The 72,089-nt window shown below is 39.2% G+C and overlaps 1 protein-coding gene across 3 annotated transcripts; it reads right to left on the bottom strand.

Moving 5' to 3' along the window:
- Window positions 1-49,317: 49,317 nt before the first annotated feature.
- On the bottom strand, window positions 49,318-71,823 carry LOC135465624 (dihydroorotate dehydrogenase (quinone), mitochondrial-like). 3 transcript variants are annotated; one of them, XM_064742903.1, is made up of 10 exons: window positions 71,688-71,823; window positions 69,816-70,025; window positions 68,227-68,426; window positions 67,695-67,777; window positions 66,731-66,835; window positions 57,340-57,527; window positions 56,809-56,928; window positions 55,930-56,083; window positions 51,691-51,850; window positions 49,318-51,049 (listed from the first exon to the last, which is right to left on the bottom strand). In XM_064742903.1, exons 1-10 carry the CDS (start codon window positions 71,688-71,690, stop codon window positions 50,974-50,976), a joined length of 1,299 nt encoding a protein of 432 aa, XP_064598973.1. In that variant the 5' UTR covers window positions 71,691-71,823; the 3' UTR covers window positions 49,318-50,973. The 3 variants fall into 3 exon arrangements, with proteins under 3 accessions (XP_064598973.1, XP_064598974.1, XP_064598975.1); XM_064742904.1 differs by lacking the exon at window positions 66,731-66,835 and adding an exon at window positions 66,510-66,599; XM_064742905.1 differs by lacking the exon at window positions 66,731-66,835.
- Window positions 71,824-72,089: the final 266 nt, after the last annotated feature.

The raw sequence follows: 72,089 nt of genomic DNA, 5'->3' as shown, positions 1-72,089 counted from the left end.
AATCTGCAACATCATTACAGGCTTTCACTGAAGGATGAAAATAATGGTTTCCCTAGCTCTTGGTCAAGGAGGTCACAAGCTCGAATCTTGTTCCGGCTGGTTCAGTCGCACATTTAGGTCAAAAGAGTTGTTCTACAGGTACTTGTGATAGAGCAGGAATGAACAGCCCGGTTTCTTCCTCCAATAAAATCTTGCCGTTGTTACGCAAGAGAAAACATCTTCAGTACATTGTTCAACACCATATATTGTCTGTCTACATAATAGTGTGCCACACAGAGCAATATGGAATTCATAATATGTGTATCTTAGACTCGGAAAACAGATAACTCTCCCTGTTAACAATCTTTTAGTACATATTGCCATCAGACCTTCCCACGTACGAACAGAGAGAAAGCCAGCTGGACCTGAACTCACAACGACCACATTGGGGGAGAGGTTCCTGGGGGCAATGCGCCGCTTTGGCATGGTAAACACCTCGGCCACGAGGAACCCTATGTTAATAAGAACGTCCATGAATCCTTAATTCTGGCTTTGCAGCTTTACAGAACGAAGAGTGGTTTCGTCTGAAAAATGTCTGCAAGGATATGCAATCAGACGGATCGGGCGACAATGCCCTTCATGAATTATATCGGAAACATTGAGGATGATAAGCTCTCGTGATTGTCACGGTTGAATCAGCTGATGTGGGGACTGAGAAAAAGGTAAAAACACTTTAGCAACATAGACTATTGCGGTGTCAAATGAAGCATCCGGCCGGCTAGTGCAAATCGCTGATAAATTTACAACCATCGCGAAGCCATGGTTGTTATGTGAACGTTAAAATTGCTTTGCGAAACAGAGCCCAAATACATATCTTCTAGCTCTTGTTATCTGAGGTTGTTTAAGAACAAATTGGTAGCATGGCGTGTCGCGCACAGCACTTTGTTCTGAAAACTGATACTCAGAGTTATTGCATAACGTGGTAATTACATCGCCTTACAATTATATCCAGACTCGCTACTTTCTAGAATCTTAAACATGTGACACAAAAAAGAAACAAGAAAATACACGGTTATCTTGTGAACGTATAGGAAGTCAGACAGACAAATAGCACGGTTATTTCTTTGGAAGTTTGGAGTCAAATGAGGAATCAGAAACCTGAGGAAATGCCCGCGGTGATATCTAGGACAAAGTGTCTTGTGCATAACCTCGGGTGAACTAGATTATGAATTCTTGGGTTTTCTGTGAAAAACGCGAGATTTTTGAAGGGACACTAAAAGTAACACTTTCCTCCAAGGTGAATTTGTCTGTCATAGAACCGGCAATAACAGAGTCACTTAAATTATCCGCACGCTCAGCAGAGTGTTTTTAAACTTCTCAATTAGTCTCTTTCCTTCTTTCCTCAGTAGCGGTACATTTAATTTTCCGCTCTGTTGTTCATATAGTACGCACAGCTGTTGTAAATCATACTAGTATCATGTTTTCTGACTGAAATTTGACCCGCTAGTCAGGTGACCAAATTTCACCAATAATCCAACAAATCATTAAACACTATCTTTATATGATTCTTCACCTACATTTGCGAGCTCCAGTGCAAATTTCATTCGCCATACAATCACTGAAACAACCGATCTCACGAATCTATTTAATATATTGGCCTCACTAATGAAAATCTGCACTGTAGTTCATAAAACAGCATCATCTCCCGTACATCGCAGACCACTTAGTATTGTTGATCACGTATTTTCAACAACGACCCACTCACACAATCAACACTGAATCTTCCACATTATTGTCAAACAGTGGATATACATTAAATACAACTCGAATACTTGAGTGAGTGAGTTCTTGGGATTTAACGTCGTACTTAACAATTTTTCAGTCATATGACGACGATGGAATATTTGAAAATAAAGTTGAAGAACCAGAGACAACCCACCCACATACATTAACGCTGTCATAACCAGGGCGAAATTAAAGGCGCATTTAGGTTTGCATAGCATTGTGTGACCAGATCAACTTAATCCAATCAAATCGACGCTGAAAGCAGACAAAAATTATGCACAAAAATACAACGTGTAAAAAAATCTCTTCGGATCACGATTTTCCTCGCCATTTTCCACGCTTCCTCGGCCAGGGATGTGTAATTGCAAAGCATTTAGCTATTTGCTTATGGAATGGTGTCCATTCATATCGACGACGAAAGAAAAAGCACGTATTAAATCACTTCAAACTGCCAAGTTCAAAGAGACTTGTCAGGATTATTTACAAGCTGTGATAAAAGGAACTTAACCGTGTGACAGAAGCATGCAGGGGATGACAGGCCCGTGTTGATGTATCAGATGGATTTCTCAAATACGGAAAACTGAACGGATCATATGAATCATCAATCGATTGGTTTGTCACAGGTGTTTATGACACCAAAGGTGACACAGAATGCTTTTTCACTGGTAGAAAGCACCGAGAAATGGGTCCAGTTACCCTTTCTCATCTCTCAGAACACTGCTAGATGATGTTGTCTTTTCTTTAAAATAAATCCGATTATTGGTATTTGGTCATTTATTTGCTTGGAATTTTAATGGAAGCAGAACTCCTGAATTCACGTCTGAATTTCGGTGTTGGCATGTGTTTGTTGTAGTGTTTCCTTGGGGCCTTCAGTTATATTTCAACACCGTTGTGTTCCGACGTATGCCCACAGGTTTGTTACTTTTCGTTTGTTATTTGACAAATGCTTTTTCTTCATTTCTGAAGTGCGCTCTCATTTTTGAAAATTTTTTTCTTCATTGTCCTTCTCTCAGCCATTTTCTTTCTTTTATCGAGTCAATTAGACCAACTGCTGGCATCCATCCAAATACTTAAATAAGGCGTATTAAACACGGAGGAAGTTACGTAAAATCATAGTGATCATTAAGTGCAGAAAAGTGTCTGTTTTCTGTAGTTGTGTAGAATGTCCATTGATGTTTTACTTCTCTAAAAAAGTTCCCTGAAGTCTCATAACAAGGTCATGTTAAAAACACAATCCATTCCAAGAGAAACGGTTGATATCTTAAAATCATTTAAACCTCTATGAAAGGAATGATGTGGCAGCCGACGTTTTAAATGGGAGTGTGTCAACCAGTACAGTCATCTTAGACGAACACTTGTCATAAAACGGATAGAGAATGTCTTAAACCTGAGATAAAAGTAAGACGTTTAAAATATATTTTTCTACATGAATTTGAGCACTATTTTTCCCATTAAGTGATGAATTTCAGTTTTATCAAAATGAAGTTTGTGACACATGTCTTGTGCAAAAAAAAGCAGCTGTCTTCAACTTCGTGCTGAGTAACTGATGGCTGTTAAATAGCTGGCCCCATAAACTAGTTCCAATCCGTCATTCTTCACTGCAAAACTAATGTCAAAAGTGGGCGAAGTAGTATGCTTTAATCTTAAAAAGATGAACAGAAACGCTGAGGGCAAGCAGATTAACAGAACTTATTATTGCTATAATGTGACAAATCGAATAAAAGAGAACCTCAGAGTTGAAAACACTTTTAAAAGATATGTACCAAATCCATGCGTCGAAAAAAATACCGATTTGTTTTCTTCATTATCCTTCTCTCAGCCATTTCTTTTCCTTTATCGAGTCAATTAGACCAACTGATAACATCCATCCAGATACTTAAAAAAGACGTATTAAACACGAAGGAAGTTACGTAGAATGACAGTGACAATTAAGTGTCCCGCATAGAGGTGTCAATGGGAATGTGTCAAACACAACCGTCATCTTAGTCGAACACTTGTCATAAAACGGATAGAAATTTTCCAAGCAAGTGATGAATTTCCGTTTTATCGAAAGTTTGTGACACATGTCTTGATCTATAAGCAGCTGTCTTCAGTTTCATCTAAAATTTAATTGCTGTGTAAGTCATGGCTGTTAAATAACCCCATTAACCAGTTCTAATCCCTCATTCATCACGCCAAAATCAATGTCAAAAGTGGGCGAAGTAGAATGCTTTAACCTTAAAATGATGAACAAAAACTCTGAGGGCAAGCAGATTAAATTAGACTTAAATGTAGCGATAGGTCAAACCATCCTAAACAGAACTTACTATTGCTATGATGTGACAAACTGAATAAAACAGCCCTTCCGAATTGAAAATGAAAACACTTTAAGAAGATATCTGCCAAATCTTTGCGTCGGAACAAACATTCGGATAATATCTGGCAACCAAAATGGGCCGTCCAGGTCAATAAGCGCGAGGCCATTTCCAAAAACGACGTTTAACGCAAACCACCAAAGATCTAGGAATGTATATAAAGTGTGAAATTAGGATGTAAGTATGACAAAAAGAAAAGTTCAAACTATAAACCCTCCATACGTCTTTCTTGCAGGGTAACCATCATTTGACACGACTGGTAGAATCTTTCAAAATAAAGTTTGTGCAGAGTACAAGATTTTGGAAATTTGTTCAACCGCACAAGTTGAACCTCCCCTTAAATCCGCCCTCAGTCTATCATTTTCTGACCAGTGAGACCACAAAGATGAAAACAGCCCTCGCTAGCTCGGCTGCTACTTTAAGTGTGGAGGTTTACATGTACTTCCTAGAAACTTATAGAAATTTTAATAAAACAAAAATATAAATAAACACTGTAGGAAGAAAACAAACATGATCCGAGGATTGTTTCTGGCGCTGCCTTCCTTCAATTCTGGCCCTAGGACGAATATGGTCCCTTATTGACATCCACGTCTCCCTGGTTCATCTGCGGCTTTAACTAAGAAGAGGGAAATGGGAGACTCGAGGACGAGCTACACAGAAGAGCCAAACAAGAGTATAAGGCATCGTTTACTGCTCTGACGGTGCAGTGCGTGTGTACTTCATGTATGTTTCATCAGCACACGTACACCGATAACTGTGACGTAGTAAAGGCAAGAACAAATGAGACCACAGCTTTCAACAGTCTTTGCACAGACGGGAATGAGTTTTACGAGTTCGCCATTATTGATTATACGATAAGTAGTAAATAAAACAATTTGATCGCAATGCCCTGTTGGACTTAGAGACCACGACTGGCCCAAGCCACATCAGCACGACGGTGTCAATCTGATAACCACGCCTGCATCCAAAGTCTTGGGGCATTATTGACGTCGGTGACCTTCAGATTGTTACAAAGAGATCAAGCATATATTGGCCTGTCCCTTTAGGCTGAGGGCCAATTCTGGATAGTACAAAAAATGTCGATTTCAAAGTCTTACATATGACCCATGATTCGTGACACAAATAGGTCTTAATGTCTTCTCGTTATTTCTTGTGATCGCCTTATCAGTTGTCGACTCGTACATTTGCTAGACATCCTTTGTTTAGAATCGACATGCCCGTGTTATCACCCTTGAAAACACGGGACTGATAATGGAATCTTTGGTAAGTATCAACGGTTGGTATCTGGAAAGAAACCATACACAACGATAAACACTTATTTTGGTTTTATCTCACAGGGTTGAATATCGATCAAACGTCAGTACCACGAAAAGTTATACCTAAGAAGATGAGAAAGTTCAGTAACTCTGCACTTCACATGGGATATATCTATAGGTCGACATAGACACTCGTATATTGTCGTCAATCAAAATAGACATTCCAGGGGAATAACGCTCTTCTCAAAGAAAACAATGTTGAAACCTGAGGAACGTTTCATGTATAATTTTTCTCCTAAGCAGCACTGAACTACTACAGAGTCATCCAATTAAGGTCAGAAGTAGTCAGTGCCCAAAGTAAACGACCGTCCACAAAACTTAAAGTCGCGGAGGAATTAGGGATCATATCGCTGTCTACATGTCATATGCCTGTAATGGTGTTTGTTTGATATATAGGAGGAAATCCCGTGTTTTGTAAGGTGACTAGAATAAGTTTGCCAGCTGGTTAATGGTATTTCGATCCATTATTATCAATATATAGATGTGTGTCCGCGTAAATCAGGGACTGACCAGACGCGTTAGCTGCCAGCAAGTACTGACCGGAAGTCCCTAATGACCACTTCGCTCGCAGGAAATGTCCAGCTGGTGTTAAAAATGGATGATTCTAACCCCGTAGACGTCTCGGTCGAAGGCTTGATGTCAACGAATGTGCTAATACACGTATTCCCCGACACCTTTATTGTGAGGAGTCGTAGAGCGTATATACAGGGTTCAGTTCAACCATATACACCCATATATTACAAACGGGCTACGTATCCCTATTTTGCTTCCCGTTACCCTGGATATATACACACTTCAACTCTTCTACTCAATTGCTTTATATCACTATACATGGTGTCTTCAGATGTGTGACGAGAAAACTGGCTAATAATATAGCAAAACGATCATTAAAATGTATGCATTTTATTGGCGTTCTCTTGTTTATAGTAGGTTCCATCATACCTTTCCATATCAGAATATATTTACACTTCGATAAATGATTTAGATTTAAAGCCACGAGGTTTTGATTTAAAATTTGACTTGTCGTTTTCTAATACAATTAAAACCAGCAGACAAAAGGTTTGTACATTTCATATGTAAAAGACAGGACAACACTATACAAAATGAGTATATTCATCGGTGATGTATCTATGTTATGTTTAAAAAGCATATATATGTGTAATTTATAATACTTGAAACAAAATTGAAGAACCAGAGGGAAACAACCAGCATACATGTAAGCTGTGATAAATTGGGGGAACGAAATACGTACTTATGTTTGCTTCGTATTGTTTAACCCGATCAACTTTAATCCAAGCAAATCGACGCAGAAAACAGGCAGAAATCATGCACAGAAATACATTACCTCAGTTTGTATCCACAAACTTGGCAAAAGTTGCTTAACCTCCACGTGTAAAAAAATCTCTTCGGGTCACGATTTTCCTCTCTATCTGACGCAAGGGAGAAAAAATATCCGCTGGGCGATGCAAACTCACGTAAATCAGGGATGTGTAATCGCAAAGCATCAAGTTATTTGCTTATGGAATGGTGTGCATTCATATCGACGACGAAAGAAAAAGCAGGTATTAAATCACTTCAAACTGCCAATTTCAAAGAGATTTGGCAGAATTATTCCCAAGTTGTGATAAAAGGCAATTAACCGTGTGACAGAAGCATGGAGATCATGACAGGTTTGTCTTGACGTATCAGGTGGACTTTCAAATGCGGAAAACTCAATAGACCACGAGAATCATCAATTGATTGGTTTGTCAGAGGTATTTATGGCACAAAAGGTGACACAGAACGCTTTTTTTAAATCATAGGGATAGATAGACAGAAGCGCCGAGAAACGAGCCGTGGGTCTGGATACCCTTAGACTAATAGACAATGACTTGTTTCCTTTAGCATAACTCCATTACTGGAATTTTTTGATCATCTGTTTGCTTGAAATTTTAATGCAAGCAGAACTTCTAAACTCACGCCTAAATTTCTGTGTTGGAATGTGTTTGTTACAGTGTTTCTATGGGGCTTTCAGTTATACAGCGTTTAGTTCCGACGTATGCCAACAAGTTTGTTTCTTTCCGCTTGTTATTTGACAAATGCTTTTTCTTCACTTCTGAAATGTGCTTCATGTTCTGCAAATTCCGATTTGTTTTCTTCATTATCCTCCTCTCAACCATTTTCTTTCTTTTATCGAGTCAATTAGACCAACGGCCGACATCCATCCAGATACTTTTAAAAAGGCGTGTTAAACACGAAAGAAGTTACGTAAAATCAAAGTGACCATTAAGTGCCCAGCAGAGAGGTGCCTGTTTTCTGTAGTTATGTAGACTATCCTTTGACGTTTTACTTCTCTAAAACTTCCCCTGAAGGCTCCTATCAAGGTCTTGTTAAAAACACAATCCATTCCAAAAGAGAGAGTCGACATCTTAAAATCATTTAAACCTCTATGAAAGGAATGATGTGGCAGCCGACGTTTTAAACGGGAATGTGTCAACCAGTACAGTCATCTTAGACGAACACTTGTCATAAAAAGTACAGAGAATGTCTTAAACCTGAGATAAAGGTAAGACGTTTGAAAGATATTTTAAAGCACTCTTTTTACCCAGCAATTGATAAATTTCAGTGTTATCGCAATGAAGTTTGTGACACATGTCTTGATCTATAAGCAGCTGTCTTCAGTTTCATCTAAAATTTAATTGCTGTGTAAGTCGTGGCTGTTAAATAATTGGCCCATGAAACAATTCCAATCCGTCATTCATCACTGCAAAACCAATGTCAAAAGTGGGCGAAGTAGAATGCTTTAATCTTAAAATGATGAACAGAAACTCTGAGGGCAAGCAGATTAAATGAGACTTAGACATCGTGATAAGTCAAACCATCCTAAACAGAACTTACTATTGCTATAATGTGACAAACTGAATAAAACAGCCCTTCCGAATTGAAAATGAAAACACTTTAAGAAGATATCTGCCAAATCTTTGCGTCGGAACAAACATTCGGATAATATCTGGCAACCAAAATGGGCCGTCCAGGTCAATAAGCTCGACGCCATTTCCAAAAACGACGTTTAACACAAACCACCAAAGAAATTAAAATGTAATTATGCCAAAAAAAGGTCAAACTATAAGACTGCCTAACGTCTTTCTTGCAGTCTATCCCTCCTTTGATGCGATTATGTAGACTTTTTCAGAATAAAGTTTGTGCAGAGTACAAGATTTTGGAAATGCGCTCATGCTTGTTCAGCCGCACAAAGTGTTCTCCTCGTCTTAAATCCGCCCTTAGTTGATCCTTTTCTGACGAATGAAACCACAGAGATTGTTGGGGATTGGAAGGAAGATATACAGGATTCAGATGTGCCATATTAACCCTGTTTCACAAACAGGTTACGTGCACCCATTTTGCTTTCCGTTACCGTGTGTATGTACACTTTAACTCTTCTACACAATTGCTCTTTGTCAGTACACCTGATGTCTTACGATGCATAGTACTGACGTTTGATCAATATACAACCCTGTGAAATAAAACCAAAATAAGTGTTTATCGTTGTGTATGGTTTCTATCCAAATACCAACCGTTCATACTAACCAAAGATTCCGTTATCAGTCCCGTGTTTTCATCGGCGACAACACGGGCATGTCGATTCTAAACAAAGGATGTCTAGCAAATGTACGAGTCGACAGCTGAGAAGGCCACCACAAGAAATAACGAGAAGACATTAAGACCTATTTGTTTCCCGAATCATGGGTCATATGTAAGACTTTATAATCGACATTGTTTGTACTATCCAGAATTAGCGCTCATTATTAAAGGGACAGGCCAATATATGCTTGATCATCTGAATATAAGCGTGAAGTCCGACATTCCTATACCATTCGTAGTCCGTAAAGGGCGTTCCAAGTCGATAATCGCAAGATCCATTTCCACTACAACGTTTAACACTAACTCACGAAGACAAAGGTATGTAAGAAATTATACAAATAAGAAATAAAGCCGGTAACATACAAGAGAGAAGCGGTCATCAGTTTTCAATGATGCCGGGCAGACAATGAATATTCCAGGCATGAATTCCGTATCAAAGTTCAAATTCGTAGTCCGTGAATGAGTTCCATGTCAAATAACAGCTAAACAAGTATCTCAGTCGCGCTTTAATTGCAACTGTTCATAAAGGCATCATGCTGATGTAATTAGCATGGCTACCTTTACGGCCCCTAGCCCCAGGTTAAGCAATATTAGATACAGTTTGAAAATGACGAGCGTTACAGGCCCTAACCGATCAGATTATGATTCAAAAGTAACGGACGATTATGTCTTTCCCGTTAATATGTAAAGATCTCATGCTACAAGAGGCGCCATCTATGATGTTACACATGACATACAAGATAGACGGTTACACTGAGCAACCAGCGCCATCTATGTTGTTAAATACCGTGTACGTGATAGATATGTACATAGGGATAACAGCGCTGTCTATGTGGTTGATCACAATGCAGATCGCCAGAGATTCTGAACGCTCTGTCCATACCTGCCAACGAGAGTGTAATACTCATTGTAAACTTTGAGAAACGTAGAATGAAGGCGTTTGATGGAGTATCCTTGACAAACTAGTTTTTGAACTAGCAATTGTGACGCAGATTAAAGTCATCACAATTAACGCAAGATCTGACAAATGCTACAAGGCGAGATATGTATACGCCATATGCAGGACCCTTTGATATATTGCTATCTAAATAAGGATAATTTACAATATCAAAACCACTGCAATAAATCGAGCCTTGTATGGAGATTTATGCATTTTAGGAATCCAGTAAAGTTGTGGTATTTCTGTGTGACGGGTAGGTATATTTATGCGCCTTTCTTTAAGAAAGGTTTTGTGTTTGTTAAATAGTTCCTCCAGAGTACATGTAGTAGGTCACCGACTTCAATAATGCCCCAAGGCTTTGGATCCAGGCTTGGTTATCAGATTGACATCGTCATGTTGACGTGGCTTTGATCGGTTGTGGTCCTCAACTCCAACACGGCATTGTGATCAAATTGTTTTATTTACAAGCTGTCGTATAATCAATAATGGCGAACTCACAACAGAATCGATGCGCTCTACAGTCGTTTCGATCTTCTGTGTAGCTCGTTATCGAGTCTCCCATTTTACCCTTCTTAGTTAAAATCGCAGACAAACCCGGTAGAGCTGGATATCATCATTGGACCATATTTGTTCTAGGGCCAGAGTTGCAGGAAGGCAACACCAGAAACAACCCTCGGATTATATGTGCCTTCCTCCTACAGTGTTTATATTTATATTTTTGTTTTATAAAAACTTCTGTAAGTTTCCAGGAAGTACGTGTAAACCTCCTCGCCGAACTAACGAGGGTTGAATTCACCTGTGGTTTCACTGGTCAGAAAATGACGAGGACAACACTTTGTGCGGTTTCAAAATCTTGTACTCTGCATAAACTTTATTCTGAAAAAGTCTACATAATCGCAGCAAATGAGGGATACACTGCAAGAAAGACGAATGGCGGTCTTATAGTTTGACCTTTTCTTTTTGGCATAATTACATCCTAACTTCTTTGGTGGTTTGTGTTAAACGTCGTTTTTGGAAATGGCCTCGCGATTATTGGCCTGTTAGGTCAATTTTGGTTGACGGATATTATCCGAATGTTTGTTCCGACGCAAAGATTTGGCACATATCTTCTTAAAGTGTTTTCATTTTCAATTCGGAAGGGTTGTTTTATTCAGTTTGTCACAGTATAGCAATAGTAAGTTCTGTTTAGGATGGTTTGACCTATCGCTACATTTAAGTCTAATTTAATCTGCTTGCCCTCAGAGTTTTTGTTCATCATTTTAAGGTTAAAGCATTCTACTTCGCCCACTTTTGACATTGGTTTTGCAGTGATGAATGACGGATAGGAACTGGTTCATGGGGCCAGTTATTTAACAGCCATGACTTACACAGTAAATTAAATTTTAGATGAAACTGAAGACAGCTGCTTTTTCCCATACACGTGTCACAAACTTCATTGCGGTAACACTGAAATTTATCCATTGCTGGGCAAAACGAGTGCTCATATTTATTTAGAAAAATATCTTTCAAAGGTCTTACTTTTATCTCAGGTTTAAGACATCCTCTATCCGTTTTATGACAAGTGTTCGTCTAAGATGACTGTACTGGTTGACACATTTCCATCTAAAACGTCGACTGCCACATCATTCCTTTTATAGAGGTTTAAATGATTTTAAGATATCAACCGTTTCTCTTGGAATGGATTGTGTTTTTAACAAGACCTTGTTATCAGCCCTCAGGGGAAGTTTTAGAGATGTAAAACATCAATGGATAGTCTACATAACTACAGAAAACAGGCACTTTTCTGCACTTAATGATCACTATGATTTTACGTAACTTCCTCCGTGTTTAACACGTCCTTTTCAAGGATATGGATGGATGCCGGCCGTTGGTCTAATTGACTCGATAAAAGAAAATGGTTGAGAGGAGAATAATGAAGAAAACAAATCGGAATTTGCAGAACATGAAGCACATTTCAGAAGTGAAGAAAAAGCATTTGTCAAATAACAAGCGGAAAGAAACAAACCTGTAGGCATACGTCGGAACTAGACGCTGTATAACTGAAAGCCCCATAGAAACACTGTAACAAACACATTCCAGCACAGAAGTTTTAGGCGTGAGTTTAGATGTTCTGCTTGCATTAAAATTTCAAGCAAACAGATGATCAAAAAATTCCAGTAATGGAGTTATGCTAAAGGAAACAAGTCATTGTCTATTAGTCTAAGGGTATCCAGACCCACGGCTCGTTTCTCGGCGCTTCTGTCTATCTGTCTCTATGATTTAAAGAAAGCGTTCTGTGTCACCTTTCGTGCCATAAATACCTCTGACAAACCAATCAGTTGATGATTCTCGTGGTCTGTTAAGTTTTCCGTATTTGAAAGTCCATCTGATACGTCAAGACAAACCTGTCATGATCTCCATGCTTCTGTCACACGGTTAATTGCCTTTTATCACAACTTGGGAATAATTCTGCCAAATCTCTTTGAAATTGGCAGTTTGAAGTGATTTAATACCTGCTTTTTATTTCGTCGTCGATATGAATGCACACCATTCCATAAGCAAATAACTTGATGCTTTGCGATTACACATCCTTGATTGACGTGAGTTTGCATTGCCCAGCGGATATTTTTTCTCCCTTGCGTCAGATAGAGAGGAAAATCGTGACCCGAAGAGATTTTTTTACACGTGGAGGTTAAGCAACTTTTGCCAAGTTTGTGGATACAAACTGAGGTAATGTATTTCTATGCATGATTTCTGTCTGTTTTCGGCGTCGACTTGCTTGGATTAAAGTTGATCGGGTTAAACAATACGAAGCAAACATAAGTACGTATTTCGTTCCCCCAATTTATCACAGCTTACATGTATGCTGGTTGTTTCTCTCTGGTTCTTCAATTTTGTTTCAAGTATTATAAATTACACATATATATGCTTTTTAAACAAAATATAGATACATCACCGATGAATATACTCATTTTGTATAGTGTTGTCCTGTCTTTTACATATGAAATGTACAAACCTTTTGTCTGCTGGTTTTAATTGTATTAGAAAACGACAAGTCAAATTTTAAATCAAAACCTCGTGGCTTTAAATCTAAATCATTTATCGAAGTGTAAATATATTCTGATATGGAAAGGTATGATGGAACCTACTATAAACAAGAGAACGCCAATAAAATGCATACATTTTAATGATCGTTTTGCTATATTATTAGCCAGTTTTCTCGTCACACATCTGAAGACACCATGTATAGTGATATAAAGCAATTGAGTAGAAGAGTTGAAGTGTGTATATATCCAGGGTAACGGGAAGCAAAATAGGAGTACGAAACCTGTTTGTGATATATGGGTGTATATGGTTGAACTGAACCCTGTATATACGCTCTACGACTCCTCACAATAAAGGTGTCGGGGAATACGTGTATTAGCACATTCGGAGACATCAAGCCTTCGACCGAGACGTCTACGGGGTTAGAATCATCCATTTTTAACACCAGCTGGACATTTCCTGCGAGCGAAGTGGTCATTAGGGACTTCCGGTCAGTGCTTGCTGGCAGCTAACGCGTCTGGTCAGTCCCTGGTTTACGCGGACACACATCTATATATTGATAATAATGGATCGAAATACCATTAACCAGCTGGCAAACTTATTCTAGTCACCTTACAAAACACGGGATTTCCTCCTATATATCAAACAAACACCATTACAGGCATATGACATGTAGACAGCGATATGATCCCTAATTCCTCCGAATTACTACTTCTGACCTTAATTGGATGACTCTGTAGTAGTTCAGTGCTGCTTAGGAGAAAAATTATACATGAAACGTTCCTCAGGTTTCAACATTGTTTTCTTTGAGAAGAGCGTTATTCCCCTGGAATGTCTATATTGATGGATGACCAATATACGAATGTCTATATTGATTGATGACCAATATACGAGTGCCTATGTCGACGTATAGATACATCCCATGTGAAGTGGGGAGTTACTGAACTTTCTCATACACAATTGCTCTTTGTTACTATACCTGATGTCTTACGATGCATAGCGAAAGATGACATATAATATAACAAAACGATCATTCAAATTTATACAATTTATTGACGACCTGTTGTTTATAGTCTGCTCAATCCAACCTCTCCATATCAGAATATATTTACACTTTGAAAAAGGATTCCGATTTAAAGCAATGACGTTTTGATTTAAATTTAACTTATCGTTTTCTCAGACTCTTAACATCAGCAGACAAAATGTTTGTATGTTTCCTTTGTAAAAAAAAGGACAAGACTATACCAAATGTATAACATTTAATGATAAAGCATTCTAAATGAAATTTAAAAAGCACATTTTTTATTTTTATAATGTTACAAAACTGAGGTATCGCAAAGTCGTACACATTCAGAATCGCACACATTCAGAAACTCTTCATGGCCACCATGTTATCAGTTTTAACCAACCAAGCACGATTTAATTCCGTAATCGCCGAACGCACCTGTTTCCGCCGACGTCACGCGGACAGTGTTCTATCGTTTAGCCAAAAGAGGTTGGGGCATGGGTGAGGCCACATCGCATTTCTTGTTTTTCCAGAGTAGCGTATGCCATTGCCTGATAAGAATTCCAGATTAAATATTTAATACTGAGTTACCAAAACACGTCCGGACAAAATGGCTTTGGCCATTTAGGCCTGTTTTTCTGTCTCTTAAGAAATGACTTATTTTTAAGACTAATTTCTTGTCTTTTCTTTTAAGTCTGGCCGTATGATGCAATCAATAATCCTTCACTTAAGATGATCTCGTTGAGAAAAGCACCCGTTAGAAAAAAAAACAACCAGTACAGAACGAGGCTTTGAGCCTATCGAGATTTCATTTAAATCTTTCAAATAAATATTCCTTTCAGATAAGCATAATTTTTTTGTCAGTCATTAAGGTAAATGTCATTGAATTGTTTCAACACGTTCAGTTGAGATGATAATATGGAGGATCTTGAGGTCTACTTAGATTTGACGCCTTTCCCAGGCAGGTCACTGCTGTGGGTTTTGTTAGAATGGTGTAACAAAGAGAACGCCTTAGCACGTGATCAAGTATGGAGGTATGTCATTACGCAACGTGGTCTGTGATGATCACTGTATCTGCCATTCGGAACAGTTCATAAATATGAAACTTTATGTATATTAGAGATATCTATCATTGCACACGGTTTCGTATTACGTTACCTACATGAGACAATTCTACTGTATAATTGATCGTGGTTCATTTAGGTCTGTATCTTGGTGATTTATATGTGGGAGAACATGGGTTGAGTCCTGTGTCTCCCCTGTAAAATATCTGGAACTGGGAATAAAATGCATTCACTAATACAGTCTGCAGTTTTACATCCAGTTCCAATGAAAATAACAGACCGTCTAAAAATTGTCTTGCAATTATATTTTTGCATTGGTTCTAACGAAGTAAAATGGGAATTTTATTCACTGGCTCGTATTGTAAGCATGTTCTTACCACAACATTGCCATAAGCTATAATTATTCATCCATTCATTCTTAAGAATTTCTCATTTACATGACGGCCCTCATGTGCATGGGTTGGAGAATCCGGATTGCCCGAAGTAAATTCGTAATTTTGAAGGTACTTGAAAAACATCTTCACCTAATCCCACAGTTAAATCGATCCCAGCCAAATTTCTGCTTCCGAAGTCTTCGGATAAGAGCCGAATGACCGCTGCTAAAGAACGCTTTAATCAGCTTGATCCTCGGGCGTTACGCCTATGATATGTCAAGATGGCATCCAAAAGCAGTCGTCATCTTTTTTGTGAAATAGATACGGATACTATTTAACGGTTGATTATGAGAAATAAGCGTAATAACATTATAGTTAAAGATGTCTTTGTAATTTAAATCGTATTTACGTTCCATCAATCTGTCGAATTTCCCGGCGTATATTATCGATCTTCCGGATAAGAGGCAAATGATAGGCTAATAAGCTTTTGAGTCAGACATTTTCTGTTCTTTTATCCATTGATCGTTCTTTAACGCTAATCCAGCCTAAGCAACAATCTGAACCTGGGAGCTTTTTGGCTTTTATTCAGTTAATTAGACTAATCGACAACAATTAAATTGATTTCATTAACTGGCTGACAAGAGAATCATTAGTTTTTGTTGTTTTTTATTTGTACCCAGAGACTTCAAAATATCAAAATGGCTACTCTACGAGTGGATCTTTCAACCAACGGCCTAGAACGAAGATATTAATCAGACTGTTCTTCAACGAACAGTTTTAAAAAAAACTGAAACTCATCTAAGCTTAGACAAAAACCTTCCTTGGCGTTTGATTTCAAATTGTTCACAGACCTAATCGGCTGGAGATAAAAGAATTATGTTTATGAAGCGTTTATCTCAAAGTAGATGTAAACGGCAACCTTATCTCTTTCGCGTAATGGATTTATGTTTCATCGATGTGAACTTCTGGACACCGATGTGAACTTCTGGACACCGATGTGAACTTCTGGACACCGATGTGAACTTCTGGACACCGATGTGAACTTCTGGACATCTGCCTTCGACAATAAGTAGTTGTCTAATTTGATGTGCATTGGTGTTTTTTCCCATTTCATTGTTTTTATTCTAATTGTCTCTGTAAATGCTTAAATACCAGCAAATTGCACGCCAAAGGCAGATCTTCGGAAACTGAACTCTTGTTACAAACTAAAGCACCCCAAAGAAATATATTGTGGGGAACTAAGAAACGTTAGAATAATCTTGTAGGATTATATGCATGATGCAAAGATGTAGCTCGTGTGGTACACAAGCATTTCCCACCAGTAATTGGAATACAGAAAATCATCGGTTAAGATCCTTTTATTATCGATGCCTCAGGTCAATATGACACGGAATCCCGTTTATTTTGGGGTATTATGAAGGGAATTCTCTATTTTATGTCGACATATTGATCTAGGTTTAGCTCTGTGAAAACGTCTGACTGGGTAAGTGACAAGCTGTCCAGACGGCTTGACCAGGGGATCAGCACTGACCACAGAGAATAACCATCATTATCACCAGAAAATGACCGTCTGATAGGTGATATTGGAGACTCTAAGCTGTAGGTCTTGGGTCACTCCCTGACATCTTGATTTTTCACTAAGATACGTAGAATTAAGGACAACGGACGCTCTAACAACTGAGTTTGATGATCATCGTAAAATACAGACGACCGTATAGCCAATGTTTCATTAGCAGTCAATGGTTCATTGATAGTCACTGAGTGTATGGCTTGGAATATGTTGGGTCAGTACACAGAAACGAAAAGTTTTTATTGCTCACTATAAGCTAATCAACCAGTTTTCATAAATCCACTCTGTCTGGTGTAATTTATATTAAGTGCACAGTTATTTGGGGAGGGGGAGTGGGCTCATATAAAACTTTTCAAACTTCTGCATTGAAAAGTGGTATCAGCTGGGAGGATTCTTTCCATTTTTTTTCATTACATTGCTTATGCAAAAGAAACATTTTAGAAATGTGCGTTTGCTTCCTAATTCACATAAAGCATGTTGTATCCGATTGGCCCCGAGCAATAAGATTGTAGGCTAGAATCTAGAATGTCTACGACTTTAAATCAGGAGGTGTAAGGAAAGGTGGTGGTTTACGTTGCATTGTTTTAACGTGATTGTATGTTAAATGTGATAATAACTCAGCATTTTGAGTAACTAGACCAGCGACATCTAGTGAACTGCAGTTAACATCACTGCATATTGTTTTTACCTATATCGGCGTACGCCATGTTTCTACGGGGCTAAATTTGCTACTGTTTAAGCATTTATATGAACAGTTACAGTTAAAACCCTAACTGAGGTAAATTGACAAGAAGCCGCATTTCAACGGTTACGTGTGACCATTTACCAGCTGTCACGCTGTCGTCTCTGCTCTGGTTTTTCTCTGTGTGCTGTACGTCATCTGTAAGCGTTGAAATTATGCTTCTCACCAATTTGTCTCAGTTTTATTTAACTTTATTTAAAATCAGCATGCCCATTGTAATATCAGGTTTATTTCTTTCATCAGTAGCAGTTGTGGAAAAGGTTTGGCCAAAGTCACATCAGTATGACCGAGTCTGTGTTACACGAAGCCAAGATCGAAAGACTTGAGGCATCAGACACGAGTTTTACTTGTAGTAGGCGTGTCAACATATTTACATCACGGATCCCCTGGGCTTTCAGCTGAAGGCGTCACCTTCACCCTCGGCCCCTTCTCCAGCCCTTGTAACAGCATATTGATACCCTGTGTACTTTGGCCCACTCTTGTCCTGGGCGGCAATTACATTGAGTTTAAAGTCTTAGATACGAATCGCGACTCATATCTTTCAAAAGTTTTATCAGTATTTCTTGAAGTTGACTTATCGGTCTTTTGATCGTACATTGGATATATTCCCTTTTTTCAGAGTCGGCATGCGCACTGAGTTGAATTTGTATACACAGAACTGATAATGTTATCGAGTATCTGAACAGAAACCTTACACAACGATAAAAACTTGGTTTGGCTTCTTCTCAGAGGGGCGTATATTAATCTAATGCCAGAGCCACCAAAAGTCACACCAAAAGAAAGATCAATATCTCCGCACATGTCACATGGGCTAGCTGGTGCTCTACAAGAAGGAAAACTGTTGAAAACTAAGGGTTATTTCTATGTATATTTTTTCTCTATTACACCACTGGAGTAACTTAAGGTGATCCGAATTAGTGTTTAAAGCAAATCACCATCCTTCAACCTCTTGACTTCAAGCCACAAGCAAATAAGGATATAGCTGTTTACATGTCACAATAATATTATGTGTATGGTAAGAGAGGCGACGTAATCGTGGCTTGTGAAAGAAATGGAAAGAGTTTGCCAGCTGTTCGTCCATATTTCCATCTAGGATAAGCATCATATAAACTTAAGTCTGTGCAAAATAGAGGGACTCTCCAGACGTGTTTATTGAGAGCAACCACTGATCGGAAGTCTCTAAAGACCACTTTGTTCGCAGGAAATGTCCAGCTGGTGTTAAAAATGGATGATTCTAACCCCGCTAGGCGTCTCGCTTCAAGGAACAATGTCATCTAAGGTACTAATAGACGTATGTGAGGACGCCGATATTGTTGGCAGGATCTTGGTGTGTGTGTGTGTGTGTGTGTGTGTGTGTGTGTGTGTGTGTGTGTGTATATATATATATATATATATACCCTGGTTTTTGACAATCAGTTTACCTCCCCCTTTCCCTGTGTTTTATCCTGATATAACCCTAAACTTTGGGTGATGGAAGCTGGTAGTACAACAAAAATCCATTGCAATTTAAGTCTTGAAAATAAAAGAAAAAATCATAATAAAGATATACACTATATGGGCTTTCATTGTGCAACCTCTATGTATAAATCGGGGCCTCAGTTGGTTATTGCGCTAGCGCAGCGTAATGACCTAGGAGTCTCTCACCAATGCGGTCGCTGTGAGTTCAAGTCCAGCTCATGCTGGCTTCCTCTCCGGCCGTATGTGGGAAGGTCCTCAGCAACCTGCGGATGGTCGTAGGTTTCCCCCGGGCTTTGCCCGGTTTCCACCCACCAAAATGCTGGCCGCCGTCGTATAAGTGAAATATTCTTGAGTACGGCGTAAAACACCAATCAAATAAATAAATAAATCTATGTATAAATCTGATAATTAATATATTTTATTTGTGATTCACTTATGTCTATGTGACAGTGATCGTGTTTGCGTATCGGGAGAAGGAGCTGGACAGAGTCTCAAACAAAAAATAGCCAACCTTGGACAAAATGCCGATTTAGTTTGTATTCTTACTTTCGCTTCCAAAGAGAATGTTAAACGTCATATACATCGTTTACAATTCTCGTGTGATTACAATGTTTGAATCAGTGTTTAATGTTTGTATAGGTGTTTAACAAAATTTCTCAGTCACTATGTCATTATAAAATTTGTACTAGTGTTTAACAGAATGTATTACTTACCATGTCATTACGGTATTGGTATTAGGGTTTACCGGAATTTCTCACTTACCATACCATTATAAAATTTGCATAAGTGTTTAACAGAATTTCTCACAAGTCATTATAATGTGTGTATGTTTAGGAGAATTTCTCACTTACCCTTCCATTATAATGTTTGTATAAGTGTTTGAAAGAATTTCTCACTTACCCAACCATTATAATATTTGTACAAGTGTTTAACAGAATTTCTCACTTACACGGCGGAGGAAACCAGGGTGGCCGGGGTAAAACAACACAGTTATATAGAACATCACAACCTTACGGTCAATGCATTACGAGCTGAATTCCGTGCCTTCATTGGCCAACGAACCGATTGAAATGGCCATGTCAGCGCTTTAAATGTGCAGTGTATGTCAAGGAGCCACTGTTTGCATTATTTCTAGACAAAAAGTTTTGACCAAGTACTGATTTGTGCAAAAAGGGAATTAACAGAAGATCCTTCTGCTTGTTCAGGTTATTCTCATGGTAATTGCGTTCCATCAGTGTGGCGCATGCGCGCATAGAACTTCTACACCATCTAATAACAACCGAATGTACACGAAGAAAGCCAATCATTGGGCTTAGACAGCAAATGGTGACGCACTAATACAGTTCTAAGTCAGAAATTTTATTATCCAGTTTTTTTATCCTTTATTGAGCTCAGCTCTTCTTCCATGATTATCTAAGATCGACAAAAATCTCAAAGTGCAGTATTTTTATCCACGAGTGGAAAACAAGTCGTCTTCAACAAACGTTGGACTGTGCTAACGAACATTCGAGCGTTGTCGGCCGATGCTCAAATAGTCTTCCACTCTGCCTCGAGGCCGTTGCTTGTCAGACTGTTTTCTCCAATTCATTACAGCCTGTGACATTGCTTATTAAAGCCCATTTCTCGCTTGCGTGGACGGTTCTAACGTCAAAACGCCTGTTCGATTCTTTACAGCATGCAGGGAGAGCCGCTACCCCGGGGCTAGGGGCTGTACTTTCATCGTGTTGAATTAGATGGTCACTTTGAGTATATGAACAGCTGCAATCAAAGCGCAACTGACATACATATTTTATTATCGACAACTTACATTCTAGCATGGTACTCGATATGAATACTGATTTCACTCAGTTGCCTAGAACATATCTTGCTTGTTTCCTACATCTCTGAGAGCTACTGGCTGCTTTTTAGTCTTGGTTCTTTGGTAGTCTGTGTCGTTTTGGGCATTGGCCTTGCGATTGTTGACCAGGAAAGTCCTTATTGATTGACGGCTGGTATACAGATGTCTGTTTTGACGCATAGATTTCAGACCTTCACATTCGTCCATTTGCGGCCATAACAGAAACCGAAAACCGTAGATGTTGTCACTGATCGCAAAAGGTGTGCACTTTAGCTACTTCCCCCTAACTGAAATGACTGAAATGACAGAGAAAAACATATTTATACATATTAAAGAACAAACCTGTGGGAGCAGACCCTGATCCTATTATCCGTTTCCGCGGGAAGGTCTGACAGCAACCTGCGGATGGTCGTTAGTTTTCCCCGGGCTCTGTCCGCTTTCCTCCAACCATAACGCTGGCCGCCGTCGTGTAAGTGAAATATTCTTGAGTACTGAGTAAAACACCAATCAAATACATAAAAAAATATTATGCGTTTCAAGCAATGTGACTGTAAATTTATTGCAAATACCTGAAAGACATTAAGCATGTCAGAATAATCTGATATTAAATAAGCAAATACAAATGCTGTAGTGATTTTATGTATGGTACATGGTTATAACTCCAACACAAAATAGATAATTCTCACCGGTAATAAAAAATACAGAATATAAGCGGTTACCATCCGCTATTGAAAGCCTGGGGTCAATACGAGACAGAATCACGTTTATTCTGGAGCATTGAGAAGGGATTTTTCTGTTTTATGTCGACATATTGATCCAGGTTTATCTCTTTGTAAACGTCTGATCGGGTTACTGACGAGCTGTCCAGACGACTTCACCAGGGGATAACCCCTGGTCACGAGGAGTGACCATCATAATCACTAGAAAATGACCAGTTGATGGGCGATAGGGGATAACTGTAAGCCGAAGGATATGTCACTCGTTGAAACCTTTGTGTTACAGATGGACAGGCAGTGAAGAGAGCTGACTATCACTTGTGGAGAGCTGACTCTTCCCTATATCCCATCCCTCAGCATGCACCATAACAGTGTACATTTTCGGGCTGTACTTGAAATCACCATTTGTACGTTGGTAGCCGAGCTAAAATCACATTCCGGTTGTTTACTTTTCAAACAAGCTCTAAGCAAGGCAACTGCTGTGCAATAAAGCACGTGACCGTTGGATATACACGCGAGATGGTTGGTTATTGCTTCGTGAACGCGTGACATTACGTTGTGAGCGTGACGCTGCATTCCTTGGACGCATGATCGTTGCACATCATGATTTACTGAATATTATGTGACCGTTTCCCGACCAGTGGAATAAGAGAATCAATTAAATGGGATATAATAACGTGTTTTGCAGAATATCATGTGACGTTGTTTTGGCCATTGGAAACCAAGAATAATGTGTGTTGGATAATTTAAGAATTGTGAGACACGTGCAGGCGAAACGAGAAATGAGGTAGGATAAATTTAGAAAATGACTCGTGTCTAAATAAAAAAAAAGAATTCAACGCCACTTTTCAGATGGATTAGGTTTCGCTTTACTGACCTGACGTGACATTTCAATTTTAAAAAACCGATTGTAGCATCTTGAAAATTGAAGTTGCCTGAAAGTTTGCCAATGGCATAGTTTTCTCAATATTATACAGTGAAGAAAACCGTTACGAATGACAAGGAGACATATCCCTTTATCATTGGTTTAAGGCAAGTACTATATTGCAGCGAAAAGATGCCTTAATCACCTGTGGTAGCTCTTTGAAGTTCTTAACATGTAATAGGGTGAGCTTCAATCCAAGACTAACATTTCCATTCTTATTTTGAATGACTCATATCCAACAGCTTGTTATCGACAAGAGTGATGTTTCACGTCACTGACATACAGAGACCTTTGATCTAACGCTGCTGTCAATCACAGTGTTAACGTAGCCAATCAGACATGCCAAGGCATGGCCTGGCCATTTTGTTCGCGTCAATCTATTTTCTTAATTATACAAAGATTAGGACTCAGCTATAAATGTTCTGACCACCCATTAATCTCACTAAAACGTTGAACAGCATCGTGTAAAATCACAATAAAAAAACAACAACACAAATGTTGGTTGGAAATTTGTCTCCTTCTCCATAGGAATAACCTAACCCATACAAACATGAATGTAGCTGTGTTTCAGATTGGCGCCAAGTACACGCATCATTCGTTTTAATATGAAGAGTGAGTTGATGAATTGGTGAACTGATTGTTTTCGTTAGTTGAAGCTAGAGTTTTTCTCTTAACCATCGGGGCTCATGTTTGTTGTTTGCGATATCTGAAGACAAACCCTTTGCCAGAAACTGGTACCTGACAGAAGTCGTGACATGAAACCACTTCATTAAACTTCACTTAATAGTTCATGTTTCAACAATGTATTTGGTACCACGAAATCATATCCCCCACAAAATTAGCATTCACTGTGAAAATGTACATCATGAAACATAGAATTATTCCTTTACAGAGTACGATAGCCATAGTTAAGGATGAAGTATTCCAGACAGACAGATTCTGGTAAAAACTACCACAATTTCCCAGATACCTGACGAATGTCCTAACTCAAAGCTGCAGTCTTGATGACATGGGTATTTGTATAATTACATGTAAGTATAAGCGCATTTTAATCCTTTTACAAAGTTTTATTCCTAGTATTTACCCTACCTCATTCAGAAGCGGTAATGCCTCACAGGAAATATGCACTAAGAAGTATACCTTATCATATACAATCTCAAGCCAGACAGAAATCTCATTAATCTAATTTTATCAGACCTTGTATCAAGGAAAACATGTAATTAATATCTCGATTGAAAATGAACCATGGACTATTTATAGCTCGGTAATGAAGTCAAGGCTGCTTCGGTTGAAGAGTACATGCGACTAAGGAATAACGTTTATAGACTTACTGTTTATCACATAGCACGTGTTCTGAGGAACACGTGTTCCCAGAACTGTTAAATGACGATTGTAAAAACTGAATATATAAGCTAATGGTACATATATGTTCTTTTATGGTTCTTTTTTGAATACATTGGTATCCAAAAAATACGAAAGACTCATCTCTTTTTCTTTATTGTAATGAGACGGCATTTACACTACACAGTACCCACTGGAAAAGAAAGTGATCTTTTGCGTTTATTTGTCATCTATACAAACTCTACGACTAGTCGAAAAGCTTTGGTCTCGGTCTGGTAGACTCTAGGTCTCTTGATCTCCTGAAACATTCATTGCCTCTTTCGGTCATCATTGAACCGAAGTGTTGACTTGTTCTATTTGCATGAATCGATCCGTCCTGATTTTTTACATTTTATATTTTCTTATTTCTTTGCTGGTTTGTATTGAACGTTGTTTTAGAAATTGGTCTTGCGATCAGTGACTCAAGACGACCAATATGGTTGATGTCTTGAACACGAATGCCTATTTCGCCGCCTTGATCTAAAGCAGAGAAACTGCGATAGAGGAGCAGATGGTTGAAAGCTGACGTTATATATTTTCTTAGCTCTAGTATCCATTTAGATTGTCTTAATAATCAGCCTTGAGTGGAACTCAGGTGCTGTCACCAACAACTTCATATTAACTTCTTTAATATATAACGCAAGCCTAAACGACAGTACGTGCATCTTCTTTAGACGGGTATTGACAGACACAGAATGAAATAAACAGTAATGAGAAAGTTTTGTTTGATAGGCTTTTAATGTATGTCATATGGTAGACGTTTTTGTTTATGCCTATTGCACAGCGTAGGCGCTCATGCTATAAAATGTTCAGACATAGCACTTCCTTGGCTTCCGAGACAGAGACTCATGCAATGGTTGCTCCTGTGTCAACATATTGCAGCTAAGTGGGGCATCGTGTCTAACGCACGATATTCTCGTAGTGGAGCAACATTACCCTGTGACAGTTGGGTCCGCGCTGATGCAAACAGGCACCTGTCGACATATATGGTCGAAATACCGTTGAAGGAGATGTTAAACCTGAAGCAAAAGTAAACCGGCCGCTGACCTTCCATAAACGTGTGGCAATGTTGAGGCAATGTAGCACTTCAAATCTGTATTAATGTTATTTCCAGCGCCTTTACTATGGTGGCGTATGTAGAAGTTAGAATTGCTTCCTCAGACTAGCAAACATTCGAGTTTTCTTTTCAACACTGGACCAAGTGTGCGTGGAGTGTATTCGAAAATTGCCTTCATCACCTTAAGCAAATTATATGTATGACATACCCAATAAACCAATTTATTTATTTATTTGATTGGTGTTTTACGCCGTACTAAAGAATATTTCACTTATACGCCAGCGGCCAGCATTATTGTAGGAGAAAACCGGGCAGAGCCCTGCCTTGACCTCAGAGCGACCACATTGGCGAGAAGTCTCCAGAGTCACTGTGCTGGACGAGCACACTAATCACTAGGCCACGGAAGCCGCCTAATAAACCAATAAAAGAATCGAAGAACTATTAGCTGCGGTAACCAGTTTTCTGGGATGACGGCTGTTGTTGTAGTTGTTATCTTGGTCTTGTTATTGGGCATGGTGTTCTACATGGTTCAAATGCGCATGCATGGCAGGTTGTGACCTCACATCTGCCATTCTGTCTTGTTATATAATAACAGCCACCATCTTAAATAACAGCCACGAGATTAAATAAGCTGAATCAATTTGGGCGAAAGCCTAACGCACCACTGAACAAAAAATCTCGCGGCAAGAAAAGTACAAAAATACGAAACCCCGGCTGTGAATATTGGGGCCAGGCGAATGCAACAGTTCGCTTGAAAAGAGTTATTTATTCATTTATTTATTTGACTGTTGTTTTACGCAGTACACAAAAAATATTTCATTTATACTGCCGCGGTCAGTATGATGGTCGGAGGAAACTGTGCACAACCCAGGTGAAGCCCACAACCATCCATAGATTGCTGTCAGAACGCCCGACGGGAGAGAAAGTCATCTGGCTTGAAAAGGCCCGTACCACTTAAACATGAAGCAACTCTAGGCCTTGTGGCAATCGAGTGAGTGAGTGCTTGGGGTTTACTGTGCTAGCCGTCTGACTGTTTATACGTCCAGAAAACAAACCTGTATTCTCCTTAATTTTTATAGAATGTTTACATTATATGAAGTACCGATACTAGACATAATTGCAAAGGCGATGTAACTACATGTTTACCGCTTTATCCAATGTATCAGTCAATATCAGTTTTCAGGGCAAATTCGTGTGGGCCACACGCTGTCCTACTGGTCAATTCTGGAAATAAACAGCATGAACTAGAACATATCCGCTTTCGTAACGATCATCGATCATAACGTTATTGAATCCAGTTGCTCTTCGTCTCGAGGATTGAGACACCTGAAAATGACACTTAAATTTTACCAAAGTCATCTTAATTCTTAACATTAACAATTTGACATGTTTGAAGATTTGCATTTTACATTTTGGCAAAATTATTCGAGAACGAATTGTTACTGGCTCCTATCCAACAATGTCACTCAAGGCAATGGATTCTTGGTGTCGAAACTAGGCTTATGGGGTTTAACATTATGGATTAGAGGAAGCACTCTGACTGAATTTTCTTTACAATAATATGGATGTCTACCGTAGCAGTATGTATAGCTTGGGTTCTTGCGTGTCACTGACTAAAGGCCCTTTCTGTCGCGAGATGGCTGATTTACCGATACGCCGGCGACCAGCATTATGGCAGGAGCGTATAATAATAATAATATACTGAATATAATATAATTATACAACTGACTGGCGAAAAGAAATAGACTACAGGCACTCGTAATTTGCGCCGAGCGTGCTACATATATCACCATGGTAAAAGCGCATGACACAACACTGGCACACCTTTGGAGCTCCTGACACATCACTGCCACACCTTTGAAGCGCTTGTCACATAACTGCTACACCTTGAAGCGCTTGACACAACATTACCACACCTTTGAAAGGCTTGACAAAATATTACCACACCTTTGAAGTGCTTGCCACACCGCCACCACACCACTGAAGCTGGACACAACGTTGTGATGCCTTTGGAGCACTTGACACGACGTTACCACACCTTTCAATCGCTTGACACAACATTACCACACCTTTGAAGTGCTTGCCACACCGCTCCCACACCATTGGAGCGCTGGACACAACACTGCCATGCCTTCGGAGCGCTTGACACAGCATTGCTACACCTTTGAAGCGCTTGACAGGACAATGCCACACCTCAATGGAACCGGCCGCTGGAGACCAAGGCCTGTTCCGTTGGTTGGTTTATTTGTTTGGGGTTTAACGTTTCCGTCAAACTTATTTTGGCCAAACCACGACGTCCTTTCCTTGCATCTGCGTGATCAGGATGCCGACAGACAATTAATAATTCTGCAATATCGTGTAGACGATACTAAACATCATGCCCAACCTAGTCACCGTACTCTGACAATGGATTAACCAGTACATGAGCTATTCAGCGCAAAGTTAGGAAAGACTCAACATTTTAAAACATGGGCGCTTACATCATACAGTTGATGTAAATAAGTTTCAAAAGACTTTCAGCTTTATGTGTGATATAAGCTGACGGTTTAGCTGATTCAATATCTTTCTATAAGTTCAATAACGCCTCAACGAGATAATGTATCACCCTCTTCGCCTCCATGCGTTAGGCCACATATTGCGGAAGCTAATAATAAACAGCTGGTGATAACACCTGAGACTCATGTCTCCTGGCTGATAACTGAAACAGTCTAAACAGATATTTGAACTAAGAAAATATATAACGTCCGATTTCAATCGTCTGCTGGTTCATGCAGCACAGTTTCTGCCTCACAAAGACAGTCTACACGCGTCGGCCGTTATATCGGAACCGTGAGCTTCATCTCTTACTCATCCTTTATCTTCTAGTGTTTGGACAGAGATCATGACTTTTCAGCGTCTGGTACGATTTGTCTAGATGGCAAATACGTGGATTAAATTTTTTTCTTTTCATATGGCAGTTCTAATTTGTCAGTGTGAAAGTCTCTAATACTATATACATACGCGTTTATAAAAGCGGAAATTATAAAAGAGGGTAACTTTATGCTTGATAGCTTCGTCTCGACGAAGCTATAATATCGGGAAAATGAGGTAAATCTTGTACATCCTTCCTGACACAATGAAATTTTGCTGGCCACTTGACATACTGGTTTTGTAGAAATTCGTAGGCCTTTGGCGAGGGTCCGTTTCCCGGTTGGTTGGTTGTTAAGGTAGTGGGCTAACTAATTAAGTAGGTTAATTAATAACGTTCCAAGGTGTGCTGGTTTACTCCAACCATACATTTGACCTGTCATATACAGTGAGAGAAACGTTTGGGTCAACTCACTCAAAAATCTGAGTCATACAATGGAGCTAAATCGAGTCATATGACCAGGTATGTAATGAAAGGCTCCTCTGAATTCTTCGACAAACCAGCTGGCTAACAATATAACCAGATGAGTTTCATGACTCATTAGCTCAATTGTATAATTCAGATTGTTTAGTTAGTTGACGTAATGAGACTTTATAAGCTTCAAGAAAAACTTCTTGCAAAATGGAAGGCTTACGAAACATCATAATTCATCAAAGATCAAATGAAGATCAAATTCTCACCTTGCGCGGACACTTGAGAACTCAGCCGGCCAATAAAAATAGCTTATCGTTGCACGTGACTCTTGGCAGCATGGCCGCCATCGAAGACCGCGTGAATGAAGCCCTTTTGGATGATAAATTCGTCGAGTTGTGACAGGACTACCCATTTTTGTATGCCGCGAACACGGCAGAATTTAAAAACAGCGATCTAGTCCAGTTGTTTTTTGTTTTGTTTTGTTTTCGAAAAGATGCATTCCAACGGCGTCGCCGACGACGTAGGTCAATAACAGCAGAAGTAAAAGCAACTCTTCTTCCTGCATTTCGTCGTCCGCCATTTTGAGCACTCGCCTGGGATAGTTGAGTGTGACGTGGTATATTAGCGCGAAAATATGCTCAGACAAATGCGCCCGTGTGCGGTGAAGCAAGTGGAGAGTAAAGTTGCTGCGCTGATCACCTCTCGTGGTCGATAGCTCAGCAAGTTTCCTTCGTGTGCGCCAGGCTTTATCCACCGCTTGAGGATTTCGGACGTGATGGAATGTTATGACAACATAAGGTAAATTTCTTGCTTTATTTACGAACAGGAAATTTAAAGTTGCATTGATATTGGTTTAATATGTAAAGTTTATCTTGATTGATCTGAGTGTTGGAGATTCGAGTAGATTAAAGGTATATATATCTACATATACATGTATGTCAACAAAAGAATATACTGGCCATGTAGGCCTATTCTGGTTTTAATGAAGTTGGGATGTGACATTCATGCTAAATAACGATATGAATGATATTATTAAGTCCTACTACATTTTAGTCTCTTTTTGTTGCCTGTTAATTATTAGCCACGCAAAGGTGCTTAAGTTTCTGTAAAGACAGTTACACACAAAAAAAGAAATTGTGAGATGACCCCCAAAATTCAAAAATGTGGATAAATTCACTTAGACTTACAGTTACCTGAAAATGTGTACACCTTTCTCAAGCATGTTAACATTTGTCAAGTAATAGTGCACTAAAGGAGAAATCTGCTTCACGTCCCCACTGCTAACCAAGACGACATATGAACTTACATTTTCATAACCTGCAAATCTGGACGTTTTTTCTGAAGAGCATTGCAACAAGAAAACGTCATATTCAAGATTCCCAACGTCAACCATCACATTTAGTGACAAACATATGCAAAATCCTCCATCAGTATTTACAAAACTTTGTACTCCACTGCCCATACGCTGGTATCCATTCTTTTAATATAACGTCCTAAAACAATTTTGTGAACACGTGTTCATTAGAGCACGTGTTCCAGCCATTGTGTACGTGATGTTGCCTAGTCGCTTTTGTTCCATAAAGGACACAGCCTTGGTGTCATAACCCAGTTATAAATAATTAATGGATGATTTCAATCGAGGTATTAATTTCGCGTAATTCCTGATATGAGCCTGTTAAATTAGAGTGATGAGATTAATAACTAGTCTGAGGATGTATTCACGAAGGTGTATTTCTTACCGGATACTTCTTATAAGGGACTACTGCTTGTTTGTTCTAATCATGTAGAAAAGAGTCTTCCATCCTCCTCTTCGACACCCACATCTACGCTTTGCAGTTATGGGGAATAATAGATAAACACACCTACATATATTAGGTAGTTTAGGTCTGATCGCAGTGCAGCGCTAAAGCCTGTAAAATCTGTGGAAAAAACATTCAGATCAGATTAGTAATGTTAAGTGTGCCCCATATTTGAAAGACTACACCGTACTGAGCAAAATTAGAACTATTCTAGCTGGTTATGCAATTGCTTAAATAACAGTAATTTATTTAACCACGGATTAGGAGAATTAGGTAAAAAATATAAATTCTTGCTTTCAGATTTCTTGCTAATAAGATTACTCCTCTCACAACCAAAGCCACCCATGGACTTATGTCAATCAATTTGTTTATTTATTTGTTCATTTATTCCATTTTTTACTTATAGGCCTACATGATAGCGTTCAGTTTCATGGGTGGGAATAAACCGAAGAGCCCGGGATAAACCAAGCTTTGGCAATCTGACCACGAACTTTTCCTCACAAGCGATGAGAACCGGTGTGTCGTGCGTCTTTGCGATACAAAGGCAAGATCCGTTAACCACTAGACCGCGGCCCGCTGCCTGGCATTTTGAGCAATTGTAGACTGGTGACGTGGTTTAACGTCCTACTTAGCGATTTCTGTAAGACGACCAGCAGTTATCAGGTGTATGTGCTTATACTATGTCTTCTTTTGGCACGGCGAGTCCATGCCGCCAAAGTGCTACCGCCACTGAAGTATCATGCTGAAGACACCAGACATGATATCCCACCCACTCACATTATAATGAAAACCGTGCCAACCAGTCATGTTTAATTGCTCTAACCTCTTAGTGCTGAGCTGCTGAGCGCCAAGAGAGGCGGTAGCAAGTACCATTTTTAAACTCTTTGGTATGACCCGACTTCGACGGGCGCTCTAACCATCAGGCCACCGATGTGGTCCGGCAGTGATTGAAGAAGCGAAAATAGCATTTGCAAAGGAGTAGTAAATTGACGTATTAAAAGGCGGTCATATTCATAAAGGCATTCATACAATTTCTAAATTGTTTCATTGCCGCGGCTTAGAGGCAAGAGATTTGCCATCTACCTGGCGAAGGGACCCGGCGCAGTTTTCTGCAGGTGCTGACCGGTGTACTTCACCTGTTGTATTAATGAGGTACACTGCATGTCAATTACGACATTGCTTTACGGTAAAAAATGCACAGCTCAACCAACATGCTCGTCAACGTATGTCCATCGTGTTTGTCTTCATTAATATCATCCAGTTATCACGTTACATGGTGTCAGAAGTTGTGCTTGATATTGTTCTGCAAACAATTCCCACATCCCACAATAGCAAACATAGTGTCTGCCAGTATTGGAACTTATTCCTTCAAAACTGACCCTACTGTCCCCTCAGTAGTGCATGGTCCAAGGCGTCAGCCTAAAGCACTGACGGGTAAGATAATTGAAAAACTGAAAGACATGGCGAGTTCAGGTCATACAACTAAGGTTGTAGACCCCACAGATTGGGTAAGTTCGATGGTAGTTGTTGTTAAAAATGACAAAGAAAAAAGTCCAGATTTGCGTCGATCCGACGGACCTGAACAATAAGACGTGAACAATACCCAATTCCAATCCACGTAGAAGAGATAGTTTCGTCCGTTTCCAGCCGCAAATGTTTTCTCTGTATTAGACGCCAAGTCCTGGATTCATACAAATCAAGCTTGACTACGAGTCTAGGTTTGTTGACAACATTTAATACCCCCGACGACAGATAGGTGGCTCCGATTCCCGTTTCGTACAAAGTCGGCGCCAGAACTGTTCCAGCGAATTATGAACAACATACCTGAGGGCATCTCGGGTGCAAGAGCACTGACAGATGACAAACCTGATCGGAGGGGTAGACGATGAAAATCATGACAGAATCTCCAAAGCCGTTGTAAACCGTGCTACAGAGTACAATCTGGGTATAACAGCTACCTGCTGTGAAGTGTGCTGGTGATATTTGTAAACAAGGATGGACTCAGACCTGATACTGACAAAGTGCGTGTCTTGCGAGAGATGCCTGTGCCAAAGCCAAAAGAGGAAATCCGCTGCTGTCTTTTCTTGGACTGGTACAATATGTCAGCAAGTTCATCCCAAATCTCAGTGAAGTTGAAGCTCCACTGAGAGACGTAATTAAGAAGGATGTTAACTTCTGCTGGAAGGGTGCACAACAAACCAGTGGTTGACAAACTAAAAGATCTGTGCAGTAGTGCCCAGTTTGGGCCAAGTATGACACAAATAAAGAGGTGACAATACAGTGTGATGCTTTGACAGACACAAGAGATATGCACAGATAGAAAAAGAGACTCTCGCTATTGTGCACTCAGGCAATGATTTCCATTATTACATATTTCACTCCCGCTCCAATGAGACTGAAAACAATAGTAATACGTCTGCAATCGTACGATTTAATTGCCCAGTACAAGTATTGAAAGGAGATTCCCACTGGTAATGCGTTAAACCGTGCAAATCTTCCAGTCACTGGGCCAGACATTGCACCAGTGTTGATCAATATGGTCGACTACATAGTTGTGACAGCAGTTAGATACAACCAGTTTCAGAAGTGTACTGTAAATGAACTGAATGAACTACATTATATGATCTTGAAAGGTTGGCTAGACACCAAAACAGAAACCCAGCACTGTATCGACAGTATTGGAACATTAGGGACGAGTTCTCTGTCCTATAAGGGTCTTAGAATAGTGGGCATCTCCCAGTATGAGAGCTGATGTGCTCTCTCAATACATGAGTCTCACGTGGATATCACTGATTGTTGCCTGCGTGCCAAAGAAACACCTAATTGGCCTGGAATGGCGCAACAGGTAGAAAATATTGTTGGTGACAGTCCTGAGTGTAACAGTGTCCAAAACGAACAACTAAAGAAAACATTTACGTCCGACAACAGCTCTAGATTTTCCACTGCTATGAAGTCGCAATCTCACATTTTCCACTGAGAAGACAACTACGTGATTACAGTCGAGTACTTTTTTATTTATTTTATTTTTTTTTTTAATTTATTAAGGTTGACAAACTGACAAACCTCATCACAAATGACGCTGTGACCGCTGTTAAGTCACAAGTGTGTCATCATGGGATCCCCAAAACCTTAAGGACTTATAATGGTCCCCAATTTTCATCAAAAAGATTTACAGACTTTTCTGTTGAGTACGGTATTCGCCAGACAACTGCATCACCAAACTACCCGCAGTCAAATGGTGAGACTGAACGAGCACTACTGACAGTCAAAAACGCTTTTGGAGTAAGTGCAAAGACAAGCAAATTCCCTGTATGACTATCGAACAACCCCGCTGGTAAGTTTCCCCGGCAAAGCTTTCCGTGGGTTGTGAGTCGAGAAATAAATTGCCAAGCGCAAAAGAATTGTACCTTATGTCATATGACCTCTCTGAAAATCAAAGGCTTAAACAGTGATAAGGAGAAACAGCAAGAGTATTACAACAAACACTGTAGTGATGACCTTACAGTATTACTATACGACGTGAAACCCCAAGCACGCACAGTATTACTACCAGGTGACCCCGTGCGCATGTCACCTCTACCAGGTTCCAAATAATGGCTGTCTCCTCCTGTTCTTCATCACCATGGCAAACCTCGTTCGTATGTTGTAGAGAAACGTGGTAAGAAAAACCGCAGAAACAGACGTCATCTTTGCTTGTTGACATTCAAGGCCCATTGCCATGAACCTACCGAACAAACCCCCGAAGAGCTATCACAACACAGATTACCTGCTAGGTGTGATTGCCCCTTAATTCATCAACCATACTTCAGTACCACAAGCAATGATAGTCTAGGACGTAAAATGACTACTACAGCTCCGAAGCAGCCTTGTACCTTACCGGCTGTGATTACCAGAGCTGGTCGAGTCAACAAAAAACACAAAAAGGTCCCTTCGCCGAATAAAACATCACACTATTGCAAATACATTTTCTCGGTAAACTAAACATGGTAAACTGCAATTTTCCCAGTGCACATTACTATTAATATAGGGCCTACATGTTTTTTCCGTGCTTGGGCCTACATATTTATATATGTTTATGAGTTAGCTCTCTTAGATGGGACTCGTCAGTCGATTGAAATGGAGCCGCCTGACAAACTTCGTCGAGTTCAACTTTAAAATAAATCCAACCGCCTGGACATTTCTCATGGAGTTTGACATATGATGCATTTTTTATTGTTTTCCTTTCTTTTTATGAGAGTTACTTAGCGTAGGTGGTTTTTGAAGTACAAATGTTCATGCCATATGTACTGAAATAATGGTCTAATAATGGTCTAAATGTTTAATAACAATTTTTCTGCAACTTCGGCTTTGTATTTTCTGCACCCATGCAACCATGGCTACAATTGTCATAAGGTTGTGAATTTTGATTATTTCTCAAAGATTTTTGCTTTTCCAGATCACATGATATAGGGTCACGAAGTTACATATACCCGTTTTTCCGAACTGATAATATGCCAAAATTACATAGGTTTATGTAGGTTTGCTTGTTTTAGCTTTCAGTACACATATAGAAGTAGCATATATTGATATATACAATTCTCCCATGGAAGAGCAAATCATCTACAGTGTAATTTGACAAATAAGTGGACTCATTTGTCTCCAAACACAATCTTTTTTCTAATTTAGTGACTGTGTTTCAATGCGATGACGTTGCAGCTCTATTAAGCCCAAAAAGCAGAATAATTAATATATTTGTACAATATATGCACTCATCGGTGTTGAGTTATTTATTCCACTATGGTTTATCATTATTTCAAGATCACTTCACGTAGGACGGGTTGCAAGATTCATCAGTGAAGGAAAGATAAGTAACCGTTGTAACCACCGACTTTGGAGCGTTACTGACAATTCCCCTAAATCAGACGCACACCTTTTTCCACAGCCAAAGGCCTGATCAACAAGTGTATGTATACATGTGAATGACATCGATTTTAACCGAACGCAAGTCAGCGCGAATAGGCCAGCAAGTTTACCACCAAGGCCCAGTAAAAACATGGATGCTTCTTTCCATAGCTTTACGGTAGTAAATGGACACTTCAACCGGCGTGATCTTCAACGTACGTCATCGTGTTTGTCTTCATTAATATCGTTCAGTCATCATGTCACACCTGTAACTATGATCTCCTTTGCAACAGTAAACTATTCTTGAATATGGTTATCGCATCCCGTTAGCAGATAAATTACAGTTTGGGTATCATGCTGTAAGTTTTCCTCACCAATCGTTAATATTTGTAGAACATAATTCTATGTAAAATAGCTTACAGCGAAGAGTGTAAAACCAGATCAAAGACCTGAGTACCATAGTAGACAAAGTGTCACTATTATAAACAGTGAAATCCCACCACTTGTCTTTTTATCTCAGTTCGTGTTTTATTCTAACTGTTAATGTAAATACTTAAAGAATAGCTTATTACGCACTCCTCTTAGCACTATGGCTTGTGCAGAATTATGTAAGAAAATAATGCAGTGATGTTAATGGGAATATATTAGACTTCACTGGTCTACAGTCACTCAAAATGCCGTATTGTCATCACAATTAATATACAAAACATTAAAACAATACAAAGCGATGAGGCCTCGGTAATGTTTAGTCCACCAGCAGAATCTTGATGTATGCAGGATACAGTAGAAAAGACTACAGCATAGAGAGTAAAACCAGAGCAGTGACAAAAGTGAGATAGCTGACCAGTGGTCACACGAAACCGATGAAATCTGGCCTCTTGTCAATTTACCTTAGTGTTTTATTCTAAGTGTTCATGTAATTGTATAAATAGTAGCAAATTACACGCCCTCTAGCACGATGGCTTAAGCAGAATTAGGTACAAATAAATGAATGCAGTGATGTTATAGACTAGCAATTTGTAAGACGTCACTGGTCTAAAATTTTATTGTCAGCACACAAAAACACGTTTCTTCACGGACTGTGTGGACTGCGGTTTGAAGTCAGTCAGGTAACTGCTGAAGGGCAGGGGTTTTTTTTTTTCGGTACTGTTTACTTCCCTCATAAACATGGCAACCCTTAACCGAGGTGGAACGACTACAAAGTAAAGCTTCAAACTCCATTCAAATAAATAATTTGAACAAACCCATTCTTCAAATTCAAACCTTGTTTTAGTTCAGTGTCACTTTACGCAAATTATCCTTCTCTGGATTGATCTAATTTCAGTGACTGTTTTTTAATTATGACAATGTTATTTCCAATAAGGTTTCTGTCGTTCTTCACTGTGCTTGACAAAAAGAGGCATGACTGATGAATCACAAGAAGTGGGCAAACAAGTGGACGTACTTTACCCGTTATGTGAGTCTAAATACCAATTATTGCATAGCCCTCGGCGTTTTCATTAAGGCTCAAGTTTTTACGTTTTCTTCTTTCTTTTTTTTTTATCAATCATTCTAGTTCAAGAGGTTAATTAACTTCCCTTGCTTCACGCATGTTAGATGCATATTGCTTGAGCCCGTTACCACTGGAGCCCAGTTACATCAGTGGTATCCGTAACCAGTTTCGCCTTCTGAAGTGCTGATTAATGTAAACGACAGCAGCATGGAGAGTAAATGCAGAGTAGCGACAACTATGTAAAACCTGTCTTCTTGGATCTGACGGGATACCTCATAGAGTGATACATAGTTTTTATTCGTCAGTACACGGTCACATGACATTCAACAAAGCATGATACACAACGTTCACAAACTAAAGTCATACTTTCACGAGGCAATAGTAAGGAGCCGTAAATATGACATGGTGAAAATGAAATTTTTTGAAGAGAAAAAAATTTTTTGACATGGTGAAAAAAAATTGGGGGGAAAAGAAAAATTTTTTTAACCCCCGACTTCGGCCACGGGCTTACAAATCGGGGCTCCGACTTTTTTGGCCAATCATAGGTCGCTTGCCATCAAACAGCCAACATGGCAGGCACAGACGCCCATGTCTCACTGATAACTACATGTTTTCACTGGGGCCTTACCATCCGATAAATAACCTGTATATTAAATAAAGAACTGCCTACACAGGTCAGTTCCAATCTGTTTAAAAACACATATTCTCAGCTTCCATGTTCAATGCTTGTGAACTCCATGTACATGTACGACTTTGCTCAACGGACGTGACTAGTTCTACGCAGAAACAGTGACGCACTGAATCAATGAAAAAAAAGTACACCAGTTTAAACCGACTAGGCGGGTTTTAGGCGGGCAATACATTTTTCTACATCAACAAGGCAGCTTATTAATAAACAGATTCAAAGAGACATATATGGCCTAAATAAAAATAAAATACCAATACAGCGTTCAGCCCCACCTTTATATAGCCTAGTTGAGTTTTGTCAATCTCAACTGCAACAGTTATATGTGAGACACTATTCAAAACATGTACTTGATCCAGCCAGGGTGGAACTAAGGCAAGCACAAACACGTGCGTTTATTCTACGGCGGTTACTCCCCTTTGTGCGCCTTGTAATATAAACAACAGGACGATGGCTAGCTCCGCTATCGATACACAAATTCAACGATTTAAAGTACCTACTGAGCAAGTACTCTGGGGATTCTTTTGTTGGTATAATAAAACCTATAGTGCATGCTGAGGATGGGATATCAGGTATTGCCAGCACTCTAAAAGTGATATCAAACTCGTGCTTTGCACGAGCTGAATATCACTTCTCCCGAGTTGACAATTACTGATATCGTATCTTTCGGAATGCTCTACCTGTACTATATAAATTGCTGTGAGTTCCTTAATGCCAGTGATTTTTTCCTTGTTGTGACAAAAATGACTAGTAGTCTCCAACAAATGTTAGTGAAGTCACACGAGCATCCTCAACCGTTTATTATCTCCAAGGCTCCCAAAACAGTAAGAGAATTAAAGTACAAATTCCCTTCTTTCCACCTGCACCTCTTGTGAGTTATATGCAGAAAGCAAACACTTCTGTTTTAAAAGGCAATCAATTTTAAAGTTGACCACACCTAAGTCGTTTGATTTACAATCTTGTTTTAACTTGTCGTATCTTCTCAGGTATCTCCAAAAAATCATTCATAATCATTAGTAAACTAGCCTTTCGTTGGTGACACTCCAGACCAAATGCTCTAAACATTAATATGTTTGACGTCCATATTATTGCTCAAAAAATGCAGTAGAAATACCTTTTAAAAGAAACAGACTAAGTTCGTGTGTGAAATGCTGCCTTAATTTTCAGTGAGCAATCACACACGTTTTGTTCGCATGGAGACAGATAGTTAGTTTTCGTGTAGTGTTGGGCTCCTGCAAGATGATTGACAACATAATTTACCCTAAGTTCTGTTTAGTTTATTCATTTTATTGTCTCGATAAGCTAAGCAAATTCACTTTTATTCAACAGATTTATATATAGGTGGGGGTGGGGAGAGGGGCTGGATAGAAATCACTTTTCGATAAATATAGTCCAGGAACCCCGATAATAATTATTGTGGTGAGCTAAAAACAAACTCAACAGTTCTTCCACACAAAGGGGTAAAAGATGACTATAGTACACAAACAGGCATATCAGTTACAGCTCACAAAGGACATGTGTCTGGAGGTTATATATTATTTACGTGAAATGCCCGTGGTTACGACATCAGTAACACGAGTTGTTGCCAACACAGATCACCAGCGGCAATTTTACATGTCATCGAAACGAAATCAAAGCAATGATATAACTTGATACGAGTAGCTAAGGCTAAATAAACTCATACGCCTATACCTGAGATAGAAGACAGAGGTGGAAAATGCATAATACAATAAAGGTTATCTATTTCTACGCAGGATCGTGGTCGGAGTGATATTTAAATCATAGGTGGCAGAATCGTTCGAACGCTATTTATGCCCAGTATAAGAAGATATATAACCTCAGTGCCAACCTTAATTGTGTTGGTTTACTCCTAGGGCAAGGGAGATTTTTGACCAAAACCCCTTCCATATTTATACATGTACATAACAATGATTTTTAAGCTTGTCAATGGTCTTATTTATTAAACCCACATTCTTTAGTTGACGTGTTCTGATAATAATTATAATGATATCTGCTTTTTATCTTTCAAGTCAATTTACAAAGGAGGTCATTAACGTAAACCCAAAGCCATCGACAAAATGACGTGGTATTGTTTTTTTCATCTAGTCACAAGTCATTCATATATGTTAACCTAATTTTCAGGTTTAGTTTGACTCATATATGTTAACCTAATTTTCAGGTTTAGTTTGACTCATATATGTTAACCTAATTTTCAGGTTTAGTTTGATACGTCTTCAGTACGCATCCCCATTACAAATATATCACACAGATTGCGTAATAAAAAAATGAGTTTTTATCGATTCCATTATCGAACGTCTGCCGAATGAGATCTTTAAAAAATGGTGTTTTATGTTTACTTGGCCAATTCGGGTTAAGCTGTCATCTCTAAAGCAATATAACTGCTATTGCCCGTCAGTGGCCTATTGCACGTTTACCATTCGGCTTCAGGAAGATTTTAGCAATCGACTGTACTTCACGAAGAATATTAGACTAGGTTGTTAGCGCCTGTCTTAACATCTACATGTCCCACTGTAATATCAAGTCTTCAGAGAATAATCCAAGATGTAGAGACTAAGATCACCTATGTCATCCTTCAACTGGTCATTTTCTGGTTATTACGACGGGCATTCCCCGTGGTCAGTGCTGCTCCCCTGGTCAAGCTGTGTGGACAGCTCGTCACTAACCCAGTCAGACGTTTACAAAGAGATAAACCTAGATCAATATGTTAACATAAAATAGAGAAATCCCTTCACAATGCCCACAAAATAAACGGGATTCTGTCTCGTATTGACCCGAGGCTTCCAAAATCCGATCGTAACCGCTTATTCTATGTATTCTCATTGACGGTGCGAATTACATGTGTATTGCGGGAGCTGTAAAAACCCTGGGAATAAGTTTTTACGGGACATTACGGGCAAATTTTCCAGTTACCTACATAAACAAAAAGTTTCAATGTTGCTTCACAGCTTCAGACCAAAAATAGCTCCTCGTCGTCATATGTGGCTTGATGCATGGGGGTTGTGTTGAGTCCATCAAAGCGAATAAAGCATATGAAGTATTTCGACCTCTAGTTTAGCCCCCTTTGTCCAAATGCACGATTTCTTTCATCAGAACAAGCATATGGCAACTGTCTTAACACTATTTGAAAGCACATCTGAGTGATGTCAAAGGTTCTATTCACACTGTCAGTCGATAGTCTCCAAAACACGAAGAGCCTGGTACGGTAAGGCGGAGAATCGGTCCCATAGAGGTACGATAAGAAAGTGCAAATTTCAAAATTCCAGCACAGTTCTGTAGATTTCCAAGTCAGAAGTATAAAACAAAGTAGAAGCATCCATAAAAGTTATATGACCATATATGAGAGGGTTGCTTCGTAATAACCCGCTAAAGATATACTCCCCATCAAAAATGCCATTTTTTCGTTGAAACGAGGCACTGTGTTTTTCATTTTACAGTATGAAGATCAACGTTAACCAGAAGAATATCTTCATTGAAACTTCCATATTTGTATTTCTACGTGCTGTCAGTGCTTCGTTTTGGTTAACGTTGTCTTCATCCGTAAAACTAAACTTTATAATGTGATCAGTTTTGTCATATTTTGGCTAGTTTAAAATCCGTATTTCTGCCAGTACAGCGGACTAATGAAGTCAGTGTGGAGACCAAATTCAACCTCGAGGAAGAGTTCGAATACCACGGAGCAACTATAGCGAAATCATACGTGAATCCTGGTTGAGAGCACATCCGGTCCACTAGTTATCAATAACATTAACATGTTTAACTGACTTGTGGTCCAACTGCGTGCTCAAGAATTTTTCAGAAAGTTATATTCGTGGTGCAGTGATTTTTTTCATTACTCTACAGTGTCCAATGCAAAAAAAAGGCTACCATTTTTCGATTTTATGACCTATACATCACTTCAGTGCTTCATTGTTTGGGGCTTTATCAGTCATATGCTTGCCAAATAAGGAAAAGAAGTGTAAAACAGAACTGAAAAAAGAAGGAGCCTTACGAGTGTGTCACTCACAGCTATAACCAGCTTCGCTTCTTGAGGTGCACAGTTTCTTGGGCTGGAGCCGATTTCCCGCCTAACCATTCCAGGTCCGTTAAACTCAGCCTTAACCTCAGGCCACAAAGCTTGGAAACAAATTAGAATCTAGGGCCGCTCAATGTATTGAAGATAAAAAAAGACTCGTACACATCAAGCGAATGACAGCTCAAATTAAACAGCTACTTATTGCTCAACGCAGGTGTCCAGAAGTTCAAGCTGATAAAACATAAATCCTTCACCTGAAGGAGATAAAGATGCCGCTCATATCCGCTTTGAGAAGAATGCGTTTTAAAAATACATTCCTTCATCTTCAGCTCATCAAGCCTTTCGACTCGCACAGTCACTCCAACGCATACGTTACGACATTTGCATTGGTTAACACAACTGCAGTTCAGAAATGAGAGCCAGGAGAGTTATATGTTTTTTGTCAAAGTCTGGAGGGTCTTAACATTTTTAAATTGTATCTTGTGACACCGATTGATTAATATCCTACTTTTACGAAGTTGAAATATCTGCTCGTAAAATAATCACTATGGATTGGATATTATGTAGTCGATCGACACAAAAACTGCTGATTCTCGTCAATTCGTGAATGACGTCAACCTAATTGTAGTCCGATTAGGTTAATTAACCAGATAAAAGCGAAAAATGTTCCCCTTGAAATTCCTGACCGTGTTAAATAATCGTTAAAGAGACTCTAATTACTGATGAAAAACAAAATGGATGAGAAGATTTGTCTTTTGGATGTCTCCATGACATACAGGGCAGCTGAAGCTGACTCGGCCCATTAAAACGTTGTTTTAGCCCCGCTAAATCGAATTTTTAACCACGGAGGTCGCAAGCAAAAATCAAACTCCTGTTGGTTTGAATGCGATTTTAGTTTAGGGAGTTTGTCAGGTACCTTGGGAATTGTGGTGGTCCACAAAGGGCACTCCGGTTTCCTGCACCAATAAACCAGACCATGTTCCAACAAGCGAAAAATTCTAATCCTAAATAGAGTTGAGCATGCGCAATACGATCACCGCACCTGATCTACCTTAGGCACTGATACAACATAAAAGCATATCTAAAATGAACTTGTATAAATTGGCATCAAACTTTCCCTGAAAATCCCTGAATATCCGCAAAGCGTAAATTTTCTTCTCCTTTGAAGTTTTACAAGAGGAAGACAAAGACTCAATAAAACATAGATGAGTGACAGATTATCGATTGTATTTTGATCTTTGAGCTTAAAATATAATTTAGACATACAGCATAGAGGGGAAAAAACCGGAGTGGTCGCAACGACAGTGTGATAGTGCGTAACCGGTGAAATATGGTCTCTCAGTTTTAACTCTAATTGTTCATGCAAATGCTTAAACAGTAGCAAATTACATGCCCTCTAGCTCCATGGCTTAAGCAGAATTAGGTGAAAAAACATGCAGGGATGTAAATTGCAATTTATTAGACATCGCTGTCATCACTGTCATCACATTTACCATACAATGACATAGGAAAACAAACCATTCAGCTCAGTGTTCAAAGTCCAATACGTTCACCAGAACTAAAACTACTGCAAATTAGATTTACCTTTACGACCTACAGAACATTGAAGCACATCTGAAATGAACCCTGAATATCAGCAAGGCGTAATCCTTTTCTGAGTAAAAATGTTCTAACAGTTGGGCGAAGATCTCCCCCAGTAAAACATAGTTGAGTGACACGTTATCGATAGTATTTTGCCCTCCGCGCTTAAAGTCAAATAAACCATCCTATCGTATGCTTATCCAAAGACACTGAACAGACAGAAGCCGTTGACAAAAAAAATAAGTTTTAAAGTCGAACTGTAAGCGAATAAAATTCCCCGACAGTAATGCAAAACGATATCCAGCCAACGATGAAAGCGTCATCGTTAGCGAATTTTCTGTACGTTTGTCCTCAAGTTTGTCCTGCAAGTCCTCAACTGAGGTGTGTAGAAGAATTGCATCATTCATTCTTTACTTCAGCTGGACACTTTCTGCGAACGAAGAGGTCATTACAGACTTCTGGTCAGTGTAAGTTCCTAGATTACACAGACAGACGTTTATATACTGGTAAACTACGATCAAAACATCAAACTGACAAATTCATACCAGTTCCAAATATTAGTAATCATAATCAGCGTAGCTAAAACAAAAATGTTCATGAAACAGAAGCGTGCTCATCGATTATGTTCATTTCAGCAACTCGTGTCACACCTGTGCGTCATCAACGTGATTCCTTATATATTTTTTTTTCTCAGGGGAACTAAGCTGACTAATGAGGTCACGCGTTCAAATCCAGCTCTCGCTGTTTCAGCTGAGGTTTCAGGTCAAGAGTGAGTGAGTGAGTGAGTGAGTGCTTGGAGTTTAACGTCGTACTCAACAATTTTTCAGTCATATGACGACGAAGGAATCATTAGGGTGCATGTACGTGTAATGTACCTCTTTGTTGCAGGACGGATTTCCACCGCTCTTTTATTTAGTGCTGCTTCACTGAGACGACTTACCGAAGGCAAGTAAGCCGCCCCGCCCGAGCCATTATACTGATACGGGTCAACCAGTCGTTGTACTATCCCCTTCATGCTGAACGCCAAGCGAGGAAGTTACAACTTCCTCTTTTAAAGTCTTAGGTGTGACTCGATCAAGGATTGATCCTGGATCTACCACAATTCCCGAAGCGGACGCTCTACCAACTGTGCTATCCGGGCCGGTTTTCAGGTCAAGACGTTTGTCGGGTACCTGTAGGTTACTTCGAGCACTCCGCATTGCCCGACATATAATCCTGGCCACCGCTATCTGCATGTGTTTGGGAACGGCGTCTAACACCAATCAATCAAGCAATCTGTCTTTTGGAGAATATATGATGGGCCTGGCCTGGCACTCTCATTCTTAACCGAGATCTCGTAGAAATCAAAAGGGAATTGTATATGGGCCTCAAACCGAGTTATTTGAAAGTCATCAATTATAAAGCATAATACTTCAAATCACACAATAGACAGCTGCTTATTGCTGTACAGAGTTCATTTCAACAAAACTCAAATCCATCACCAGCATAAAAAAAAAGATTTTTCGTATTCATACGTTTTAAAACCACATTACTTCATCGTATTCTGGTGACGTTTTCAATCCTCTATCTCACATGCCAGCTGTAGTGATTAGCATTCGAATCCAAAGCGACGCAAGCCAAATTATCTCTTTTATCAAAGTCTAATTCAGTACAAGATTTTAAGACTTTCCTCTGGTATTGATTATGTTTTTCACAAGACACTGATAGATCGTCTTTCGATTAGTTTGAGAATCAAAAACATCACTGTGTATTCTATTAGCTAAAACAAAAAGAACACTTTCATGCCAAGTCTTAAATGGTCTCCTTTATTGTAGGCAATTGAATTCTCCCCATGTTCAACAGGTCTTTTTTTAAAACATTCGCGTGGATGCCAGCTGTTGGTCTAATTGAATACACAAAAAAATACATCATCAATCGAGAAAGATAAGGAACTACTTTAGGTACAGTAATGAGAAAAAAACGGTCTGAATAATATGCTTTAAATTCTGGAGGTATTCAAAGAGCATAAGTGGAAAATGAAATATAAAAAGAAACGATACTTTATCATAGGGATGTGCTCGCACTTAATCTTCAATAATACATTAATTAGTTTATGTGAAGTATCTTACGTACACACATGGTTAATGCTGGTTAATGAGGTTGCTGACTTTAGATATGTGTACACTTTCAATCCCTGAATAGTTAGCGCATCATATTGATGATCGAGCGACCCGGGTTCAAATTTAGGTCGTATCTAAATTTTGTACTTAATCTTACGGTATTCGGTATTATACTATTGGTTGTGGTGTTTTCGTTATGCCAATCAAGTGAGACAGCATAATAAATACGTCGGCACTGAGATCAACCACCACGTATTCTTACAAGTGAAAAATAATATTGCACGAATATTATTAAAATATAATAAAAGATAATATAATAATAATAATATAATACCAGGTCAGCCACGACAGTGTGATAAACGGTGAAATATGGCCTGTTGTCAATTACCGCTGGTGTTTGTGTAAATGCTTAAATAGCAGAAAACTGTACGCCTAGCCAGCGTTAGGTAAAAAAAATGCAGTGATGTCGAATGCAATTTAATAGACGTCAGTGGTCAATAATGAAAAGACACAGACATAAGGCATAATGTTTACTCAATTATTTTGGATCCAATTTAATATTCACAAAGAAAGATATCTTTTTACTGATTTTCTATTACACCTTATTCAACTATAAAGTAAATAGTACGGAATCGCTATATACAGATGATTTTATTCAGGCAATTTCTTCAAAGTGGCTCATCGTGTGTTATGGGCGAAGTGATACAACGGGATATTTTTTTTTTTTTGATCGAAAGTTTCACGCCGTACTCAAGAATATCTGATTTGCACGACAGAAGCCACCATTATGGTGGAAGAAACTGGCCAAAGTCCGGAGGAAACGCAAACCGACCGCAGGTTCTCGGCTGAAATTGAACTACTATTGAACACCTATAGCCTTGGTAAGAGGCTCTTTGGTCATTGTGCTTTGCTGGCACGCAAACCACTAGGCTGCACAGGCCACTATGATGTGTTACATGTGACATTAAGATAGCACTTCTCTTAGACTGCAAAGACACTGTCACCTGTTATGCAAAGGAATATATCATAACAGTTAAGTGAAATAACCAAAGCAAATTCCAAACTTCAATGGTTCCCATAAATTTCGCGAAAAAAAGGTAGTCGGTATATTTGCCAATAATTGCCCACGCTAATTCAGATGTTTATATGGACCTGACAAAGAAATAAATCTTCAGATAGGTCTACACTGATTAAAACGAATACAGACACCAACGCGAATAAATCCAATAAAAGTGCCCCTGTAATCCCAGCCTAATTCGGATTAACTTTCCCTCACATTCCAGGAAAGACATCCAGGCGTAAATATTGAAGTCCTGGATCCATTAAAACGCCAAAAAATCAATGATCATAAAACACCAAGGGTGTAAGTGATCCAAAAAAAAACCAAAAAAAAAAAAAACAAGACGTCATCTATCTCTTGCCTAGGAAATCGGAAAGGTCTGTGTCTATCATAGTAAAAGCATGCTTTGTCACCTTTTGAGCCAGAAATACCTGACAGACAAATCAATGGTGAACTACAAAGTGGGTCCTTTCGGTGTTCCGTAGATAAGAATTCATCTGTTACGTCAACACAGGCCTGTCATCCTCTTAATGCATCTATCACACGGTTAAGTTCCTTTTATCACAACCCTAGAATAATTCTTGACAAATCTGGTTTAAATTGGCAAACTGAAGAGATTTAATACGTGATTTTTCTGACATCGTTAATATGAATGCACGCCAATCCAAACAACACTGTGCTGGGTGGTTTGTAATTACAAATCCCAGGCTGGCGTGAGTTTGCTTTTGCCCGAGCAAAATCGTGATCTGAACAGGTTTGCACACATGGAAATTACACTTTTGCAAAGTTTTCGGTTACAAATGTCCGGCGTTATATTTCGGCACACAACTGCTGTTGCGGTTCGTCATCACTGTGCTCAAATAAAGCGGTGTTCATCACACAATACCCTGAACAAACGTCATATTTCGTTCTCTTGCACATGACAGCGAATGTGAGGTCTAATCGGTGCGATCAAAGTTTACTTTTATCTGCTCTTTGCAGAAGATATTCTTCATTTCCAGGATGCATCGGATCCAATGGGGCCTCCATGGTCAAGTGGTTAACCTGCTAGTGCAGCAGAGAACCTCTCACCAATATAATTAAGAAGTACCACATAGAGGGTAAAACCAGAGCAGCGACGACAGAGTGACACCTGGCAAATGATCACACACAATACGGCCTCTTGTCAATTTACTTGTTTTCTACAATTTTGTATAAAACTCATTAAACTCTTACATTAGCAAATTACACGCCCCCCTAGCACCATGTCTTAATCAGAATTAGGTAACAAAACTGCAATGATGTTAACTGCAGTTCACTTGAGAACTGTCGTAAAATGTCTGCTCCCATCACATTTAACATATGCAAAGGGACCAGGCCTCGGGGATGCTTTTGTCCACCAGCAGAATCCTGGTTCATGCTGGAATACAACATAATTAAGACGTAGTTTGTATGGTTTATGCAGGAATGCAATATAATCAATGCGGTCGCTGTCAATTCAGGTCCAGCTCATGCTGGCTTCCTCTTCGGTTATGCCAGGGAAGGTCTGCCAGCAAGTTGCGGACGATCGTCGGTTTTTTCCCGGGCTGTGCTTGGTTTCATCACATTGTAATGCTGGGCACTTTATAAGCCATATAAGTGAAATATTCTTGAGTACAACGTAAAACACCAATGAAATAAATACTAGTAAATAAATTAACACCTCTTAAAGTACCATCTTTGGGCATGGAATCTTCTTACTCCACTTCCCTCCTTACTTAATTCCTGGGAACATTAGCGCTCGACGGTGTTGTTTTGTGTGGTCTTGCATGAAGTTCACTGAAAACTATCTCTGCACCATTGTGACACGTGGAATAGTTCGCCAGCAAATCGTCAAAGGCCTGCGGTTTGATTCCGGCACTCCGGTTTTCTCAATGCATGAAACAGGCCACCATTGCATATGTGTAAATTTCTTGTGTATGGTGATGGACAACGATCATACTGATCAAGTAAAATGTCTCCATTCAAAGCAGACAAGAACCCAGCCGAAATTAAGATGCCTTCACTGGTCACTTTATTTACCTTGAAGATCGCGTTGAGCTGTGGCTATCCTGCATTGTAAGGGAGACAATCAACACTGACTCTGTCCAGTGTACATTTATTCCGTACGTTTTCAGTAAGACTTTCGACATATATAGTGCATAAAGTACACCCAGAGATATTTTGACGATCCTCTTCAAATTACAGTGACCCTTAATTCGATGGTGTATTCTTTTTTTCCCCCTGTTAACAGAACCTCTTCACCTTTTTCTTACTTGGTGTGCTCTGCATGTCATTCTATACAATATGTTTCATACTTCATGACTGTCAAGTCAGGACTATAAAACAGTCGTACATATATGTATGCATGTATATATGTATGCATGCTTGGGGTTTAACTTCATGCGTGTGTTCTATAAGTCTAAAGCTGAGTGCTGATCTTAGTTTTTTTCTTTTTTTCTAATCTGACCAGGGACTAATCATATTTTTTATGAAGCCCTCAAAATGGTTTATTTGGTTGGTGCTTTATACTGTACTGAATATTTTTACTTGTACACCAGATAAATGGTGGGAACTCACCCGGCGGAAATTCATAGTCATTCGCAGGTTGTTGGAAAACCTTCAAGCGCACGACTCCTCCGGACGATATTCTAGCAAATGTTGTTTGTATTAAAATTCAAACTAAAATCGAAGTCGGGAGACCAGGGATCAAACCCGGGTCGGGTCACACCATAGACCAAAAACAACTTTTTGCTGCCTCGCTTGGCGCTCAGCACTGAGAAGTTAGAGCAAAGAAACATGACTGCATGACCCGGTTTCAGTATAATGTGACTGAGTGGGGTGTCGTGTCTAGTGTCTTTAGCACGACACTTCATTGATGGCAGCATTTCGGCGGCATGAACTCGTCCTGTCAGAAGAAGATATATTTTATGTACACGGACCTGATGACTCCTCGTCGTCATGTGACTAAAAAACTGTGCGACGTAAAATCCCAAGCATTCATTCATCCATTCAAATTAACAAGACGTTATCTTCAAAATAGATTAGTTTTATACAAAAACTCTGAGGTACGCGTGGTTGTAGACAGAACCTAACACGTAAAACTGCCATGAACATAAAGGGTGTGAGTATCCGGTGTTTCCCTCACAGTACTTGTTAGTCAAACTCTAATACTGAAGTGTGAACAGGACAAACAAGTTATAGATGCAGCAAAGCCCATTTATTTTTTTATTCTTTCTACATTTTGTAAAAACCAGTTATCCCAAAAATATGCTTTCTTCAAAAAGATGGAGAATCTTTATACATAGCAGCATGCTTATGCACTACTGCTGCCAGTGAAGAAGATTTTATCTCAACAAAAGCTACAAATCTTCAGGGAATTTATTTTAACATGATGAGCGTTTGACACAGTTATCGACACAGTAAGACTTTAATGTCTATTCTCAACATTGACCATAATTAATATATATTCAAACCTAAATGCGGCACCACAAATATCTTAAGTAGCTTTGGTAATCACCCGTTAAATTTAACACGTTCACACTTTAATATACCTGAGTATTCACATACACGTGAAAACACAAATCCAGATTAGCCTTTCATTAGCCATATACATGTACTTTATATTAGTATTCTATTCAGTCAACATACTGATTTTATATATAATTATTATGATAGTTCAAAAATCAGTCGTTCAGCAACAATATATTTGACTCGCATATATAGCCAGTGGAGACCACGATGGCTTCTTCTTGCGAGACTGTCGATACAATACAGCGTACAGGTTTGTCCAAATATTCTGACTTGTGTTTGTCCGGATGTTCTCAAGGCAATGTCTACGACGCATGTGACGTAAGCATTTCGTTCGTACACATTGGTGGCCATCCCGGTAAGAGTGAAAGCGTGAACAAAGAAGAGCTGTGGAAGACTTTGTTCGTCAAAATATCGAGCAGTTGTAACGAGGGTGACCCTATTGTTAGTCAATGAGCTCCTTCTCAGATGTTCATTGTGAAAAGCTGCTTCTTCAATGAATTGACGTAACTTTACTACGTGATATCGCCCTCAAATTTAAAATTCCCAAATATCGTTGACAATGGACAAACAAGGCAGAAAGTAGACTGCACAAGAAGAGAGAAGGACAACACGTGGTCGAATGTAGCTAAAACAAGAGGAATAAGGTGGGTAATTTAGCGTCAGCATCGTGGCTTGGAAACTCAATTTTTCCAAATGGAACGACTTCTGACCCCTGATCAAATTGATCGAAGGCGTGGAGTTCATGTAAGGCGACACCACGCATTATACCGAGATTTGCATGTTGTCCAGTGCGACTAGTGTTCATGTGACAGTCCTGCCATTTTGAAAAACATTGAAGTTGGGAAGTGGGATTTCAAATTACATGAACTTTATCCCGAAACTAAAGCTTATATGTTTTTATCATTTACTGGCAAAATTACACCCATCAAGCGGCTCGTATTATGGAACTCCTAGGTCGTGTGAAAATGAAGACCAAAGATAAGCTGCCTTGACTATCTCCGAATGCCTGGATTTAGGTCCAAGTAACTTTTTAAGACAAACTTTTATCACAACAGCCCCGCTGGTCATTTTGTTAACCTTAAACAAGAAATTCATTTTCAAAAACACCAATACTACCACGAGAGTTCCTCAGATAAAATCTTCCAAAGTAAATGTCACTAGTTGTAACGCATATTTCCTTGACCATGAATTAAGATTTATGTGCCAGATTTATGTGCCTGATTTACATGACCAATTTCTGTGTTACGTTCCACCCTACTTATTAGTTCATTTAATCCTGTTAGAAGATTCATACGTATACACTTTTACAAGATATATATAGAGACCTAAAAGTGCGCTACTGTCAGCTTTTCGTTGCCTTCTTGTCGGGTCTGTGACTAGCTCCTACTGCATGCGCTACGGATTTGTAACCATCCTCTCTGAAATAATCAAGGCAAAAAAGAAATACTTAAATATCGCCCACTCTATACTATTAAACACTGGCTATCAGGTAAAAATGGTCAAGTGGGCTACTTCCTTAGCATGTTAGGCAAGTAAATGTTTTACGGCAACGATTTAAGTAGTGGTATATTTTGCATACAGTGCATCCTGTGGGATAGGATATCAGGAACAGTCAACTCTAGAGAAGTGATATTCAATCAAGATGAAGTCCGAGTTGAATATCACTTGTCGAGAACTGACGATTCCTGTTCTCATGTATTGAGGAATACCATGTGACCGTCTCTCAACCAATGGAAACTGAAAATCACTCTGTAAGGTATAACAATCGCATTTATGGAGTTCTTAACAGACTTTCCTTCCATTATTCATACCAAAGCTTTCTGTTCATATTTCATTTATTTATTTGATTGTTGTCCGACTCCATACTCAAGAATTTTTCACTTATACAAGGTGAGCCAATTTTATCGGTGGAGGAAACCGGAGTAGCCAGTGTAAACCACAGACCTTTGGCAAATTACTGGAGAGTTGGAGGACATGTGATGTACAAAGATGCACATCGTGTTCACTGAAGGTAAGTGGCCTTCAGAGTTGTACCCACACTGTAAATACAGATACTTACTTCAGCAGCTCCTCCAGTTCTCTCCTTACTCTACCAACCACTGGCGGGCCTTGATACACCAGAGCTGTGTATAGCTGAACCAATGAGGCGCCGGCTTTTATCTTCTCATAGGCGTCCTTACCAGAGCCTATTCCACCTACCCCGATAATGGGCAATTTTCCTGAAGAAAAGTACAAAAGTACACGCTGAATATATTTGCTGATACAGTTTACTGTTTAGCAAAAACTACATGGAAATGTCTGTTAGGTTCCTGCTGACGGTCGTGGGTTTGTCGCCGTCGTATAAGTGAAATAATATATTAGCTTACGATCGATAGTCACACCTGAAAGACTTGTATGACTATCTCGACATATTTGTACATATATAGCTGGACATTATCTTATAGCCTTGGCTAACCTAACGTGAAGTCACACTGTACAGGTACAAATTACGAATGTCTTTGTCAATGTTATCGGCCAACATTTAATACAATATTGGATCGTTACTACACTATCTGTTGTAAATACATTTGCCATCATTATTCCTTCCGTGTTTCCCTATCATTCTTAACTGATGTCATTTCCTTATTTTTATGGAGTCAATTAGGCCAACACCTGGCATCCATCAGAGTGTTTAATAAAGAAGCGCGAAACTGCATACAGTTGTCCACTTGATCACTAAGGCGAAAGCTCTAATCCCATGGCCACTACAGACCAACAGTTTTTGTCGTCAAATGATTATGTGGGTGGATGACATGCAGGGTAAGTTGGAAATGCAGAATACATCACTCCATCGGAATTGGTAGAAACAAAAAACCTTTCAAGGGAGTTTATACAATTATACTAATTTATCTATTTATGCGTCGAAAGAGACATTCGTATACCAACCGCCAATCAAAATGGACGTTCCCAAAGCCACGTTTAACACCAAAGAACTAAGAAAGTACGTAAAGTATGAAAATAGAACGCAATCATTCAAAGAGAAGAAGTCAGCAGTTTTCAATGATGTTGGAAGACGCAAAAGAATGTTTCAGGCGAATGAGTGAAATCTGGATTCAAATCGTGTACCATGGCCATTAGATCAATTACACTGTTCAGCTTATATCAAGGTGGCTTGTGTTTATGATATGTGCATGTCCTTTCGTTTTATTCTCACTGTTCGTGGATTTCCCCCCGGACTCTGCCCGGTTTCCTCCGACCATAATGCTGGCCGCCGTGAAATAATCTTGAGTACGGCGTAAAACACCAATCAAATAAATAAATAACACTATTCGTGAGGCCTTGGTGACATTTAACGGTCAGCGATGCCTGTGAACCCATTTGTGTAGTCTAAGATTTGTTTGTCGTCCACCAATATGGCGTGCATACATCATACGTGGAAAAGATCGTCACGATCTTACCAATAGTCTGCACCTATAAAAGAAGACCGCCATGGTATATATAAAACTTTTTGGGCATGGAGTAAAGGAATAGCTCAGTAAATAAATATAATTAAAGATTTACAACATAGAGAGTAAAACCAGACCAGTGACGACAGTGTGATAGACCTAAAGCATAGAGAATAAAACCTGAGCAGTAACGACAGTGTGGTATCCAGCGGCCACACGGAACATGTGAAATACTGCCTCATATCAACTTACCTCCGTCAGAGTTTAATTGTCACTGTTCATGTTAATGCTTCAATAGTAGCACATTACACGTCCCTAGCACCATGGCTTAAGCAATATTAGGTAAAAAAAAAAATGTGAATTGTAATTTATTAAACGTCTATGATTCAGAATAAGTCTTTAAGCCACAATTAAAAACACGTATACACGTGCGAACCATAGTAAATACATGGAATTTAGTGAAGTAATGCAATAACGTACAAACAACTGATTTGTTTCTGGTTTAGTTTTTGGAGAAAATCATTCACAACCCATTAGGGTAAAAGCAAATTAATTTTTTCACACTTCCACTTCTGACATTACAGTACTTTTTGTACCAATGAAAAAGAGGGAAATTAGAATGAAATTGGTCTTACCAAAAAACTACTTGCGTCAAATGAGATGACTCCCTTGAGTATTGTACGTCTAATAGTTTTCACACGCTTCAGGTGTTATATTTGTCTGATTTATTAAGACTCGATTGATCCCTAACAATACCTCATTTTTTGTGATTGTCGTTTAATGCCACCCAACTCAACAATTTTTTACTTATACGATGGCAGCCAGTATAATAGGAGCAAAGGACACTGGAGAGCCCGGAGTAAGCCACTTATTGGCAAACTTTTCAGCGTGTGGCGCAAATCATATTGGCAAGCGGTCCTCAAAGAACTTCATGTAAACCTACACAACACAGCACTGTCGAACGACACCAAAAACAATGGAACCGAGGGAATCTGGAAAATCCCGTCAGTGAATGGGGGATACCATACGTGCCTCAAGAAAAGTCTATTGAAGCATATTAACTTCAACATGTACTCTACAGAAACATTTAAAACGGAATCTCTTTCTAAAAATTGTGTTATAGGCTTTCCTGAGTGCGTTTTAGCACAGTGTCTAATACAGCATTTATATGCCATGTATAATGTACATGTGCACGAATGCGGAGGTGTATGATTCATTTATCTATTTATTTATTCATTTGATTGGAACTTTACGCCGTAATGAAGAATGTTTCACTTATAGGACGGCGGGCAGCACTGTGGTGGGAGGAAACCGAGAAGAGCCCACTGAAAATCCACGACCATCCACAAGTTGCTAACAAATCTTCCCACTAACGGCCGAGGAGAAAGCAACCATGAACTGGACTTGAACTCACAGCTACGGCATTAATCAGAGGCTTCTGAACTATACTGCTGCTCTAGCATGTTAACTCGGACGCGGAAACCCCCCAGAGTACTACTGTGCTGCATAAGAGTTTGTTGTGGACAAGGTTAGGGGTATATCTTTGTCGAATGACTGCTGTTCAAAGCCAGTAATAATTTTTCACTTATACGATGCCGTTTACACATTTTGTCGTTGACATCAACCTAGGAAGAGGTTGATTAAGGCCTTTTCATAGCAGATGTTACCTTTTTCTGGCAACTATATTCAGCTATCTACCCGTAACTCTTTTCTCTTCTAGGTACATGTATAACGAGACTGCATTCACTAAAAGGAATCCTGAACATGTTTTCCTCTTTGTAAAAAGCACCATCTGGAATATATAAAAATACGGCAGATGGGAACATATCCAAGCAACCTGTGTATGGTCGTGGGTTTCCTCGTGGTTCTGAACGGTTTCCTCCCACAATAATGCTGGCCGCCGTCGTATAAGTTAAATGAGTACGGCGTAAAACACCAATCAAATAAATAAATCATATCCAAGCAAGATGTGTGTTGTATCCCAAAACTAACTGACAGACCGTTTTTACACTAGAAACGTTTCTTGCACATAAATAGTTTTCCCCACTTGATGTATTGACATGGTTTATGTTACTACCTTCTGACGGAATCTAGTCAGCTGTCAGGTCAAGTCCTGATTGCACGAGGGTATATCACACAGAGATGTGTTTTTTTCCCCCTTGGGACATTTGTTCCCTTTCACAACTGAATTATTCAGGCGCATTATGTTGTATTGAAGTCAACGTTATTTCTGTAAGCCCCAGCAAATAACGGCAAATTCTGAAAGGTATATCTATCAGTATCAGGACAATCACACTTAACCATTCATGGATTGTACGGACCACAGTCCTTCAAATTATACATGAGACGGTTGAGTATCAACAAATAAAGAAACTCAGAATTTCTCTATAGGTAGAAAGCATCTCTGCGAAAGCGAGCAACACGCTCCTAGCACAGGTATACTACAGCTGTAGAGGAGAATTCACACTCTCTAGCAGTTCGCAACATTGCATTTATATAAGCGTTTTTATATAAGATTGCATTTAGAGGCCTTTACTGGGAGAACATTTCAGCCCCTGAAACTACAGCCGTAAAGCCATTGTGGTAAACTGTACTGGACTCCAGAAGTTGCTCGGAAAGGGGAGATGTGAACAGTCCAAGTACTGTACTAACCTCCACACAACGTCGGCCAAGGCAGTCAGAGCGGGATTCAAACACACAATCTCATTGGTAAACCGCTTGTGTTCACGCGAGAAAATCATTCAGGTGGCAAAGGCTCCACTGAGAACTGTGTACAGGTTCAGGCAAGTCACGCGCATGGAGCGATGGTCGAATTTGACCACTAAATGCGGCTTACCTTAAAACAGCAATACAACTAAAACAAGACCACTCACCTTCTGTAAGTCTGTACATGTCGCTGATGGTTTTCGTGGCCAAATCTTTCAGAGGCTCTCCACTCAATCCACCTACTTCAGCTTTGTTTGAACTAATCAGGGATTCAGGACGCGTTACCGTGGTATTACTGACAATTATACCGTCAACGCCACACTGTAACAGAATGTTTGGACTGATTCAGAGATTCAGGACGTCCCTGTGGTATTACTGACATCTATACTATCAACACTACATTGTAACAGAATGTTGGAACCCATCAGAGATTCAGAACGCGTTGCTGTGGTATTACTGAGATCTATACCATCAACACTACATTGTAACAGAATGTTGGAACTCATCAGAGATTCATGACGTCGCTGTGGTATTACTGACAATTATACCATCAACATCAAGTAGGAATACCCAAAGTATAATACACTTACTGACTAGTTCTACGATCTACGAGTGGTCCAACTTGAATGGATGAATGAATGAATGCTTTGGTGTTTACGTCATACTCAACAATTTTTCAGTCATATGAGGACGAGGAGTCATTAGGTGTGTGTACATATACTGTGTCTTCTTGTGGCAGGGCGAGTCAATGCCGCCAAAGTGCTGCCGCCTCTGAAGTATCATGCCGAAGACACCAGATATGACACCCCATCCAGTCACCGTTATTCTGGCACTAGGTCAACCAGTCCTGTTTCCTTGCTCTAACCTCTCAGTGCTGAGCGCCAAGCGATGCAGTAAAAAGTACCATGTTTAAAGTCTTTGGTATGACCCGATTCTGGTTTGATTCCGTGTCTCCCGACTTTGAGGCAGACGTTCTACCCAATAAGCAGCCGAGCAATAACGGTCCTGGTCCAATTAGAAGCTTTAATTGTAACCAAAAGAGTCACCTGTTTTTTGCTCAAGACAGCAGCAATGTCTTCCTTGTCTTTGTAGCTCAAGTCTGGGGCAATCTTCACCAGTAATGGGGGCTTATGGGATGTTTTTATTGAATTCCGTTCTCTAACAACCTGCAAGACATACATTGATTTGTTCACCTATACTTTGAATAGGATGCTACTGTTGTTTACTATATGCTTTACACAGGTTCGTGCTGCGCAAAAACAATTTTCAGATGAGATTTTAATAATTTATTATTTTAGAAGAAGTGCAGTGCACGGAAGTCAACATACCCAAATTTGATGTTTTCAATTTGATAAAATTTGATGCAAAGAAGTCCACAGTAATTTCTACCAATGGTGAAGAAGTCCGAGACTGCCATATCATGCATATTTACAAATGTAATAGCAGCTCAGAACAAAAGCAATAGAGACAGGCAAAAATAAAAGAAAAAAAACCCACCGAAACAGACAAATTGAAATTCAATAACAATGGCTTAGCCTAAGGTCCAGGAAGTAAAATTGACAATTTGAGTGATCTACCTTTTCAAGCAGCTGTTGTAGCTGTTCCCTGCCCTGCATGTCCCTCAGCCCGGGGGTGTTGGGACTAGAAATGTTGACAACCAGGTAGTCCGCCAACTGTCCAAACATCCTCACGCCTTGTACGTAGTCCCCTACAGGGTCTTGAGAGGTTTTGTTCTTCCCTAGGTTCACTCCTAAGACACCTGGGGCTACAAACATATCATAACACTTCGACTTTTTTTTTAAAGGAAAGGGTAAAAGGTGCATACAAAGCTATGACATACTTGCACACAAAGAAATCCAGTGCTTATATTGGAGACAACACAAAGTGTGTCTGCCAATTCCAATAAAGAAAACTTTTATTAACTTAGCACTGGTTTGTTAAATGGGTTGGATGGCTATGTTTATATACTAGTGCTAGAATACACACGCATTTGACAGTTGGGAAATATTATGGTCTCAACTGAGACAGTTGGTAGCAGCTCTTGAATATGTTCTAAAATATTCAGCCGATTGAACCAGTCAATCATGCACCATACAGGAACAAGCAGGATAGCAAATCAAAGCGTCAAGCCCCGGCATTCTCATACCACAGTAAACTATAAAGACGCGTGTTGATAACTGCGAGGTCCATTTCCACAACAACCTAACACACCAGTGTCCATTGAAAACCAGCAAGAAAACCACCTGCATGAAAATGTAGTGATGGAATAGCCTAAACACTTACATACCAATTTCACAACATTAGATCTGGTGAAATTTCAGCGGTACATAAAAATCTGGCCATCAACAACTTCACATAATACATACAAAAGGCCACCAAATTAAACATATATAGACATCGGAAAAATAAATCACCTTATCAACAAAACTGGTATAAAACTCAAATGATCCATACAAAAAGAAACAGTGATTTAATGACTGCTAAAGTCCAGTTTTACGAAAAAAGAAGAAATTCATGGAATAAGGCCTTATGATCATGCTTTGATCCGTGTTCAAATATTGCAGGGGCTGTGTGGAGTCCAAACGGTAAATGTGCGTATTTCTGAATTTCATAGACACATGAGGTGTCCATTCCATACTAACACAGGACACAGATTTTTTGCAGATTTTCTGCCCATAATGTTCTCGAGGTGACAGTGCTTATGCCGGTGTTTTGTACCAGTTACATGTGTGACAGAATACATGGAATTCGTTGAAGATTACTAGCCTACAACCAAATATGGCGTAAACAATGACGTTGTTGTGTCGGTGGAAATTTATACGTAACATGTGACAAAGTTCGTTAAAGGTTGACAAGTGGATTCCTTGTCAGAGGCTGGGAGTAATTAGCACAAAATAACATATTTGTATATTTTTTATTCCAACTCAAACATCCTTCAAATGATATAAGAAAGATTTTCCAGTAAGGCTGTTAGACTTTGGGTAATGTAATTAAGACGTATAGCATAAAGAGAAAAACCAGAGTAGCGAAGATAGTGTGACAGCTGCCAAATGGTTACACGTAACCGTGGAAATACGGCCTCTTGTCAATTAACCTCTGTTAGGGTTCTTACTCTAACTGTTCGTGTAAATGTACAAATAGTAGCCTATTACACGCCCCCTTGGCACCATGACTTAGGCAGGATGAGGTACAAATAAGGTAGTGATATTAATTGCACACATCACAGGAGCTATAATAAGGTAGTGATATTAATTGTAACTTATTAGACTCACCGGTTTAGAATTACTCAAATTGCTGTGTTGTCATCACATTTAAGATACAATAACAATAAAAACAATGCAAAGGCATTTTTTTTTCGTGATAAAACCAACATAAAATTGTTTATAACACTATTCCCCCTAACCCAGGTAAATGGGCAAGAGAACGAATTTCACGGACTACGTTTGACAATTTCACAGCCATCACACTTTTCGTCGCTGCTTTGGCTTTACCCTCCGTGTTGTAGTCTTTCATACTGTGAAAACAAGCATTATATCGGCCTGGTCCCTTTGCATTCGTCCCTGTTAATCAAATGCGCTGACAACAAAGCATTTCAACAATTCTCGACAAGTCATGTCTAAAGAAATGTAATTAACACCACTACATATGTTTTATCTAATCCTGCTTCAATCATTCGAGAATGAGCATGTAAGCTAATTTTAAGAATTTACGGGAACAAGTTGGAATAAACTCCAGCAGAAATAAATTAATGTTGTAGTCCTTCATATTCAGAAAAAAAAAGTTCAACATTATAGTTCAACATAGGCACAGTATGACTGATTTATTGATTTACTGATTTATTTATTCAGTCTGTGTTACAGGCGATACTCAAAGGAGATTTACCTTTTCTCGGTGGATGGATCTGGGTCCGTACACTGTCACTGACTTAATGTCACGGTCGAAGTGTTTGGTCAGAAGCCACTTGTCTCTCAAGAGCGTGCAACAGAAAACTCGGGACAGGAAAACCCAAAAACTTATATCTTCTGTGGAAGATATTACCAGGAGAGTGTGCCAGCTTTTGGGAATGGCATTTGAATAGCTATATTAAACAGAGTACATGTAATTTTTTTACATTATTCCAGAAACAGCCCACGTAGAGGAAAATTAGCAGCCTAGCCCACATCAATCAAACTTGAATAACCGTTTAAAGCTAGAAAGAACTCAAATCAAGGCAAACCAGAAATATCAAAGCACAGCCTGTATTGAAAGAGATACGAGAGAAAAAACACTCGGTTGAAGAGTCGGCAAAAGCTATCAATCCTTTCATATACAAAGCAGTTCATTGGCATCATCATAATATACAGAGTATGTGTATAATGGCCGGTACAGTTAAGCTTGCCTAAATTTTAACAAGCCTGGGAAATCAATTTGGTCCATCCCAATTCAGAGCATTGTGAAGAAAGGCCAAGAAAAGTCTTGAATATCAATTTCTTTTTACAACGTAGATATTGTAAGGAAACTTTGAAAGATACCATTATGAAATTATCCTTTCCTTACTTTTAGGGACTGTAAAAGTCGACAAGGCTCGGCAAAAAAATAATCATAAGAGATCACAAGCAACATTTTATCTGGAAAAAGTGGTAATGAGGCTTGACCATGAACAGAAAAGATCTACGACAGACAATGCTGGTCTTCTTCCCATAAGGAATGCATCACGTAGCCCTTAATTTTTTAACCATTGCATGACAATAACACATTTGTCATCATATTTCTTGCATCACACTGGCGGTTTCCATCAGAGTTTGTCTGATGTATAGCTTTGCAGAGGGCAGCGGTAATTAAGCAAAACGTAACCTTCCTACAACGGAGAAATTCTTCATCACAATACTCATATCCCGCAAAATATTACCACGCATTTTAAAGAATACAAACGGTGAAAGCAATCCGTTATTAAAAAAAATGTAAATGTCTACAAATGCCGTTCAAAATTGATATGATTCACTTTTTTACTCGTGATCTATTTATTCTGGCACAATAAAACTTGCAAGGAAATATGAATCAAGCAGCACTTTTTCCTACCAATAGCTACTTTATTTTAACTACTTGTAAAGATTTATGTGGGTATGGAAACCATCACATTTAAGCAAGTACCTAACAAAATCTTTCCATGGTAATGCCGGCTGAAGGAGTCTGGGGGAAGGTCGGGGCCAGGAGACGCTACTTGGAAGTTCCAAGAGCCTGGACAGCTCCACGCTGGCGCCGTTGTATGAGCAGCTAACAGTTCAGTAGCCACATTTAAGACCATTTGGAAGATGCAGACGATCTTCTTTAAGAGCTCAATATTTTTCAACATCTCAGCAACAATATAAAAACCACTGCATGTAACGAGCACACATTAAAGTTTCAGCTATTACTGTCGTTCAAAGAGATTTGTTATGTTCTAACTTCTTCTAACTGATGTCTTCTTTTTTTTATTTCAGTTCTGGAACTACTTTCTTAAATATTCTTAATAAAAAAAAATACATTCTGTAAGTTACGACTGATGCCACATCATGAATCTCTAATACATCCACAATCACAATGTATAATTAAGGGGAGAAAAACTCCTAATGACTTTACATGTAATGTCATCCAAGATCTTAAACTGGTTTCCACGGCAACCTGTGCAATAGCTTGCATCATTACACGCACTTCAGTGCATGTGTCGAATGAAAACGGGATTCAATTTCAAAGCAATCTATAGCCTATTATGAAGCCCTAATTATCAAGGACTATGATAGCCTTGCTGAATTTTGCTACAAACTAACCACGTAATAGGACAATTATTCCACAGGACGTCTGAAATTCATCAAAGTAAAACACTAATCAGGCAAGTCTTTGGCGATGTAAATCACATTTAACTCAAGCTAATGGAAGAAGCCGAACATGCTGAAGCATACTTGCACTATGCAAAAGTACATATATAAAAAAAAATATCGATCTAAAGTAAAGATTGCTATAAAACTTTGTCAACACTACATCAGCTGCCCAATATATAAACAAAGCTAAGACCAGACACAATAACGCTAGGCTATATATGAAAAAGATTCCTACCCAGCCCCCGTGTAATTGACAAGTTACAATGAAACCGGTACGTACGCGTAATTGTACATGAAGAACAAATTTGTTAACAAAACACGTCTCAGTGTTAATAATATCAGATTATTTGCCAACAATCACACTGTCGTCGTGGCTCTGTGTTTTATTTCCGGATAAAGCGGGATTTTGCTGTGCGCTAAACATCCTTTTTGATCATTTTTGGAGGCCGTATACCACCGATTATAGTCACCATTGCCAAATATGACGCTGTAGTCGCTACTCTGGTTTTACTCTCGATGATGTAGTCCTTTGTACCCTATTCTCAAGTTGTTCGGCTTGGAGAAAAATATTAAAATTTCCAATTGTCATTTCCAAATGGTAATCAAGAAGAGCTTAAAATAAACTAATGAGCAAAGTTATAATTATAATTAATGAGCAACAATAATCTTAGTATAATAGTTCTTAGTTTGAGGCAACATTCTTCGAAGAATTCCCAAAATCTTGACGAATATGGGCCCAGATCTCAACCCTGCAGGTGAGTTGTGCTTAAGTATTGCCATCAAAATTTACAAATGAACAAAATACTTCAATACTCAAATGTACATACACTGTAGATAATACTTGGTGGCCATATGTGACGTACAGATCATATGCACACAATATTGCAAGACAAGTGATCTTTAGAAAACTTTACACCAAATGAAGCATCTTGTCTCCCCCTCCCCCCCCCCCCCCACACACACACTCCCCAAGCAGGTGCGCTTTGTTATATATGGATCGCACCACATCACCTCCCTTGATCTTCCATTATGCTATTCAAGTCAGCATTTTCTGTGCAAGCTTTCACTGAAAGATGCAAGGGACACCAATAGAGGCCATTGTTACGCCAAACATGGAGTCCCCAACATTGCACTGTGTTGTACAGATATAGAAAGATTTCAACACTTTTCCACATTTAAGCACATTTTTCAAGCTATCAATGCTTAAGGCGAAAGGCAAAGGAAAAGATTTCCAAGTAAAGTATGTATTAAAATACATTATTCGTAAACATCAACAAAGACTAACAGATTTCCAAGAAGAGACTGTTGAGAAACTGCCAAGATATGAACAGTGGACAAAAACTCTTGCATAAAACACACCAGGGGCATTGACTTTAAAGCCGCTGGCCAAAATCAGGCTTTGTAAAATAAGGTTCCGATGAGCTGTTTTGAATACGATCCCTTAGCAGGATGCCTATGAGACATTTCACAAGAACATAATGGCATAAGACAAAAACGGATTATTCCTTTAGAAGCGTTGTTTTGGAAGTGCAGTACTGACGGAAAACATGCTGTACGCCTTTAATGCTTTGATATTCCGGATGAGCTTTCTTTCAAAGACCTTTGTGTCTGGATATTGCTTGCAAGACCACACTTTCTATAACCTCGACAAAACTGTATCTAACTGAAGACGGATGTACTTGGCCAAAACCAAAATCAGAGATACAGTTTTTCGTCCTTCTTTTCCTATAACTCTTTTATAACTTTTTCTGACTGTAAGAAATCAGGCTTCAGAAATTTCATGAAACCATTATAGTAAATCACAAATAAATATGATTTGCAACGCTTTTATGATTGATTGATTGAATGAGTTAGTAATTAAGGTTAATAATATCTTACTCAAGACCATAGTGTCATAAATGGTGAACTCTAGAGTGTCCAGACTAATACAACACAGGCCTTACACTTAATCAGGAAATCTCCTACAGTATAAACTTCATGTGCGTCCATGTGAACAGCCAAAATGTGCGATGTCAATTGGTTAATACCATCCCCAAGGCTTTAATGACAAAGCAAAGGGGGTGGGAAGGAGAGAGAGAGAGAGAGAGAATTTGAAAACTTCCCTGTCCCTATTTCAGGGGCTGAACGATCACACTGTGTGTCTAACACGTACGGTATCAGGACATCTCTACGTCGGTCCGTTCGGGAGAGGTAGATCCCGGGTCAATCCTGGGTCGAGTCACACCTAAGACTTTAAAAGAGGAAGTTGCAGCTTCCTCGCTTGGCGTTCAGCATGAATGGGATAGTGCAACGACTGGTTGACCCGTATCAGTATAATGGCTCGGCTTGACTTGACTTCAGTAAGTCGTCTCAGTTGAGCAGCACTAGATAAAAGAGCGGTGGAAATCCGTCCTGCAACAAGGAGGCACATTACAAGCATTCAATGGATTCCTTCGTCGTCATATGACTGAAAAATTGTTAAGTACGACGTTAAACCCCAAGCACTCACTCACTCACTCTCTACATTAACGTCAAAGGCTTCTTCAGTTCCACTGCATACAAGGGTTACCAATCATGGGATATTTCGTTGTTCATCGAGTTGCTTGAATTTCTCATTAATAATATCTGTGTCAAAATCGGGGAAACCATTTATCAAGAGTGCATAGGTATTCCGATGGTTAAAAATTGTGCACTGCAAAGGCTGTGAAAGACATATATCCACCTTCGCTGGTTTTAAAAGAAACCACATACTTCGCAGATAGTACATCTTATCTTGACCTACATTTGTACAAAGACCAAAACGGTCTCCTCTGTCGCAGAATTTACCACAGTAATATACCGAAGGGTCCTGAATATGGCGTGTACATATCTCGCCTTGTAGCACTTGTTAGATCCTGTACGTTATGTGACCATTTCAATCAACGTCACACGTCATTACTACAAAAACTAGTGTCTCGAGGCAATTCCATCCAACGCCTTCGCTCCAAGTTTCTTAAGTTTTACAATGAGTATAGTTCTCTTGTAAGTAAATATGTACAGAGCGTCCAGAATCTGCTTCAAGATTTTGTCCAATTCCGCTTAACCCTGGGCTGTGTTGAATTAGATCGTCAAGTTGGATTTCCTGCACAGCCAACAGTTGCGATTAAAACGCAAATGAGAAACTTATTTTATTACCAACAGCTTATAGGCTAGCATGGTACACGATCTGAAAAGTTACTTCTCTCGTTCGTCCAGAAAATGCCTTACGCTTTCTCAATATCACGGAAAACTGTTTTCTCTGCTTGAATCCGTAATAATTTCGTACTTTATATACATTCTTTGTTCTTTTGTTGTTTCTGTTAGACGTCGTTTTGGGAATTGGCCTTGCAATTATTGATCCATATTGGTTGACGACTGGTATACGAATATCTGTTTCGACGCAACTCGATGGCAAGCTTAAAATAAAAGCAACACGTATAAAAAGCATGACCACTATCATGCCTTTGACCTTTAACCTTTACGCTCATAATTATGTATTTTGAAATTGTGTATTCTGGAAATAAATGGGTTAGATCTGATCTACATGCAAGCGTAAATTACGACGCTCCTATACCGCTCGTAGAATCGGCAGGGGAGTTCCGAAACCATAAAAGCAAGATTCGTTTCAGAAACAACCTATAACACCCGTTTCCAAAGGAATATGTAAAACGTAATTATGTAATTAGTTAAGCAGAGTCATCGGTTTTTAATGATGGAGGGAAGAAGTATGATACTGAAGGCATGATACACTCATCGAAATCACTTCAAGTAATTCCGCCAAGATTTAACATGTTTTTGCCCAATTTAGAGAGCTCGGTTCACCGACCATGCACACGATGCAGACAAAGACTCCTTTACGTCCTGTGCTTATCTTGACAAATCCCCATCTAGCACGGTCTGTCCCCTGGCGATTCTAATTTAGGCTTGTGGGTTTTCTTTTCACTCATTCATCACTCAACAAGAAAGACAATTCTCTTCGCATCTGAACTGAATAAAAAAAAAATTAAAAAAAAACAACCACATGCCTGAAGTGAATTTCAAACAATCTCAAGCCACAAGTTTGTTTTTTGCTTCGAGAATAAGTGACAAGAAAACAAAACAAAGTAGATTTGTACAAGTTCAGATGACATGATCAATATTTTTTTCATCCTCTTAAACCCGCTCTGGTCTTATTTCACTGCCATTGTCTTTATCTAGTGCGCATGTGTTTGTTTTTTCCACCCCTTCGATCGTATTTAAAACATGCAACTAGAACAAAATTTAACATCACTTTTCCCCTTTACTTGTGAATGAATGATCTCAACTGGAGGATGTCTGTCACACAATTACTGTTCAACCAATCACAGGGCCGCAAAGGCAATTGCTTTCAAAAAAAAAAAGGACAAACGCAAAAAAAAAACATGGGAAAAAGAATATGTTTCTACATTTAAGTAGGAAAAGCAGCCAGATTTTCTAGGCAGGCTACAAAACAGATTTTGTATAAGGTGCAAAGAACAGCAATGAGACATGAAGCAGTGATTACAGTCAAAGTGAAAACATCTCCTATCATTGCACCCTTCACATCTACAGGATTGGCAAGAGAGCGTAAAGACATGAAATACAAGGGAAATGCTTGTGGAACACACAGCAAAAGGAAAAGAAAAAAACAAGCTGAGATTGAAAAAATGCATTTATCTTTAGACAAATTCAGTCAGGCTATTAACAAAGCCATGGAAATTAGGCATCACGCGGAGTTAATTTACACATCTGTTTTAATTTGTAGCCATACCTTAAGACTTCGAAATCAAGATCAAAGTATTTATTTTTAATAAGACTTTTCAGAGATATTTTTTTTAATACATGCCTATTCATAAATGCTACATATATTATACATTTACGATATACTAGAACATGTTCCAAACAGATCTGCATACCTTTTTTATGATCTATGGTAGCCCATATGGACCATGATTCCCCAATCCAAAACAGATTTCTCTGCATAGCAATGTATGGAGTTGGTTGTGCTATGGGAATAACAGAGGGTGAGAGTAACTCCAAAATCATTACAGCGTCCTAACAATGGAGATTTACTGGCACACTTTGTTTACATGTGGGGTCGACAATCTAGCTAGTGGGGGGGGGACTAATCTTGTACCTTTTCGGTAATCTGTATCTGTCCATCCTGCCCACAACTCTCCATACCAAAAATTAACGTTGAGCATGTTTCGCTGATCGGCCATGTGCGTAACATCATGAGGAGCTATGGTAAATATGTAATACAGCTATAAGAACCTATAAAGGCTGTAAAATCATGAAAGCTGTAGGAACCTATTTCTGGTTACTTGATGTACTACTTCAGGTCACAGTGAATTTGAATTTCACACCATATTAAAATGCACACATCACAGGAGATATAATAGTTAAGAATGTTCTTGAATGATTTTCCAGCTTTGTTTTCTGTGGCAGTATAAAGGGTTAACAGTGAAGGAAGCTAAAAAGAGTTACAGAGAAACTAAAAAGAGATATGGGGAAACCAAAAGGAGCACAGTACAAGACAAATGTCCATAATACCTGACGGCACTGACAAAGAGTGAAGACAAAGTTAGTCAGATTAAATACTTGGCCTCAACAATGAAGAACAACCATGCATTTCAAAGATGAAATGGGTTTGTTCCACAACAAATGGATGGCCGGTTCCACAAAGACATTTCTGACTTAAGTCAAAATTTAAAGCGTTGTCACAGTCTTTAGTTTTAGGTAAAGAAAGTTGAAATTTTGACACATTTGTCTGAAGCTAACACTGATGATGCGGTCAACATTTTAATTTACAGGGCTCAAAAATAAGCTTTAAAACCATATTTCAGTTTTTGACTTAAATCAAAACTGGCTTAGTGGAATCGGTCCCTGGTTTCTTCAGAATCTAATTATCCATTTGATTAGCATATTGTGTATCCACCATTAAAGAGCACAGAATATGCTGAGTCCTCTCAATCACCTCAGATCATTTCAGACCACTAATTGTTGACCCCTGAGGTTGAGGGTTCAAATCCAGCTCCCATCCATAGAATATAAATAAATTTTTACTTTTGCACAGAAGAGAAAGATTACAAAATTCTTACTTTCATCTTTGGAGAATCGTGCTTTTACACGTGTCCGCAGTCTGTCATATACGACCTGGTGGCCCTGGCTATTGAAGCCATATCTGTGAAAAACAAAATTAAGGTAAAAGTAATGATTTTGTTAAATTTGGTTGCAAGTGGCTAGAAAAATGTATTGTCTTGAAATTCAGAAACCAGTATGAAGATGTACCTTGAATCCTTTAACTGTTTTCACGTGAAAACACACAGGTGAAATTTTGTTGACGGGTTATGCTTCGACTCAAAGATTTGCCAAATGAACATGATTGGTACCAGCAATTAAATTTGCTTATTTCTTTATTTATTTGATTGTTGTTTAACACCATATTGATGGAATAAATGTGGTGTTCAACAAACCTTGGATGGTGCAAACTGCCTCACAAGCATCTTAAGATAATTAAATGCCAGCTTACCAATATTACATCTATCTACGAGTATGTTTAGTATGGCTACAATGCGGCTGACATGTTGCTGTCGTGGCACCACAATCGTTTATTCTATGTTGGTTATTCACCTGTTAATGACTGCGTTATCCTCCATGAGCCTGAAAACCCTGGGTTTGGGGTTTCCCTCTTGTGGTTCAGGGGTTACACTTCCCACCTCCACAAAACCGAAGCCCATCTGCATTAAGCCATCCACGGCCTCCGCATGCTTGTCAAACCCAGCAGCCAAGCCCACAGGGTTAGGAAACTGCCGCCCAAACACCTGGGTAGACTGTCAGGTGCGAAAAAAAGGAGGAACTTTAGTTATTTAGTTGTTTAGTCTTAATTATCCTCTTCAAAACGCCGGCTGATACCCAGCACGTTCCAATCTCAGAATTCCAATGAATTCAAATAAACTCAAGGAAAAATTGTAAAATTCAAATAGGTTTCTTCATCTATAAAAAAAAATTAATTTCAGTTATTTGATTGTTGTCAGATTTATGGGTGGATGAAAGCAAAGTGTCAGGCTGGTTTCAAAACCACCGACCTTCACCTCATAACCGAATGCCACAGCCGAATGAGAGAGAACTGGTTTCAAATTCGAGATCACATTGATCAACGGCCTGATTAGATCACACTGATCAAATGCGAGATCACATTGATCAACGACCTGATTTGATCACACTGATCAAATGCGAGATCACATTGATCAAAAGCCTGATAGTCACAGTTAGCCAGCACCTTAACCTCCTGAGCCAGTGAAGCCCCAAGTCTATTTGAAGGCTGCAAGACACTAATGAACATCAAACGCTGAGAAGTAGTTACAAATACTTCAGCCAAAGTCAATGCCATGCATTATTGTTACAGAGATATACATACACATATCTGATCGGTCTTATCAGATTGGGACTTGAACCAGCATGAATGTTCCACTCCATGCTTCACTGAGTTCCCTAACACTAAATGACCAGAAATTTTGTCCATGACTAACTTTCCCATTTTGCGTGATTCTGAGAATTCTATTGATTTTAGAAAGGTGTTTTTAGGTTTGCTTGGAACAAAGAAAGGTATTTTGCTGGAAAATTGTAAGTTTCAGAACCAAAAATATTATTTTGTGACATTTATTTGCCTGTAAAAATGCACTTTTGTGGACAAAAATTTTAGGTCATTTTGGGGATAATCTCTCCCGTTACATTCACTCACAAGTTTTCCAAGTCACATCAGGCAGAATTCTCAGGAAAGATGAGTCAAGCATCAAAGAAAGAAGAGTTAAGCATCACAGAAAGTATATTCAAGCATCACAGAGGAAGAGTCAAGCATCACAGAAACAAGAGTCAAGCATCACAGAAACAAGAGTTAAGCATAACAGAGGAAGAGTCGTGCATCACAGAAAGTAGAGTCAAGCATCTCAGAAGGAAGAGTCAAGCATCTCAGAAGGAAGAGTCGAGCATCACAGAAAGAAGAGTCAAGCATCTCAGAAAAAAGTCAAGCATCATAGAAAGAAGAGTCAGGCATCACAGAAAGAATGTCAAGCTACATGTGTATAAGTTAGCCCAGCAAACCTGTTTGTAGTGACAAATGTGTCTGGGCTGACCAGCTGGGGATTTACCTTACCACATCTCAATACATATGTTTCAAATTTTTACACATATGAACATCAAAGGTGAGGAGTGCTTCTTACCAGGAATGGGGAATCCCCAAACTTTGGCTTCGGCAACAGGTTATATTTGACGAGAGTTATCCCCCATTGGTGAACTTTTTCAGGATCAAAGACACACACAGCAGGCATCAAAATCTCTCGGTAAAACTTCTCATTGCCTTGATAGATAGCGATACACCCACATGTCACAGCCCCTCCGAATGAGAAAGTAATGAGTTGCTTTAGCTTGGACTGAAAATAAGAGAGGAAGAACATTCACCTTAAAACATTACTGTGAATAGATCATGTTTGTATTGCCTGTAGATAATTTTATTAACAATGTGTGAGGATTAAAATGACTATTTTGTGTGGAATTCCAAAGTTGGGTACCTCTCATTTGAGCAACATGGTTATGAAGAGATACAGCCACAAAAATCCACTGCATTTATAATAAGGAACATTTCCATACACACATGTATTAAACCTTTCCTAGTATCAGGCATAGTGATCTTGTCCAATATCAAACACTGCACATTACATATTTCTGTGGTTTTACAGATGCTTTAAATCATAAACGGCCGTATGTGAGAAGGTCTGCAGCAACATGCGGATGGTCATGGGCTTCCCCCGTGCTCTGCCCGGTTTCCACCCACCATAATGCTGGCCGCCGTCGCATTAGTGAAATATTTTTGAGAACGGCATAAAACACCAATTAAATAAATACATAAATAAATAAATACTGAACGATCACAATTAAATGAAAGAAATGGAAATGAAAGAACACTGTTTTTTAACACCATACTCAACTTTTCACTTTTATTATGGCCGTCAGTATTATGGATGGAGGAAACCAGAGTGCCAGGGAAAACCACCAGCCTTCAGCAAGCTACTGACAAACATTCCCACATGTTCTGTAGGCTTACGGATGTACGCGCGATATTGGCAATGGTTTTTCAAGACACATTACACTCTGCAAACAGGCATGCAAGCGTCTCTGACTGCTTGTTGACAACCAGGCCCATAGGTTTAGCCACAGGGGTGTACCAGTGTCCTTGACAAAACTAAAAGTGTGCGTGTGTGTGTGTGTGTGTGTGTGTGTGTGTGTGTGTGTGTGTTGGGGTGGTGGGAGGGGGGGGGCATAGGGAAAATGGGGAGGATATTGGAAATGAGATGGCCTGATTTCAAATTCTGGCTAAATCTATACCCAAGCCCCAAGAAGAGTCATCTGCAAATTCTGTCTAAGGCCGGGATAGAACCCACACCTAGTGTGGAGGAGTGTCAGTCAAACCCCTTGTATAATATTATATGCCATCTTTCATGAATATGTAATTTACTTTAGGTCTGTCTCTAGGAGTTGTAAAGTTTAAGTTTCTTCCCACTGGTTTATTGTGAACAGCAGATTTTGAGTCTAAAGTTCATATTAGTTGAAATAAATTAAACAATGAGGTCTGTTTTGTTGAGGCAGGTATATATCAGAAATTGTTGAAGGCAGATCTCTACGTTCAGTTTAATTGAACTAAGGTTATATTCTCTAAAACGTGACCAAATCAGCACTCTCGGCTTTACAACTCCCTATTATTCTCTCAATCGTGTTTATGAACAATCTTTAAAGCTCACCAACATCTAGGCCTAAAAGAGACCTCACAACCTTTACCAAATCCCTCAGGCCACCATCCCTTCGGACTTCTACTGGACCGTGGTATACCGTGGTATACCGTGGTACTTTTTACCGGCATTTGTAACACTAAGAGTGGACTACAAAACGACTTTGAAGGGTCTCAGACCGGCAGGTCGGAGCTTAGACCACAGCCTAGACTGAAACTCAGACCGGCTTTTACGCCGAGCCGACTTTGAACAGTTGAACAATGTTCTCTCTGAAATAAGTAAATAAATGCTTTGTTAAACCCAGGTTACCATTTCTTTTGGCTGTTTATTCCCTGAGTACGAAGGTTTCACGCCTAACACGGGGTCGAAGATTATGAAAGAAATCTCATTTTACGAGTTTTTAACCAAAATATAAAGCTGATGGCTGTTGCTTGGCGTGTTGTTGTTGGTCTTGTACACTAAAACATTACTCGCCACAACAGTCAATGCACTTGAAAAATATAACTTGTGCCATAAACGGATGCAGGTCACGAAACATGAAAACAATTAAAATAAGTATTTCAGGTTATCCTCATCTTCCACTGTTTACAGAAGAAAAACAACACTGTGTTTTTAAATTAGTCATTGAGAACTGTGTTTTTTTACTGTGAAGAAGTAAACATGACGTTTACGGTTTGAATTAAATTTTAAAGAAAAATAAAATCAACCTTT

Source organism: Liolophura sinensis, chromosome 5, assembly GCF_032854445.1.
Source record: "Liolophura sinensis isolate JHLJ2023 chromosome 5, CUHK_Ljap_v2, whole genome shotgun sequence".
NCBI lineage: Eukaryota > Metazoa > Mollusca > Polyplacophora > Chitonida > Chitonidae > Liolophura > Liolophura sinensis.
Note: the sequence above shows the minus strand (reverse complement) of the source record. Positions and strands in the feature narration are given on the sequence as shown.

What these genes read in the sequence shown, in the direction of transcription:
- LOC135465624 (XM_064742903.1), bottom strand. An exon ending in TACAACAGCTGCTTGAAAAG is followed by an intron (nt 56,929 to 57,339) that starts GTAGATCACTCA and finishes TATGTCTTGCAG; the next exon opens with GTTGTTAGAGAACGGAATTC. An exon ending in GAACTGGAGGAGCTGCTGAA is followed by an intron (nt 51,050 to 51,690) that starts GTAAGTATCTGT and finishes TGATTATTTCAG; the next exon opens with AGAGGATGGTTACAAATCCG.